The following is a 62,567-nucleotide window of genomic DNA, read 5'->3' as shown; positions in this document are numbered from 1 at the left end:
ACTTAAAACAGGGGTAGTCATGAGCCCTAGGGGTGTAACATCTGCTGATGTCTGGAAAAATGTATATACTATGCTTATCAAACTGCCCAGTATGCACTTCTCTTAATATTCATACCCTTATATTAATACTACTCTCATTTTGGGTAGAGAATCTTCTCTTTTCAGATGTCAGTGACTTTGGGATGACTCAGAAAGTATCACAGTGCTGGAAAGAAGTGATTGGAATACTGAGTAACATCTCGATCACACCTTCCAAGGCTCAGGGTCTAATGCAGAAGAGGTGGAGGAAAGAATGTAAGAGCCAAAGGAAGAGTAGGACTCCTCACAACGTGCTCCCTCCAGACATAAAATGGCCTGGATATCCATGACCCCATAGTGCCTGACACTACCTACACAAGACCATCATAAGAGGAGGAAAAGATCATGACATCAAAATAAAAGAGAAACTGATTGAGATGGGGAGGGGATATGATGGAGAGTGGAATTTCAAAGGGGAGAGTGGGAGGGGGAGGGAGAGTATTACCATGGGATACTTTTTATAATCATGGAAAATGTTAATAAAAATCGAGAAAAAATAAAATAAAATATGTTTAAAAATAAAAAGTAAAAGTTGCTTGGGGCTGGTGATACGGCTAGTGGATAGAGTGTGTACCTGAGTGGACAGAATGGGTTCTGTGTTCAACCTCCTAAACTTAACATAGTGCCACATGCCTGCAGTCCCAGCACACAAAAGGTGCCAGCAGGAGGACTAAGAGTTCAAAATTACCTTCAGTTCTATAGCCAGTGAGACCTGCCAGGGTTACCTGAGAACCTGTTACCAAAAAAATATATAAAGATACTGAAAAACTACGACAGGGGTAGTCATGAGCCCTAGGGGTGTAACGTCTGCTGCTGGCGGGCTAAATGTATATACTATGCTTATCAAACTGCCCAGTAAGCACTTCTCTTAATGTTCATACCCATATATTAATGCCACTCTCACTTTTGGTTAGGCAAGCTTCACTTTTCAGACGACAGTGACCTTGGGATGACTCAGAAGGCACCATGGTGCTGAGAAGTGATAGAGGGGTGCTCAGCACTGCAATATCTCTATAATATCTTCCAAGGCTCACGGTCCATTGTGGAAGAGGTGGCAGAAAGAATGTAAGTGCCAAAGGGTAGGACTCCTAACAACGTGCTCCTCCAAACACAAAATGGCCTGGATATCCATGACCTCACAGTGCTTGACACTACCTACACAAGACCATCATAATAGGAAGAAAAGATCATGACATCAAAATAAAAGAGACTGATAGGGGAAGGGGATATGATGGAGAGTGGAGTTTCAAAGGGGAAAGTTGGGGGAGGAAGGGCATTACTGTGGGATATTGTTTACAGTCATGGAAGTTGTTAATAAAAAAATAAACATATATGTGTGTATATATAAAGAGGCCAGGCGTGGTGGTGTATGCCTTTAATCCTAGCACTTGTGAAACAGAGGCAGGAGGACTGCCGGGAATTCGAGGCCACCTTGAGAATACATAGTGAATTCCAGGTCAGCCTAGGCTAGACTGACACCCTACCTCGAAAAATCAAAACAAATAAACAAAAAAGACAGAAAGAAAAGAAAATACAGATGAATAAAATGATAGAAGACATTTCCATTAACAGCATGTTTATATTAGCCATATTAGTAGATAATTGAGGTTCAGAGACTGCAACTGCACCGGCACAGGGCACCTGGGCAGAAAGACCCTCTGGCTGCTCAAGGTCTCTAGGCTGGCCCATTCCGCCCCTCTGCCCAGCCCCGCCCCTTAGCCGTGGCCCCGCCTTCCTCAGACCCCGCCTCCAGGTCCAAGCCTCTGGGGCTCGGGCAGTGGTTCTCGCGAGAGCACAACCCGGAAGTCTCGATCTGAGGGGCTGTCGGCGTGCACGTGACGTGTGCTTGAGGGTCTTTCAGCGGGGGACGCGACCTCCGCGCGCGCCAGAGACATGGGGAGGCTGCGCCGGCGGTATAACGTGAAGGGGCGTCTGCAGACTGGCCCGCGGCCCGCGAAGGGCGCCCCCGAGCCGGCCCCCGTGCGGCTGGAGCTGGAGGGTAAGGAGCCCGGGGCGGGGCTGGGCTTCGGGGAGACTGTCCGGGAGGGTGGGAACCAAGCGCCCCGGGCATGCCCTTTCCCTCATGATCCAGAGGACGCGGACGTGCCTGCCTAGGTTAGCAGTGAGTGTGGCCAGTGCTCGGGAGACTGACGTAGGGTCGCCGGCAGTTCGAGGACAGCCTGGGCTAGCATGAGACCCAGTCTCAGAACCCCCATCCCCAGTAAACATCAGTGAATTAGGGATACTGCCTTGTAACTTGAGGAGAGTCCATCCATTCCTGCGATTTACATTTATAATCTCCTTTCCAACTACCCGTTAGCTCCGCTCCAGATTGCTTCATGCATGACATAACCACTAAGCCATCTTTCCAGCCCAGCAATAAATTACATAGAATATGAGGTGCATACTAATACTAGGGAGAGACAGAAGTAGGAGGATTCCTATGAGTTGCAGGCCATTCTAAGATTACATAGTCAATTCCAGGTCAGCCTGGGCTAAAGGGAGACCCAACCTTGAAAAATAAAAAAAGGGCTGGAAAAATGGCTTAGTGGTTAAGACGCTTGACTGCAAAGCCAAAGGACCTAGCTTCAATTCTCCAGGACCCACGTGAGCCAGACGGACAAAGGGGCACAAGCACGCCCATTCTCTCCTCTCTGGTTCTTTCTCCCCCCCCCCAAGGTAGGTTCTCACTCTAGTTCAAGCTGACCTAGAATTCACTGTGTAGTCTCAGGGTGGCCTTGAACTCATGGCAATCCTCCTATCACTGCCTCCCGATTACTGGGATTAAAGGCGTGTGCCACAATGCCCGGCTCTCTTTCTTTCTCCCTTCCTATTTTTTTTCTTTCTCAAATAAATAAAGAAAATAATTTTTTTAAAAACCTGGTATTAGAGTGGAAATTAGAGAATCCTTGCAGGCTGTGGAAAGTGCTAGTGCTTTTAAGAGAAAAGGGGTAGTTAATGTTTCTAATCCCAAACAAAAAAGGCTGAGGCAGATGTTTGAGGTCAGCGTGGGCTACATAATTGAACACTCACTCTCTCTCTTGCTCTCTCTCAACAAAAAGGCTGGAGAAGAAGATGGCTTAGCAGTTAAGGCATTTGACTGCAAAGCTAAAGGACCCTGGTTTGATTCCCCAGGACCCATGTAAGCCTGTACAAGGAGACACATGCATCTGGAATTCATTTGCAGTGGCTGGAAGCCCTGGCAGGCCCATTCTCTTTCTCTATCTCTCTCAAATATATAAATAAATAAATTATATATATATATATAATTATATATATATATTTTATATATATATATATATATATATATTTTTTTTTTTTTTTTTAAGTTGGTCGTTGTGGTACATGCTGTTAATCCCAGCACTTGGGAGGTAGCGATAGGAAGACCACCATGTATTCGAGGCCACCCTGAGACTACATAATGAATTCCAGGTCAGCCTGGGCTACAGCGAGACCCTCGAAAAACTAAAAAAATAAAAATTAAAAGATTCTAGAAATAGAGCTAGGGTAGCCAGGGTCAAAAAGCATGCTTTCCTCTACCCACCTATCTGTTCTCTTCCATCCTTGGTCGGACAGGAAGGCAGTGAAGTTAGAGAAAAGGGTGTGATTTGTAATAGGAAAGGGTGCATTCCATCATCCTCAAAGTCACACCCAGTTCATGGGATGAGGGATGGGGTCAAACCAAGGACCTTGTGCATCCTAGGCAAGTAGGAACCACATTCCCAGCCCACCTAGTGAAGGGTTAATAGCCTTCCCAGAAAACTAGAGGGAACTAACCTTAAGATTAGAAGGCCATAAGGACCCAGATTTGATTCCCTAGGTCCCATGTAACCAGATGCACAAATTGGTATATATGTCTGGAGTTCATTTGCAGTGGCTAGAGGCCCTGGCATGCCCATTCACTCCCCCCTCCCCCGTCTCTAATAACTAAGTATCTTTAAGAAAAGAAAAAAAAAAAAAAAGATTAGAAGGCCATAAAGAACTGAGGCATCCAGTCCTCCCTTGACAGTTCTGCAAAAAGGCCTATTCTGAGCAAGGACACAAAAAACTTTAATTCCTTATCTGCTTCCCTTGGACTTGTAGCTGATTCAGTCTGTTTGCCTTAGGATCCTCCTTATAAGTTTGAACCCCAGCCTGACTCAGTGCTTCAGCCTTCAGCCCCTTGAGTACTCCCAATAGTCTGTAGAGATCAAGTGCGGTGTTCCCTTTTGCTTTTCTCTTATACTTTCCTTATGCCTAGAATGTCAAAGTTGTAATGAGAACCCCCAGGTGGGGTGGGCAACCTGCAGGAGGTTGCTGGTTTAGAGCTTGTGAGTGCCCAGTACACTCTGTGACTCCCTGTACCCTTGGTGAGGTAAGCTGTCTTTTCAGACAAGGATGTGCTGAAGGGAGTGGATGAGAGCAATGCGCTCGTTTTGCTGGGTAAAAAGAAAAAGAAGAGCAAGGCTCCTCCTCCAGCAAAGAAGAAGAAGCCACTGACCAAGAAGGAGAGGAAAGTACTGCAGAAAGTCTTGGAACAGAAGGAGAAGAAGAGCCAGGTATGCTCCCTGTGGCAGGTCTGTGCCCCCATCTCCAGTGCTGGGTTCCCAGAAGGTCTCTTTCTTCTGTCACAGACTCCCTGGAAGTCATTTCATATCTCTACAATCTTATATATATCCATAAATATTTTAGCTTGTATTTTTTAAATTGTGACCTTTAATATTTTATTTTATTTTTGTCAAGGTAGGGTTCTACTGTAGCCAAGGCTGACTGGGAACTCACTATGTAATCTTAGGGTGGTGATCCTCCTACCTCTGCCTCCTGAGTGCTGGGATGAAAGGTATGTGCCACCATGCCCGACTTAATTTTTATATATTTGAGAGCGACAGACAGAGAGAAAGAGGCAGAGAGACACAGACAGACAGACAGAATGGGTGCACCACGGCCTCTAGGCATTGCAAATGAACTCCAGATGCATACACCACCTTGTGCTTCTAGCTTATGTGCATACAGAAGAATCAAGCCTCAAACTGGGGTCCTTAGGATCCACAAGCAAGCACTTAACTGCTAAGACATTTCTCTAGCCCCTAAAATTGTGACTTTTTTTTCAAATTTTTATTAACAACTTCCATGATTATAAAAAATATCTCATGGTAATATCCTCCCTCCCCCCACTTTCCCCTTTGAAACTCCATTCTCCATCATATCCCCTCCCCATCTCAATCAGTCTCTTTTGTTTTGATGTCATGATCTTTTCCTCCTGTTATGATGGTCTGGTGTAGGTAGTGTCAGGCACTTTGAGGTCATGGATATCCAGGCCATTTTGTGTCTGGAGGAGCACTTTGTAAGGAGTCCTACCCATCCTTTGGCTCTTACATTCTTTCCGCCACCTCTTCCACAATAGAACCTGAGCCTTGGAAGGTGTGATAGAGATATTGCAGTACTGAGCACTATGGTCACTTCTTTCCAGCACCATGATGCCTTCTGAGTCATCCCAAGGTCACTGCAATCTGAAAAGAGAAGATTCTCTACCAAAAGTGAGAAGAGCATTAACATAAGAGTATGAATATAAGAGAAGTACTTACTGGGCAGTTTGATAAGCATAGTATATATATTTAGCCAGCCAGCAGCAGATGTTAACACCCCCAGGACTCATGACTACCCCTGTTTTAAGTTTTCAGTATCAGGGATGTATTCCCTCCCATGGAGCGGGCCTCCACTCCAATCAGAGGGCAGTTGTCTTCCTCCATGACAGACATGCCACAATTGCACCCATTGGCTCATTTGGCCTGGCTGGCCAAATATAAAGCTTGCAGTGTCCACTGTTGAGTGTCTTCACTGGTGATTTCTCTCTCTTTCCCATTGAACTGCATGGCTTCCTCCAGCTTTCTGTCAATTGGTCTACATGGAGGAGGTTATCAGCTCAGTTCCAGCAGGATTTTTCAGTGGCCTAGCAGCCCAAGTATGTGGAGGCCTCAGCAATAGGGTCTTATCATCTCTTCCTGGTGGGAAACCAAGGGCCTCCACAATGGCCTTCAATGTTTTGGGGGTATCAGGTACCACCCTGGCCAATAACGCACTGGAAAGTATCACATCCCTGGCACTGAAAATTTTCTAGCAACAGTCTGTGGCTCCTGAGTGTTCCATTGTCCAAAAAAGTAGGTTTCCATATGCTCTATTTATATCTTCTTAGATTTTGATTAGCTTTATTTCCTTGAAGAATGCCACTGGAATTTTTTTTTTTAATTTTTTTTTGGTTCATTTTTTATTTATTTATTTGAGAGCGACAGACATAGAGAGAAAGACACATAGAGGGAAAGAGAGAGAATGGGCACGCCAGGGCTTCCAGCCACTGCAAACGAACTCCAGACGCATGCGCCCCCTTGTGCATCTGGCTAACGTGGGACCTGGGGAACCGAGCCTCGAACCGGGGTCCTTAGGCTTCACAGGCAAGCGCTTAACTGCTAAGCCATCTCTCCAGCCCTGCCATTGGAATTTTAATGGGGATTGTATTAAATGTGTAGATTGCTTTTGGTAAGATTGCCATTTTCACAATATTGATTCTTCCAATCCAGGAACAAGGGAAGTTTTTCCATTTACTAGTGTCTTCTGCAATTTTTAGCTTGAGTGTCTTAAAAGTTTTTATTGTAGAGATCCTTCACTTCCTTGGTTAGGTTTATTCCAAAGTATTTTATTTTTCTTGATACAATTATGAATGGGAGTGATTCTCTGATTTCATCCTCAGTGTGTTTGTTGTTAGCATATAGGAAGGCTACTGATTTCTGTGTATTTATTTTATACCCTGCTATATGTCTATAGGTGTTTATCAGCTCTAACAGTTTGCTGGTAGAGTCTTTAGGGTCCTTTTTGTATAGAATCATATCATCTGCAAATAATGATAGCTTGATCTCTTCCTTTCTAATTTGTATCCCTTTTATGTGCATCTCTTGCCTTGTTGCTATGGCTAAGACTTCCAGTACTATATTAAATAAAATTGGGGATAGTGGACACCGTAGTCTTGTTCCTGATTTTAGTGGAAAGGCTTCCAGTTTTTCCCCATTTAGTAATATGTTGGCTGTAGGCTTGTCATAAATAGTCTTTATTATATTGAGATATGTTCCTTCTATTTCCAGTGTCTGTGGGACTTTTATCATGAATTGGATTTTGTCAAATGCTTTCTCTGCATCTAATGAGATGATCATTTGATTTTTGTCCTTCAGTCTGTTTATATAACGTATTACATTTATCGATTTGCATATGTTGAACCATCTCTGCATCTCTGGGATAAACCCTCTTGGTCAGGGTGAATGATTCTACTGATATATTGTTGTATTCTGTTTGCCAATATTTTGTTGAGAATTTTTATGTCTATGTTCATGAGAGAGATTGGTCTGTAATTTTTTTTTTTTTGTCTTTGTCTGGTTTTGGTATCTGGGTGATGCTGGCTTCGCAGAAGGAGTTTGGTAAGATTCCTTCTTTTTTATTTTATAGAAAATCCTAAGAAGCAATGGTGTTAGTCCTTCCCTGAAGGTCTGGTAAAATTCATCAGTGAATCCTGGTGGAGGCCTAGACTGTTTTAGTTGGAAGATTTTTGATAAATGCTTGGATCTCCATACTTGTTACAGGTCTATTTAAGTGATTAATCTCATCTTGCTTTAATTTAGGAAGATCATGTAAATCAAGGAAATCAACATTTCTTTCAGATTTTCATACTTAGTGGAGTATATATTGTTATAGTATGTCCTTACGATTTTTTTAATTTCTCAGGTATCTGTTGTGATGTTGTTCTTTTCATCTCTAATTTTATTAATTTGTGTCTCTTCTCTCTTTGTTCAGATTGCTGAGGGTTTATCAATCTTGTTTATCCTTTCAAAAAATCAACTCTTTGGGGGGCTGGAGAGATGGCTTAGCGGTTAAGCGCTTGCCTGTGCAGCCTAAGGACCCCGGTTCGAGGCTCGGTTCCCCAGGTCCCACGTTAGCCAGATGCACAAGGGGGCGCAAGCATCTGGAGTTCGTTTGCAGAGGCTGGAAGCCCTGGCACGCCCATTCTCTCTCTCTCCCTCTATCTGTCTTTCTCTCTGTGTCTGTCGCTCTCAAAAAAATAAATAAATAATTAAAAAAAAAAAAAAACAACTCTTTGTTTCATTGATTCTTTGGATTGTTTTTTTTTTTGGTTTCTATTTCATTAATTTCTGCCCCATTCTTTTCCTGTCTACTGATTTTCGGTTTGCCTTGTTCTTCTTTTTCCAAGGCTTTAAGCTGAAGCATTAGGTCGTTTACTGCGACCTTTCTAATTTCTTTTTCTTTCTTTTTTTTTTAGTGGTTTTTGAGGAAGGTTTATTTTCATGTGGTAACTATTTTTGTTCAACATCACTGAGTTTCAATTTATTTTATTTTTTTTCTTTTTATTTAATTTTTATTATCATTTTCCATGATTATAAAAAAAATCCCATGGTAATACCCCCCCCCACTTTCCCCTTTGAAATTCCATTCTCCATCATATCTTTCTAATTTCTTAATATAGGCACTTAAAGCTATAAATTTTCCTCTTAGGACTGCCTTTATTGTATCCCAAAGGTTTTGATATGTTGTGTTCTCATTATGATTTGACTATATGAATTTTTTGATTTTCTTCTTGATGTCTTTATTGACCCATTCATAATTTAGTAGTGTATTGTTTAGTTTCTGTAATTTTGTGTATGCTCTATAGCTTTTCTTGCTGTTGATTTGTAGTTTGATTCCATTGTGGTCAGATGAAATGCAAGGAATTATTTCAATTTTCCTGTATTTGTTACACTTTGCTTTGTGTCCTAATATATGGTCTATTTAGAGAATGTTCCATGTGCTGCTGAAAAGAATGTACGTTCTGCAGCATTTGGATGAAATGTTCTGTATATATCTGTTAGGTCCATTTCTTCTATGACTTCACTTAACCCAGATGCCTGTCTGTTTGTTTTTTGCCGGAGTGATATGTCAAGTGATGAGAGCATAGTGTTGAAGTCACTCACCACCACTGTGTTTGGTGTTATCTGTGACCTTAGTTCTAATAGCATTTGTTTGATGAAGTTGGGAGCCCCCATGTTAGGTGCATATATGTTTAGGATTGTAATGTCCTCTTCTTGGAGTGTGCCTTTAATCAATATAAAGTGACCTTCCTTATCTTTCTTTTTTTTTTTTTCTTTTTTCTTTTTTTTTTTTTTTGGTTTTTCAAGGTAGGGTCTCACTCTGGTCCAGGCTGACCTGGAATTAACTCTGTCATCTCAGGGTAGCCTTGAACTTATGGCAATCCTCCTACCTCTGCCTCCCGAGTGCTGGGATTAAAGGCGTGCGCCACCACGCCCGGCTCTATCTTTCTTAACTAATGTTGTACTGATGTCTACCTTGTCAGATACTAGGATAGCAACCCCTGCTTTTTTTCTTGGCCCATTTGCTTGGATCACTGTTTTCCAACCTTTCACCCAAAGAAAGTGCCCATCCTTTGTAGAAAGTTGATTTTTTTGAAGGCAACAATTTGAAGGATCCTGCAACCAAACTTTTGGTTGGGGCATTGAGGCCATTGATATTAAGAGTTATTGTTGCCAGGTATAGTGGCGCATGCCTTTAATTCCAGCACTTGGGAGGCAGAGGTAGGAGGATTGCTGTGAGTTTGAAGCCAACCCTGAGACTCCATAGTGAATTCCAGGTCAGCCTGGGCTAGAGTGAGACCCTACCTTGAAAAAAAAAAAAGAGAGAGAGAGAGAGAGAGGGAGAGATATTATTGGAAGGTATGTATTTTTTCCATTTTTTTGTAGTTCTTCTGGTTTTACCTTTGCTGTCTTGTGTTAACTAGTATTTGAGTATTGTTAGTTTTTTTCCAGGTTCCTTATATGTGTGCTTTTCTTAATCTTCATAGAGGATTCTTTCATGTATTTTCTGTAGAGCTGGTGTTGTCTTCAAATACTCCTTTAGACTGCTTTTGTTGTGGAATGTCCTTATTTCAACATCTATTTGAATGGATAGCTTTGCAGGATAAAGTAACCTTGGTTGACAGTTGTTATCTTTCAGAAGTTGGAATATATCACTCCAAGCCTTTCTGGCTTTTAAAGTTTGTGTTAAGTAATGTGCTGTGATCTTGATGGGCTTGCCTTTGTAGTAACTTGATTTTTCTCTCTAACTGCTTTCAATATTTTTTTCTTTGGTTTGTAAGTTTGGTAGTTTACTTATAATATGGTGAGGAGAGGTTCTTTCCTGGTTTTGTCCGTTTGGTGTCCTAAAGGATTCCTGTATCTGCATTGGCACCTCTTTCCAAATTTGGGGAAATTTTTCTTCTATGATTTTGTTGAAAATGCCTACTATGCCTTTGGAGTGAAATTCTTCTCCTTCTACTACACCCTGAATTCTTATGTTTGATCTTTTCATAGTGTCCTGAATATCTTGAAATTCCCATTCATACTTTCCTATTCATTTGTCTTTCTCTTTGTTGGACTGTATTAGATCTGGTCTTCTAGTTTAGATATTCTGTCTGCTCTTTCATCCACTCTGCTGGAGAGATTTTCAACAGAGTTGTTTATTTCATTGACTGTGTTTTTCATTGCTAGTAATTCTGATTGGTTTTTCTTTATTATTTCTAGTTCTTTATTTATGTCTTATATTGACCTCTTTATTTCATTAATTGGTTTCCTGTGTCTTCTTTCATTCCTTTGATTTTCTCTTTGGCTTCTTTGAGCATGTTTATAATCATTCTTTGGAAATCTTTCTCAGGCATTTCCTCCAACTCATTCTCACTGTAGGTCATTTCTGATGCATTAATACTTTTTGGTAGATTTATATTGTCTTGAGTTTTTGGTGCTTCTTGTGTTATAATGTATATATTTTTGCATCTTAAATTAATTTAATGCTTGGATTGTCTAGTTAGCTGCAGTATTTTTCTTGTGTCAATAAACTTGATGTTATATATCTTCAGGTTAGGAGCTTAAGGTGCTAGGTGTGGTTCTCAAGGCTCTCAGAGTATCTACAAAAGTGACCCTTGATACTGGGTTTGCCTGGTATGAGAGTATTCAAGTAGACTGGGCAAACAAAATATAGATTGATTCTAAAATTTAATTAAACAATGTGCACATTCAAGGAAAAACAGCACAGAGTATTTATGTAAGAGTAGGTGTTATGACAACCAGATCTTCTAACAAAGTCACTGTCCCTTAGGGTTTGTGTTGCCCTATACCCTTAATCCTGTCAACTAGGAGGTTAAGATTTCTGGTCTGTTGAGGGTTCCAAACCAGCTTGTGACCAAGTGAGACCCTTCCATAATGTACAACAGGAGAGGAAAAAAGCCACTTAAATCAGTAAGCAACAAGTAACAAGCCCAAAATATAGCTTATTTAAGAATGTCAAATCTAAGCCGGGCGTGGTGGCACACGCCTTTAATCCCAGCACTTGGGAGGCAGAGGTAGGAGGATCGCCGAAAGTTCGAGGCCACCCTGAGACTACATAGTTAATTCCAGGTCAGCCTAGACCAGAGTGAAACTACCTCGAAAAATCAAAAACAAAAAAGAATGTCAAATCTGACCATCCATCAGATTTAACATATAATGTATCCTGCTATGGAAGGTGCTGGAAGCGGCAATTAGCACTTCCGGTTCAGGCCTATATACCAGATTTATTTGGCGGGTACTGACCTGGTGTAATCCCAGTTACCTTTTGGGATGATTTTGGTCTCAGTTATGCTGCACTCCTGCTTGGGTCCCTCTTTGGTGCACTGTGGGTTCAAGTAGGCTGGCTGGGTCACTGGATTGCTGCTCTGGTAAGGGGTGCTGTGAGCTCCCTTCTCCGGGTCTCTGGTGCTTGCTGGCGCTTGTGCTGGCGGTGGGGGAGAGGAGGCTGTGGATGGTCGTTCTAGTTCTCCCACTGGTCCATGTGATCCTCTACCTGGTAATCTGCTCCTCCATTGTTCACTGCCGTCCTCCCTCCATATTTCTTGAGTTTGCAAAGATCTCTGCTGTGAGTGAAAAATCCCCTCAAGTGGCTTTTCCTGCCGCTTAACCCGAGCCTGGCAGCTGTGGCCCCGTGGACCTCGTGCCGCTGCTGCTGGAGCTGCTTCTGCCTGCCTGTGTGGGCCCTAAGTGCTCTGGGTCTCTCCTACTTCTCTGCTGCTGTTGGTAATTTCTTATACACTTCACTTTTTAGTAGAAGAGTGTATTTTGCCAGGCTTTTTGGCTTTTTCTCCCTTAGGCTGCTTTGGCATGGTTCCTATGCCACCATCTTAACCAGAAGACATACCTATTTTTGTTGTTGTTTAGGTAGAATCTATCCAGGTTGGCCTCAAATTCTCAACAATTCATCTATCTACCTTAGCTCCTGAGTGCTGGGGTTAAAGGCATGTGCCACCAAGCCCAGCTCTCACATGCCTAAATTTTAAAAGTATATGTCCAATAAATTGTTAAGATTCCACTTACCTTCTAGATGCTTCCCCTGCTAAAGCCCCCACAACACTTACTTGTTGAAGAACTCATGCTGCCTGGTAGAGTGTTTCTTGAGTTCCTGTAGATTTATACTGGGGTCTGCAGGCTCACCCCAGGCTGACCTGGAATTCACTATGTAGTCCAGGGTGGCCTTGAACTCAAGGCGATTCTCCTACCTCTGCCTCCCAAGTGCTGGCATTACAGACATATGCCACCATTCCTAGCTCACCCCAGTTTTGTGGATTGCAGTAACTTTAGTATGCTGTGGGCATCAACTGTGTAGGAGCTGAGCATGCTGCCACCTAGCCTGTGTGCAGGGAAAAGCAAAAAGTATCCAGCCTGGGTACAGAGACTGGCTTAGTGGTAGCACATACACACCATGGGTCATCCCCAGTAAAAGTAACAATCTCTTGTCTAGCCCACCATGTCAGTAGCACTGAGGTCAAAGAACCCTCACATGAAGGCTTCTTGAAGCATGGCTTTCAGTTTTGGTGAGTTCACTGACCATAATTAAGAGCTGTGTGTTTTAGTCTGGAAGCATGTGGGTCTCAGGCACAGTCTCACAGCCTCTTTTTAGAACCCTGAATAGAGGAAGGACTATTGTATCCTTTTCAAAGTAAACCCATGTTTGGAGTTTATATCTGTTTGGGAGCAGGTGGGGAGAGATAAAGAGTATGAGCATGTTAGGACCTCTTGCCACTGCTAATGACCTCCAGTGGCATGCACTGCTTTGTGCATCTGGCCTTATGTGTGTAGTGAGCAAGCAAATCCAGGTTGACAGGCCTTTAGCTGCTGCGCCATCTCCCCAGACCCCTGTTTGAAATACTTTTTGTGTGTGCTCTTTTTTCGAGGTAGGGTTTCACTTTAGCCTAGACTGACGTGGAATTTGCTATGTAGTCTCAGGGTAGTGTTGGGAGCTATGAATCAAACCTCGGCCATGTTAACAGAAACCGTCATGTAGCAAGTTAAGTTTCTACTTCTTCAGCTAATATTCAACTACCAGAAACAATGGGATCGTACACCTGGCTAAACACTCCCCCATCCTGTGGTAGCTGATGAAGAAACAAAGGCATTGCAGCCCACCGCTGAATAGCGGACCTCCCCCTCTTTTTTTCTTATTTTTTAAATTTTTATTAGCATTTTCCATGATTATAAAAAAAAATCCCATGTTAATTCCCCCCCCCACGACCCCCCTCTTTTGTATAAAAGAAGGGAGGAGATGTCGGGAGCCATAGAGCAAAAGCCTCTCCATTTTGCCTGGGCCTGCTCATAAGCTAACTCATTACTCAGAAAGCTGGTCCATCCAGCTTCCTATTAGGTACTTCTGGAACCGGTCAGCAGACTGCTTACAGAATCTTATCTTTTGCAAAAGGCCAGTTTATGGTCAGGATGTTAAGCCAGTGAGGCAAGATTAGATGAACACCTAATTACATCCCCTCTAGGTTTTCTGGCAAGTCCTTGCCCTGGCCACGTCCCCTTCCCCCTACAACTCCTTGCTCTGACCACGTCCCCTTCCCCCTACAACCATATATGAACCTACATGTAAGAATAAACTCTCAAGGCCTTGACAAACATCTAGCATGGTCTCCTTCTTGTGTCTGTTTGCCTTTTTTCATTCAGGTTAATTTTCCCCTCATTTCCTTGTTCGACTCCCCGCTGGCTGGGGTAGGGTAGCCTTGAAGTCACAGCAATCTTCTCACTTCTGCCTCCTGAGTGCTGGAATTAAAGGCACAAGCCACCATGCCTGGCTCTGTTTGTTCAGTTTATTTATTTTTGGTTTTTCAAGGCAGGGTCTCACTCTAGCTCAGACTGACCTGGAATTCATTATGTAGTCTTAGGGTGGCCTCGAACTCATGGTGATACTCCTACTTCTGCCTCTCAAGTGCTGGGATTAAAGGTGTGTGCCACCATTCCCAGTTCCTTGGTTTTTCTTTTTCCTTTATTTTTTAAAATTAACTGAAATATACATACTAAAGAGTATAGCATATAGCATGTGAGGGAAATGTTCTAGGCCCTACCATGTACACTGCACAACTCAGGTGGCTTGGTGACCCATGGTTGGAGCACCCACATGGCTGTCTGCCTCCTGAAGACAGCAGGCGGTCACAGAGGGCTGTGCCCTTTCCATCTGCTGGGCATCCCACAGCCAGTGTTCCTCTAGATATCACACAGTGCTGCACAGAGTGCTCCCATGACCCCACATTCTGTGAAGAAGATGGCGAGCACCTCAAGTTTGCAAGTCTGAGTGGGGGCAAAGGTGCACCTTCTAGTTTAGAGTCTGGTGTTGGTGAGCCCCAGGTCCCCCTTGGATCCTTGCCACCTCCTAAAGAGGGTCTGGCCCAGTGGGTGACACTCTCCTGCCTTTCCCAGCGCGCTGAGCTGCTGCAGAAACTAAGTTCAGTCCAGGTGTCGGAAGCAGAGATGCGTCTCTTCTACACCACAGCCAGGCTGGGCACAGGAGTCCGCATGTACCGCACCAAAGAGTGAGTGAGTGACTTTGCCTGGAGGGTTTGGTTCATTGGTCTCTGGGGGTGGAGGCTTATTCATGTGAATGTGTGCCAAATGTGCTACAGGGCACAGATCAGCCAGCTCTGCCCTGGTGATGTCTTTGAGACCTCAGTGACATCTCTGAGCACCTCTTTTAGTTATGGCTGTATAGTTCCTGCTTGAAGCACTTTCTCAGGTTTGGGGTGGACATTGTAAGCCCACTTCTTAGCTGAGTGTGGTGATGCATGCCTTTAGTCCTAGCATTTAGGAGGCAGAGGTAGGAGGATTATTGTGAGTTAGAGAACAGCCTGGGACTACAGAGTTAAGTTCCAGATTGTCCTGGGCCCTATCTCAAAAAACCTTGTTTCAACATGGCAGTCCACCCTAGGCCCACTCACACTTTCTCCACCACACATGGTACTCTGCCATCCATATATTGAGGCACATTGCACAGTCCTCGGTGGCCTTGGGGTGGAACAGTGCCCAGAAACACTCCTGCATTAAGAACAAGTGAGCAGTCCTCAGATAAGTACATGCACCTTAAACTGAAGAGAAAGCAGGGACAAGTGGACAGGGGGAAAGGAGTGGCATCTGGAGCAGTAGTCAGAGACCATTTCTCTAGTAGATGAGCAGACTTGAGTGACATGGACTATAGGAAGGGTATTTCAGGGAGTGGGAAGTCACTGCAGAAGCCCTGATGTAGATGGGGCTTGGCCTTAGTTCCTGTTCTATGGTGGGGGGGAGGGTTCGCCCTGAGTGCCCTCATATAACCTGGCCTGAAGTCTGCTGTTCCAGCAGGAAAGCCGGTGAGCTGGCAGCCCAAGGCCAGGAAAAGATCAGCAGCCTCAGTGGGGTGCACCGGAAGCGCCACCGACCCTCAGCAGAGGAGGAGTCCAAGTCCTCAGAGGATTCTGAGTTAGACCTTGAACCTGAAGAGGCCACAGACACTGACCAACCTGGAGCCAACACAGGCACAACCCCAGTGCATCTGCTGCCAGCTCTTCCTGGGGACAAGAGCCCCACAACCATCAGTCAGCCCCTTCCAGTCAAGACCCCTGTGCCTTTGCAGGGAGAAGCCTATGCCCCACCTCGACCACCGGCCAAACCCGCTGTTTTCATCCCTGTGAGCCGCACCCCTGAAATACAGGTTTGTCCGTCTGTGTTTATTAAGGATACAAGTTAGCAAGGCGAGAGCACAATGCCACACATCCTGGTGGGCAGGAGCTTTGTGTATTCGCCCTGGGACTTGTCTGTTTCTGCAAAAGGGGATGATAGCTATTCCACCTTTGGGGCTCTGGCAGGGACTGATGAGCCTCAGTAGTGTGGGGATGGGTGGAACAGGAGTCCCCTAGGCCCAGGCTCTCTGTTTGTTCCCTGCTGCAAAGACTCTAGTGCATTCAGCACACATTTACCAGTTCTTCGATGCTCTCTCTCCATGTGGCCTTGTGTAAGAGCCCACCATCCCTTGCCTGCCTGCCATTCTACAGCCCTCCCCCAGCAATGACTTCCTCTCTCCCACCAGGAAGAGCGGCTTAAGCTCCCTATCCTGTCTGAGGAGCAAGCCATCATGGAGGCAGTAGCTGAGCACCCTATCATCATCGTGTGTGGTGAGACTGGCAGTGGGAAAACCACACAGGTGCCCCAGTTTCTCTACGAAGCAGGCTATAGCAGGTGAGGCTGGGCCTGTGGTACTCTGGGGCTCCCTGGAGACAATGGACATTTGTCCTGACAGAATGGGCTTGGGGCTAGGGAAATGACTTCCTAGGTTGAGTGTTTGCAAGCATGAGGAACCAAGTTTGGATCCACATAAAAGCTAGAACACAGTGGCACATGTCTATAATCCCAGTACTGGGGAGGCAAGAGACAAGAGGATGCCTGGGGTTTGCTTGCAAGCTGGCTGAATTGGTGAGCTCCAGGCTCATTGAAAGACTGTATCTCAGGAATAAGATTGAGGGGGTTGGAGAGATGGCTCAGTGGTTAAGGTGCTTGCCTGCAAAACCTAAATGACTTGGGTTTGATTTCCTGGTACCCACATATAGTCAGATGCACAAAGTGGCATATGCATATGGAATTTGTTTGCAGTGACTACAGGCCCAAGCGTGCCCATTTCCTCCCCTCCTTCCTTCCTTCCCTTTCTCCCTCCCTCTCTCCCTCCCTGTGTCTTTTGGCATTGCAGTCAAGTGCCTTAACCTCTAAGCCAACTCTCTAGCCCTTAAAGAATTTTTGAGGTCACTGCAGTTCACTGCCAGGCAGGAGCCAGAGATGTGGGCCGTAGGAAAGGGGCACCTGTGTACAAACATTCTGGCTTAGTGAGCTTCTCTGCAGCCCTGAGATGGGTGGTCACCTGTGGTGAGAGAAGCTGCTCTGGCTGGGGTTGACCCAACCCCCCCCCACACACACACCCAGATGCCTGCTGCCCTAAAACCTCATGTCTCCATGAATGATTCCTGTTCATGCCTCTCCTGTGTCGGGCTGAATTCTCAGTGCTGGGGCAGTGAGCATGGGCTATAGGAGAATCTGGTACAAGGCAGAGCCATCTCTACTGGCTGTGTGACTGTTGAAACATCAGGTTCCCTGTCTGTAGAGAGCAGGGATAGTGGGGTCAGCCTGAGGTTTCATTTCTTTCTTTCTGACCTGGAATTCACTATGTAGTCTCAGAGTAGCTTTGAACTCACAGCAATCCTACTTCTGTCTCCCAAGTGCTGGGATTAAAGGCATGTGCCCCCATGACCAGCTAAGGTGTCTTTTTTTCTGTTTTGGAGGTGTGTGTGTGCATATACCATGTACAAATGTGGGTATGCTTTTTGGGGCTAAGAAACTGACTGTCCTATGTCATCTGGACTTGGCAATTCACACAGGCCCCTAGTTTGTTTGGGAATGCCATGCAGCCCAGACCTCCATAGCACATTCTCTACTCAGCTTTTCTCTTAAAATTGTCCCTCAGAGACATGTTTCACCTGTATCCCAAGGTTTGCTTGGTCCTTGGCCTTGCCCGTTGGCTACCTGAGCAACTGGTCTGTACTGACTTTGAGCCCTTTCTGGAGAGGCTGCATGGCACCCTTCCTCGTGCTGCAGTGAACTGTGAGGCAGAGCCATGGGTGGCTTCAGGACAGACAAGGTGAAGCTTCCCTGCTGATGTATTTGTACTTCCTCCCCAGTGAGGGCAGCATCATTGGAGTCACAGAGCCCCGCCGAGTGGCTGCCATGGCCATGTCCCAGCGAGTGGCCAAAGAGATGAATCTATCACAGCGGTAAGGCCCTGCTTCCTAGGGTGAGGGAATGGGAGATCCTGGACCTTGCTAGAAGGAGCTGGGACACTGCAGAGCATGGATTACCAGTCAGGACTGTCCTCTGCCTCACAGACCCAAGAAGGCTAGTTCACGGGAGACTTTTGGCCCCTGCATAGGGGCTTCAGAGCCAAGGTGAACCAACTGCTTTCCCTGCACTCACTAAGGGAGCAGAGTGAGCCCACCCATGTAGGAATTTGGGAGCTGGGTATGGTGGCACATGTCTTTAATCCCAGCACTCAGAAGGCAGTGATGGGACACTGAGTTCGAGGCCATCCTAAGACTACAGGTGAATTCAGGTCAGCCTGGGCTAGAGCGAGACCCTACCTCAAAAAACCACAGTAATTAATTAATTAATAAGGAGTTTGGAGACAGAGCAGGTGGTGGCCTCAGGAGTGGAGTTCATTTAAACCCAGGTTTCAAAATATAAAAGCTTCTTCCATGAGTTAGTCCACAAGACATGCTGTGAAAAGTTGTATTTTTCTTTGTGGTGCTAGAAGGAAACATAGGAAACTCTACCACCAAGTTCCCTGGCCCTGAGTTTCTAATTGAAGTTACCTGTGACCAGGTTGTCCTATCTCCCAGTAAGCTTCAGCCAGGCCCTGGCCAAGCTCTGTAACATTTCCTATTGTGCTTTTTGGTCTGCTGTGTCCCCCAACGAGTTCCCACCCTGTGTCCAGGAGGTATGGCTAGGAGAGGACAGGTTGCTGCTGGGGCCCCAGCTACACTGTCCCCGTTGGAGGGTTCATGTGGCTACAGCACTACCCACCACAGCTCTGAGGCCGTCACTTGCCTGAGATGAAGCTTGTCCCACAGGGTTGTCTCCTACCAGATCCGGTATGAAGGGAATGTGACCGAAGATACCAGGATCAAGTTTATGACAGACGGTGTGCTGCTTAAGGAAATCCAGAAGGTTGGTTGCTATTGTGTCTCAGAGAAAGGACAAGGAGGGTAGGAATTAATGTATTACCTTGTATCACTGTGCCTGCCACTGTGAGATCTTGGGCAAGTTACTTCTGAATCTGCACTGGTGTTTTTGCATAGAATCATTTTCCAGCATAAGTTGCAATGACAAGAGTTCAGTGATGATTATGAGCCAGATACATGTGAAAGAAAATGTCATCACCAGGCCTATTATACTGCATGGTAATATTTATTTATTTATTTAGGTTTTTTTTAAGGTAGGGTCTCACTGTAGCTCAGGCTGACCTAGAATTTACTGTGTGGTCTCAGGGTGGCCTTGAACTCATGGCGATCCTCCTACCTCTGCCTCCCAGGTGCTGGGATTAAAGGCATGCACCACCACACCCAGTCTAAAAATAATTTATTTGTGAGAAGGAGAGTGTGATCATGTTAGGGCCTCTTGCCACTGCAATGGAACTCCAGATGGATGCACCATTTTGTGCATCTGGGTTTATAAGAGTACTGTGGAATTGAACCCTGACTAACAGACTTTGCAAATAAACATAGAAAGAAGTCACAGTGTTCATGGCTCCAAGCAGCTGCTCTATAAATATACTCTCGAGTTTGTCCAGTCTCCACATGTGAACTTAACCCTTGGGGTGTGTGGCATACAAAGTGGTAGCCCAGTCAGTCTCCTCTTGGGGACTTCCGATCCAGTTGCATGCTGGGAAGGGGCAGCAGCATTGCATTGTGGGGGGGGGGTCCCCAGCAAGTTTCTAAGGAGTACTGAAGGAGCTTCTGTCTGCTTTTCTTCTGTGATCCCTCTAAAGGGAGGTCAGGATGCTCCCCTGCTTCCTCCCCAGTCACCTCCTTTGGCCTTCAGGAGCTTCTGAGGACTCTAAGGCTTGGTCATATGGGTGGCCCACATGTCCCCTGCCTGACTGGCATGTGCATTCCAGTTCCAGTGTTCCCATCATGTGCATCCCTGAGATTGCACTGGGATCTCGGCACTGAGAACCAGCTGCTCTTTCTCTACCATGTCCTGCTCCCTCCCCCCCCTTTTTGGAGACAGAGTGAGGATGGGCACACCAGGGCCTCCAGCCACTGCAGACGAATTCCATCTTTTGCAGCTGGCTTACATGGGATCTGAGAATTGAACTTGTGTCCTTAGGCTTTGCAGGCATATACCTTAACTGCTAAGCTGTCTCTCCAGCCCCTCTAGCATGTTCTTAGCTGGGCCTAAAACTTGGCCCTACATAGTTACAGGTGTTGACTGACCTTGAAACTTAGCTGGAGTCCCAGGTGATGGGTTTTATCTCCATTTGTAGATTAGGAAACAGGCACAGAAGTGAAAAATTTTTTTTAATTTTTTTTGGTTTATTTTTATTTATTTATTTGAGAGTGACAGACAGAGAAAGAGGCAGAGAGAGAGAGAGAGAGAGAGAGAGAGCGAGCGCGCGCGCGCGAACAGGTGCGCCAGGGCTTCCAGCCACTGTAGACAAATTCCAGATGCGTGCGCCCCCTTGTGCATCTGGCTAACATGGGTCCTGGGGAATCAAGCCTTGAACCGGGGTCCTTAGGCTTCACAGGCAAGCGCTTAACTGCTAAACCATCTCTCCAGCCCAGAAGTGAAATTTTTGCCCAGAGTTACAGATGTGTGCTCTCCAGTTGTTTGTGCAGCTGGTGGGGGCTCATTAGTGACTGGGTTTGAAGTGTCCTGCCCACCTCACCTCCAGGACTTCCTGCTGCTGAAGTACAGGGTAGTGATCATTGACGAAGCTCACGAGAGGAGCGTATACACAGACATCCTCCTCGGTCTCCTGTCCCGCATCGTGGCTCTCCGGGCGAAGGTAGTGTGGGAAAAGGGCAGGTTGGGTAAATGAAGGCCCAGTGTCAAAAGCTTGGAACCTTTGAGCCATGCTCTTCTGTCCCCTGGGCCACTGTTGGGCAGGGTTCCCAGGACATGGTAGGTCTAGGTATGCATCCTAGCCCAGCGCTAGGTTGAGTCTCTTGTGACCAGCCATATATGATCCTGCCCCACCATCTCCTCAACCTCAGGCTTCAGCCTCGGTGTCATCCAAAGAGGCTCAGGCAAAGAGTTGATTCTGCACAGGCTAAGGGGAGCCAACTGAAGGACCTTTGGCCCTGCAGAATGAGCAAGTCTGGCTGCTGCTCCCTCTATCCTCAGGTAGAATGGACATCAGAGCCTAGCTGCCTGGAGGGACTTTGAACAGACCTGTCTTTGCCCTCCCACATAGTAGAGAAAGATGGGTACCCTCAGGTGTCATGTGCCAGTCTCATTCAAAGACACCAGAACATGGACAGTGAATAGGAAAAGGTGGTCTAGCAGTTGATGGGCAGGGTGTTGGGCATTGAACTAAGACACTGTAAGCTGGCAGTGGGTGAGGAATGAGTAATGAGTTTCAGGGAGTGTCCTGAAGGCCTTCTGAAAAGGTAATGGGAGTAAAAGTGAGAGTACCAGTAGCAGAGTTACTAGCAGAGTCGAGGCCTAGTACAAAGACCCTGAGGCAGGCATCTGTGGTCTTGTTTGGTTTGATTTCAATAAGAGCCTTTATTCACATTCCTCACAACCAGCTCATTGAAAGTCTGTGACTCTGGCTTTTAGCACATTCTCACAGTTGTGCAGCCATTACAGTCAGTTTTAGGACATATGTTTGTGGGTTTGTTAGTTGTTTTTTTTTTTTTTTTTTTTGTATTTAGAGGTAGGGTCTCACTCTAGCCCAGGCTGACCTGGAATTCACTATGTAGTTCAGGCTGGCCTTGAACTCCCTGCAATCCTCCTGCCTCTGCCTCCCAAGTGCTGGGAATAAAGGCGTGCGTCAGCAATTTTAGGACATTTCTGTCACTTCAAAAAGTACCTGGACCCCATAGCTATCCTTTTTCCCTATCTGTAGGTGATCTGAATCTACTTTTTACCTCTGGGGCTTGGCTGCCCATTTTATGTACATGGAATCATGCCATGTTTTCACTTGGGTCCTTGGCAGGTCCTTCTGTGTCTGAACATAGGCTCTAGGGTTATTTCTACTTGATGTCTACAGTATACTGGTGTACAGCAGACTTGCATGTAGCCTTAAAGACAACCTGAGGTATACAATTGTTGGTCACATGTAACATGACAGTAGTTGAGGGGACTAGATGTCCACTGCCCATGGGCTCCATCCATGTCTGAAGGTCACCAGCCTATCCTTCACAGAGGCACCTGCCCCTCAAGCTGCTCATCATGTCTGCCACACTGCGGGTGGAGGACTTCACCCAGAACCAGCGGCTTTTCACCACCCCACCCCCAGTCATCAAGGTGAGACTCAAGGAGAACATCTGTGAGCTTCAGCCCAGCCCTGTCATCACACAGACTGGTGTTATTGAGTAAAGGGAAAGAATTTGGCCCACAGCTGTTGGAGGAATGCAGTCCCAGCCTGCAGACACTGTTAACCCAGAATTTGCAAGAGTAAAGACCACTGACCACAAATTATGGGCAAATTAAAGCAAGCTTTTAATTGTGCACAATAGAGCCAGTCTGTTGGCTGTCTTCCTAAAGCGGGGTGTAGAGAGCAGCCCCGAGTCAGCTTCTCAGGCTCTTTTTATAGGGCAAAACCATGGAAATCACAAGGTTTTCAGAGGCAAGCAAGTGTGGTGACAGAAAGAAGCAGACCAGCTGTTATAATTAAACTACTTCCCAGAACGTCATGAATACACAGTCCTGGGAACGGTAACCAGGGAACAGTTTGCAGCCCCAGCTCAGACATAAAAACTGAGAGAAACAGAAATTTCACTTAGTTATTTTGTCAAAATGTCTCTTGCTGTTAAAATGGAGCCAGGTTGGCTCTTTGGCACCCCTATGCTTTCATGGGTATGTTTCAGGTTGAATCCAGACAGTTTCCAGTGACTGTGCATTTTAATAAGCGGACCCCACTGGATGATTATAGTGGCGAGTGCTTCCGAAAGGTCTGCAAGATCCACCGGATGCTGCCTGCAGGTGAGTTCTGGTGGGGCCTGGTGTATGCTCACAGAATAATGACGCCCAGGGCACAGGCAGGCCCCAGGTGATAATCTACTCCTGTGTGTACAGCTATGTGTGGTCTCACTCATAGCCCTGGTACCCCTCATATTGAAGACAGCCCTGTAGAAGGCCCCCAGCTTTCTTTGGCCCTGCCCAGCCAAGAGGCAGGTGCTCCTCTGTCTCCCTGGGCTCGTGCTGCTCATGGCATGGGTGTTTGGAGCTTCACAGCATCTCTGGGAGGCCCAGGTTGGAGTGTGGCAGTGGCACCCTTAGAGCACAGTATCCTTTGTGGGTCTGAGCTCAGAACACATACTGTTTGATTGCACAGTCTCTGTAAAATGTCCATTATCACCTTCCTGGCCTAGCGTAACTGACCCCACCTGTTACCTGCTCCTGGTATCCAGTTGTCCCTTAAGCCCAACCTCTCAGCAGGCCTGGCAGGTGCACCTTACCAAGTTAAGTTTGCCCAGTGCCTGGTGGTAACTGACTGGTTTTTCCCACAGGTGGCATCCTGGTGTTCCTGACAGGGCAAGCTGAGGTGCATGCACTATGCCGCCGGCTCAGGAAGGCCTTCCCAGCTTATAGCTCCCGGCCACGAGGTAACCCCAGGATTCTACCCCATGCATTGGGATCTGTTGAATGACACCCATTAGCCCTCACCTCAATCTCCCACTGGAGAGCCTAGGCCTTTGCCTAAACCCCTCTTTTAAAATTTGTGGTCATTAACACATTGGCTTTGCTCTGGATGACCACGCTGGCCACAAGTATCTCCTTCATTTTTACAGAGAAGGAAGAGGAGGACTCAGCAGAAGCCATGAGGAAATTTAAGAAATCTCGGACAAGGGCCAGGAAGGCCCAGGCCATGGTATGTGGGGACTTGCAGGCCCACGTGGCTGCCATCCCTATGGGGCTGTTTATATTTATTTATTTATTTATTTATTTATTTATTTATTTATTTAATTTTCTGTTTATATTTAAATATAAATGGAATGAAATTAAAATCCAGTTTTTCTATCAGCATACTCCTCAGTGGTACCTGGTAGCCACATGGAGGTAATTCATAAGAAACTGATCCAGAGCTACAGAGATGGCTTAGCAGTTAAGCGCTTGCTTGTGAAGCCTAAGGACCCCAGTTCCAGCCTGTATTACCCAGGACCCACGTTAGCCAGATGCACAAGGGGCGCACACACCTGGAGTTTGTTTTCAGTGGCCTCTCTGTCTGTTGCTCTCAAATAAATAAATAAAAATAAACCAAAAATTTTTTAAAAATTTAAATTCTGTCCCCCACGAATTGTGGGATTCTGGAGGCTGTGAGGTGGGGGTGGGTTGTCATTTACAATGCAATTAAAGGAAACTTCCAGAAGGCCCTGGCCTGAGTAACTGAGTAAAGCCTGGGAGGTTCCTGGGAGCATAGGCAGAGCCCTAGGTGCTTGATGAATTGGGGAGATGTCCATAGCTGGGGGACAGGTGAGGTAGTCCCTAAGGCATGCTTGTGGCATGGATTCAGTATGTGGTGATCTCTACCCTCTCACAGCATGCCAGACAGTGTGCTCCGCTTAGTCCCTGCATACCTCATAGCAACCCTTTGGGGTGAGCCCTGTGATCATGCCATATATGTATATTTGGAGGGTTGTTGGGGGTCCCACACAAGCCAGAAAATGTGCTACACAAATTCCAAAAGATCTATAATGCTTTCATGCCTTTTATTTTTCCCTTAAGGTAGGGTCGCACTTCTAGCCCAGGTTGACGCAGAGTTAGGATTCACTAGTAGTCTCAGGGTGGCCTTGAACTCATGGTGATCCTCTTACCTCTGCCTCCTGAGTGCTGGGATTAAAGGTGTGTGCCACCATGCCCAGCTCATGCCTAATTTTATCATTAGCTTTTTACTTTGAGGGAAGGAGGGAGACTAGCCATGCCAGGACCTTCATCCTGCTGTAAATGAACTCCAGACCCTGTGCCTCCTTGCTTGCTTGCATCACTATGCTGTGGCTACGTAGTACCTGGAGATTTGAACATAGTTCTTAGGCTTCACAGGCAAGCCCCTTGGCCACTAAGCCATCTCTCTAGACCCTCATGCCTAATTTTTTTTAAGAGAGGAACAGGCAGAATAAGGTTCACTGACCCAGGCCATGGAACGGTGCCTGTGGTTTTGTTTTTTTTCCCTTTCTTTGCCTTGGCTTTGTTCACATCCAGTCTCTGCAGCCCATGTTGTTGTGTCCCCTCACCTTAGACGCTGCCCCAGATCAACCTGGACAACTACTCGGTGCTGCCAGCAGGTGAAGGCGACGAGGACCGGGAAGCAGAAATGGACGATGAAGAAGCAGCCTTAGGCTCTGACCTGGATCTGGACCTGGGAGATGATGCACTAGGGGGAGGTGTGGCCCAGCACCTTTGCTTTGCTTCCTTCCTTTAGTGTGGTTTTGATGGGCCCTGGGGATCACACAAAGAACCAGAGTCCTGTCCTGGGAGTAGGCCTTTCTGGTGGCCATCTCTGCTGGCCTCTGAGGCGAGGGTGTGGATTCACCCTGATTCTTGTTAGGTGCTGGTGGTGGGGTTGCCATCCCAGGCTTGCCTCTGCTGACCTTGGGCAATAGCCAACACGGTTTCCTGATTCACAGGGACCCTGTGACAGTGATAGGCCTAGCTTCTTGCTGTGGCCAGATTGGGCCAAGCATGGTGTCGTGCACCTGCAATCCCAGCTACTCAGAAGGCTGAGGCAAGAGACTGGCTTGAACCCAGGAGTTCAGGGTCAGCTTAGGCAACATAACAAGATGGTATCTTTGCTAAAGAGAAACTGGGTTCTTTGTCCAACAAGGACTTCCTCAGTGCAAGTGCAGTCTCCACTTTCCACATTTAAGGGACACTGAGCAGAGCCACCTGGGGACCAGTGCCAGCCTGCTGTCAGGAAGAGATGTAGCATGGCAGACATCATGGGCCTAATCTGGACAACTGTGACAGGAAGAGCCTTCAAGGGTGTCCCAGGCTTGGCCTGCTGTGATGCTATACCAATTGATTGCAGAGGCAGCAGCCTGGGACTGGGATGGATCCTCTCAGAGCAGGGTAGGGGTGCCAGACAGTGGCATTTGTCCAGCTAGAGTTCCAGTGGCCTGTGTTGTCTGTAGGTGAGCAACTGGATGCTTCCCTGCCCCTGCACGTTCTCCCTCTCTACTCTTTGCTGGCCCCAGAGAAGCAAGCACAGGTACGGGGCTAGGTGTGGGTGGGTGTTTGGTTAGGAGCATGGGCAAGGCTGCCCACCACATCTGTAAGATACCTCTTCAGGGTGTTGAAATAGGGTTCCAAAATGTCCCAGAAAATAGAAACTGCTTCTCGTGTGGAGCTTGGTTATCAGCAGGAAACACTGCCCAGCTGAGCAGTCAGTTGACTCTTAGCTATTCCTGACCCATGATTCTGGTCTTCCTGCCCACCCTCATCCCAGGTGTTCAAATCTCCCCCAGAGGGGACAAGACTATGTGTTGTGGCTACCAATGTGGCCGAGACGTCCCTCACCATCCCTGGCATCAAGTACGTGGTGGACTGTGGGAAGGTCAAGAAGCGCTACTATGACCGTGTCACGGGCGTGTCCTCTTTCCGTATCACCTGGGTCTCCCAGGCATCGGCTGACCAACGGGCAGGTCGTGCAGGCCGGACGGAGCCAGGCCACTGCTACAGGTGAGCCTCCCGATTTAGTGCAGTGGGCATGGAGGCACAGTGGCTGTTCCTGCTTCTGTGCAGTAGGTCTGATGTGAATGAATTAGCAAATCTCTTAATTAATGTTTTCAGGAATTTCAGTAGATTCTGCTTAGGTGCCAAGGGTCTGTCTAGAAATCACAAAACATCCCTCCCCCACAATCTCAAAAGAAAGCAGTCTGTTGACTTACAACCCCAGGGGAGCCTTCTTCCTCCACCGTTCCTGCTAGATTTAAAAAAAAAAAAAAAAAAAAAACCTCCAAAAAGCTATCATTGCACTTCATGTTTACAGTCTCATGACTGTTTTCATGTTCCCATCTTTGCATATCCTCTTGGTGGCCCAATCACTGTCCACAATGTGTGGCCTTATATCTTGTCACCTATTCATTGGTTGGCCAGACATTTGAGTTGTTGGGTCTTTGTGAAGGGGCCCACTGGGGACATTCACAGATAAGTATTGGTTTGAGAATGTTCATGTTGATTATGGAATACAACAAGGAGATCTTGTGATCCTATGGTAGCTCTAGGCTTAAGTGACAAACCAGCCACCAACAGTTCACATAACACCATTGTCCTTGTCTCACACTGGTTATTAGGAGTTGTGTATCCTGCTGCTGCAGTAAGTAGGAAATTCCTTGGCTTTGGATTTGCTTTGCCTTGGGGTGAATGCCCTTGACCTTTTTCATCCACTGACTGACCATCCCTGTGGTTTTCTTCTGGTGCTGCTCTTAGGTTGTATTCCTCCGCGGTTTTCGGGGACTTTGAGCAGTTTCCTCCTCCAGAGATCACTCGGCGACCAGTGGAAGACTTAATCCTGCAGATGAAAGCTCTTAACATTGAGAAAGTAAGTCTAGGCAGCTCTAAGTCTCCCTTCTGCATTCCCAGTTGATCCTAGACTGGCCCAGCATCAGCAGGTGTCCTGAGCCACCAGTCTTATGTGATTACAGTTTCCCTAGTATTGCATCCCTGCAAGGGACAGAGGCTCCTGGACAGCAAGGCCCCATGCTGCTTCTGAGCCCTCTGATTCTAGGCAGCAGCCCTCACTGACATGGTACTCTGGTGATGAGGGGGAGGTCCTACCCATGCTGCTTGTTGCAGTCAGGTTCACGTTGCTGGGAGAAATAACCCAACCAAGAGCAGCTTGTGGTGAAAAAAAGTTTATTTTGGTTTACAGGCTCGAGGGGGAAGCTCCATGATGGCAGGGAAAACGATGACATGAGCAAAGGGTGGACATCACCTCCTGGCCCACATAAGGTGGACAGTAGCAACAGGACAGTATGCCAAGCACTGGCACGGGGACACTGGCTATAATAACCATAAGCCCACCCCCAGCAGTACACTGACTCCAAGAGGTGTTAATTTCCAATTGCTATCAGCTGGGGAGAATAGCATTCAGAATACTTAAGTTTATGGGGGACACCTGAATCAAACCACCACACTGGTAGATTCCTCGATTTAAAGATTGGGAAACTGTGACATGGAAGTGAAGGTCTTTGCTCAGTAACACATATGATAAGTGAAAGAGCCCAGATTTTTGCTACCTTTTAAAACTCCATCCTGGGTTTGGGAGTGTAGTTCAAGAGAACTCTTGTCTAGTGTGCATAAGGCTCTGGTTCCAAGCCTAGCACTGCATAAGAAAAATTACAAATTGAGTATATAAGTTTGGCTGTGTACAATGGCGCCTTTTTTTTTTTGGGTGAGGCAAGGTCTCACTGTAGTTCAGGCTGACCTGAATTCACTGTATAGTCTCAGGGTGGCCTTGAACTCATGGTGATCCACCTACCTCTGCCTCCTGAATGCTGGGATTAAAGGTGTGTGCCACCACACGTGGCTTGAATTTTTTATTTTTATTTATTTATTGGTTTTTTGAGATAAGGTCTCACTCTAGCCCAGGCTGACGTGGAATTCACTAGGTAGTCTCAGGGTGGCTTCAAACTCACAACAATCCTCCTATTTCTACCTCTAGAGTGCTGGGATTAAAGGCATGCACTACCATGCCTGGCCCTTATTTATTTGAAAGAGCAAGAGAGGGAAAGAGGCAAACGCACACAGGGGGAGAGAGAGGTAGGATCTCACTCTAGCTCAGGCTGACCTGGAATTCCCTATGTAATCTCAGGGTACTTTGAAAGCACAGTGATCCTCCTACCTCTGCCTCCCAAGTGCTGTGATTAAAGGTGTGCATCACCACACCCAGCTCCTCTATCTCTTTTTATATTTTGTTTTTTTCAAGGTAGGATCTCACTCTAGCCCAGGCTGGCCTCAAATAAATAGGTGTGACTTTGAGGTTACCCTAGCACATGGACCTGGAGAGTTTTGGGGTGCTCTCTGCAGGCCCATCCTATGTCCCAGTAGCTATTAGCTGTGCTCAGACAAGCTGGGGGTGACTCTGGAGGCAGGGATCAGCACCTGCTATGGCCAGTGTGCGGCTGCCAGGCTTGCTTCTCACAGTCAGTATTTTTCCCTCATCTTCCTCTGCCCAGGTCATCAACTTCCCCTTCCCTACACCTCCCTCTGTGGAGGCTCTGGTTGCTGCTGAGGAGCTACTGATTGCTCTGGGAGCCCTGCAGGCACCCCGGAAAGAGGAAAGGTAAGATGTGGTCGGCCTGAGAGTGCACGGGGCCTCTTGAGTGCTGGCTGCAGGGCCTCCTTCCTCCAGCTGTCAGCACTCACCTAGCCACATCCCTGTCCTTAGGGTGAAGCAGCTGCAGCAGTCTCGACTGAGCTGCCCCATCACTGCACTGGGTCGGACCATGGCCACCTTCCCCGTGGCACCACGCTATGCCAAGATGTTGGCACTAAGTAGACAGCATGGCTGCCTGCCCTACACCATCGCCATTGTAGCTGCCATGACTGTCCGGGAGCTGTTTGAGGAGCTGGACAGGTAGGTGGGTGGGTGACGCCTTGTCCCCTTGCAGCCCTTCATGCTCTGATCTTGACTGTGGCCTGGGGAGGCCCTTAATGATCAGAGGAGTCACTGATGGCAGAAAAGGGTTGCAGCACAGACCAGGGCTGAGCATGGTTCAGGGTAAAACACTCTAGCACTAGACATGAGGTACCATCAAATATATGAAAGAGACTAAAATAGGGATGCAGGGCCATCACACAAAGGTGAGTGAAAGTTTCCACAAGGGTAAGAATATGTCAGCTTATTGTTATTTAACCAGAAATTATATTAGTTATAGTGGTAATTGCATGCTGCCAACTTTTTAAAATAGATTTTATTTATTTATTTGACAGAGACAGAGGGGGAGAGAGAGAATGGGCATGCCAGGGCCTCTAGCCACTTCAAACAAACTCCAGATGTGTGTGTCCCCTTGTGCATTTGGCTAATGTGGGTCCTGGGGACTCGAACCTGGGTCCTTTGGCTTTGCAGGCAAATGCTTTAACTGCTAAGCCATCCCTCCAACCCTTGTCCTTTTTCTTTTTCTTTTTCTTTTTTTTTTTTCGAGGTAGGGTCTCACTCTAGCCCAGGTTGACCTGGAATTCACTATGGAGTCTTAGGGTGGCCTTGAATTCATGGCAGTCCTCCTACCTCTGCCTCCCGAGTGCTGGGATTAAAGGTGTGCGCCACCACACCCAGCCTGTCATTTTTCTTTAAAGATATTTTATTTACTTGAGAGAGAGAGAAAGAGACGATAGAGATTGGGTGCACCAGTGTGTTTAGCCACTGCAAACAAACTCCAGATGCATGTGCCACCTCATGCATCTGGCTTATGGGTACTGAGGAATCAAACCTAGGTCCTTAGGCTTTGCAGGTTTTTCAGTGTAGGCTCTCACTAGCCCCAGGCTGACCTGGAATTCACTATGTAGTCTCAGGGTGGTGTCAGACTCTCTGTGATCCTGCTGCTTATGCCTCCCAAATGCTGGGATTAAAGGCATGCACTACCACATCTGGCTAGCTCTAACATTCTTTTCACCACTTCTTTTGCAATGGACCCTGGGCCTTCGAAGGTGTGATAGAGATGTTCTAGTGTTGAGCACTCCTCTGTCACTTCCTCTCAGCACCTTAGTGCCTTCTGAATCACCAAGTTCACTACCATCTGAAAACAGAAGCTTCTCTAACCAAAAGTGAGAGTAGCATTAGTATATGGGTATGAACATTAAGAGAAGTGCTTATTGGCCAGTTTGAGCATACATACATGTAGCCAGACACCAGCACGTCCCTAGGGCTCATGACTACCCCTGTTGTGGGTTTTCACTGGCAGGCATGTATTCCCTCCTGTGGTGTGTGTGCCTCCAGGGCAAGTAGAAAGTGGTTGGTTTCTCCTATAACAGTCATGTCATTATTGCACTTGTTGGTGATTTCTCTCTCCCCCATTGACCTGCATGCAGTGTGGCTTTTTCCAGCTTCTGTTAGCTGGTCTACATGGAGAAAGTTTTCAGCTTAGCTCCAGCAGGATTTTTCAGAGACCTTGCAACCCAAGTATGTGTAGTCTTCAGGAATATGGGTAATTTTCTTTAATAAGCTCTTTCCTTTTTTTTTTTCCTCACTATGATTCTGGGAGTGGAACACAGGGCCTCACACATCTAGGCATTGCTCTAGTTCAGCTATTGTAGTTTTGAGGGTGGCGTGGGTTTTTTTTTTAAATTATTTATTTGTTTATTTGAGAGTGACAGACACAGAGAGAAGGACAGATAGAGGGAGAGAGAGAGAATGGGTGCGCCAGGGCTTCCAGCCTCTGCAAATGAACTCCAGACGCGTGCGCCCCCTTGTGCATCTGGCTAACGTGGGACCTGGGGAACCGAGCCTCGAACCGGGGTCCTTAGGCTTCACAGGCAAGCGTTTAACCACTAAGCCATCTCTCCAGCCCTGTATTTTTTTATTTGGGTTGTGCAGATTGCTTCTTTTTAGAAAGGAACTCATTATATAACCCACTTTGGTCTCAAGCTCTCAATCTTCCTGCCCATCTTCCAAATGCTAGGATTACAGGTGAGGGCCACCATACCTGGCCTTAGGCTTTTGTTTCTATTTAAAAGTAGTTCAGGGGCTGGAGAAATGGCTTAGCAGTTAATGCACTTGCCTACAAAGCCAAAGAACCCAGGTTTGATTTCCCAGAACCCATGTAGGCTGGATGCACAAGGTGGCCCATGTGTCTGGAGTTCATTTGCAGTGGCTAGAGGCTCTGGCATGTGCCCATTCACCCCCCCCCCCCCAGCACTTAGTCTCTCAAATAAATATAAATAAAACATGGCCTAGAGAGATGGCTTAATGGTTAAGGCGCTTGCCTGCAAAACCAAAAGACCTAGGTTTGATTCCCCAGGACCTATGTAAGCCAGACGTACAAGGTGGTACATAAGTCTGGAGTATGTTTACAGTGGAATATTTAAAAGCAGTTCAATAAAGCCAGGCATAGTCGTTGCTGAAGTACAAGGATTGCTGTGAGTTTGAGGCCAGCCTGGAGCTACAGAGATTTCCAGGTCAACCTGGGATAGAGTGAGACCCTGCGTCAAAGAAACCTAAATGAACAGACAAACAAATGAAAGCAGTGCTGAAGCTCAGCAGGTAGTGTGTATAACATGCACAGAGCCCTGGGGAGGAGGAAGCTAGTAGGATCAGGAATACGGGCCAGGTTCATGTATGTGTTTGCAGACCCGCTGCCAGTGAAGAGGAGCTCAACATTCTGAAGGGCCGGCGTGCCCGTGTGGCCCAGATGAAGAGGACCTGGGCAGGCCAGGGGGCCTCTCTGAAGCTGGGGGACCTCATGGTACTGCTAGGTTAGTGCACATTGGTGGGAAAGGAAAAGGGACCGTTGTGTCCACTAGAGTTGGGTGGGGCAGGTTAAGTGAAAACACTTCTGTCCCATAGGTGCCGTAGGAGCTTGTGAGTATGCTGGTTGCTCCCCTCAATTCTGCCAGGCCAATGGACTGCGCTACAAGGCCATGCTAGAGATCCGGCGTCTGCGGGGCCAACTGACCACTGCAGGTACAGCCCTGGGCATTATCTGCCTCTGACCCCAGCTCTCCCTGTGTTTGAAGTTGGTGTTGTGGAGATTCCATACCTGCTGGTCCCTTGCCTTCTAAGTCAGCACCTGGTGCCCACACACTCCCTGAGAAAGCTTTTCCTGAAGCCATCTGCCCTCTGTCCACACCCCTCTCTCTAGTCCTTTTCCCCTGCTACAGCCTGGACCTCTCTTCCCACATATCCCTGGAACCCAACCCTACATAAGCAGGAGTCATACCTCAGCCTATACATTAGTACCCAGAGATTCAAGAGAAGTGTCCCCTAGCTGATGACACACTCAAGGCAGACACGGAGTGGCTTCTGACAGCTGCATCCCTTTCTAGGGCTAATGGGGTACTCATGTTTGAATCAGGCACCTCCAGGGTGCCTTGCTAGGATTGATGGCTATTCCCATCCTCTACCACCCCTAGGAGTAGGTAGCAGCATGCTGCCTGGTGTCACCCTTAGCCAGTCTGTTTCCTGGGTACATTGGCCTTGAGTTATGTGCTAGCCTCCCACTGTTACTTATGTGGGTGGCCTTATGGAACCATGGTTCTCCCTGGGCTGAAGGGATGGATGTGGCCAAGGGGCCTGTGGCTGTTTTGCCACTTGAGAGTTTGGAGTGGCTGTGCTTTACAAAGGTCTTACCCAGAGAACAGGGCCTAGGCTAAGCTGCTGCCATTCTGTGTACTCGAGACTTTGTCTCAGTGGGGTGGGGAGCAGGGTCCGAAATGAATTGTATCTTTGGGTTTGTAGCAACCCACCACAGAACCACCACCACCATCTTTATTCTCTCCCTCTTCCCAGTCAATGCTGTGTGCCCTGAGGCTGGACTCTTTGTGGATCCCAAGATGGAGCCACCCACAGAGAACCAGGTGACCTACCTGAGGCAGATCATGGTGGCCGGCCTGGGTGACCATCTGGCCCGCAGGATACAGAGTGAGGAACTGCTGGATAACAAGTGGAGGAATGCCTACAAGGTGAGACCAGCCCTTGACAACAGGTGTCACAGACTCCGGAAAAATGTCCACAAGTGAGCATTCTCCACTGTGGGGATTAGGAGCTCAGCCCCAGCTTTTGCTTTTTTTTTTTTTTTTTTTTTTTTTTTTTTTTTTTTTTTTTTTTTGCTTTTTCAAGGTAGGGTTTTACTCTAGCTCAAGCTGACCTGGAATTTACTATGTAATCTCGGGGTTGCCTTGAACTCATGGTGATCCTTCTAGCTCTACCTCCCAAGTGCTGGGACTAAAGGCATGTGCCACCACGCCCAGTCCAGCTTTTTTTTTTTTTTTTAGTGCTTTATTGAGGTCCTCTACTACATAAAATGAGCCCGCTGGAAAATGTATGTGCTTAAGATTTTAGCATGTTTTGAGCTAGTCAGCACACTCAATTTCCTGCCATTTTTTCCACCCAAAAAGAAAGCTATGCCCATTGGACCTTCCCACTCCCCTTCCTCTCCCTCCCTCTTCATGGGCTGGTGTCTATCTGGATTTGTAGCAGACATTTCAGCCAGGTTGAGCCCCATAGTGTCCAGCATGGTGTGGCTGCCTCCTTTCTCAGCGTGTTTCTGAGGTCCATTCATGCTGGGCCTTTACTCGTCTACTTTTTTTTTTTTAGTTTTTTAGTTTTTGTTTTTTTTTTTTAATTTTATTTATTTATTTATTTATTTGAGAGCGACAGACACAGAGAGAAAGACAGATAGAGGGAGAGAGAAAGAATGGGCGCGCCAGGGCTTCCAGCCTCTGCAAAGAACTCCAGATGCGTGCGCCCCCTTGTGCATCTGGCTAACGTGGGACCTGGGGAACCGAGCCTCGAACCGGGGTCCTTAGCTTCACAGGCAAGCGCTTAACCGCTAAGCCATCTCTCCAGCCCTACTCGTCTACTTTTGAAACAGGCTGGCATAGAATTTACTGTCGTCTTGTCTCGGCGTCCCCAGTGCTAGGTTACAGCCTGTACCACCACACTGAGCTTGTCAAGCTCTCAGTGGTTGGGGAGCAGTGCGCCACAGGGTAGGCCCTGGTCACTAGCTTTTGTGCTTTTTGTGTTGTTTTGGTTTTTGTTTGTTTGTTTCCAGGTAGAGTCTCACTGAAGCTCAGGCTGACCTGGAATTCACTATGTAGTCTCAGGGCAGCCTGGAACTCATGGCAATCCTCCTACCTCTGCCTACCAAGTGCTGGGATTAAAGTCATGTGCCACCACGCCTGGCGCTTTTGTGCTTTTTGGCCAAGGGCAGATGATTGGATCTTGAAGCTTGAACTTAAAGGCACCAAGAGCCTAGGTTTGTCCCCAGCCCTAACCATCCTTTTCTCTCTGCAGACCCCTCTCCTAGATGACCCGGTCTTCATCCACCCCAGCTCCGTACTCTTTAGAGAGCTGCCTGAGTTTGTGGTCTACCAGGAAATTGTGGAGACTTCAAAAATGTACATGAAAGGTAACATGCCATGGCTACATCCTGCCCCATTGTGACACTGATTTGTTGCATGTGGGGATGCTGTTTGTCCTGGAGGGACATGGAGTAACCCTGCCCTCTGCCACCCCAGGCGTCTCCACCGTGGAGGTTCAGTGGATCCCAGCACTATTACCCTCCTATTGCCAATTTGGTGTGCCCCTGGAGGAACCAGCCCCCATCTACTGCCCTGAGACAGGGCGTGTACAGTGCCACCGCACCAGCATTTTCTGTGAGTCATGGCACCTTCCTACATGCCTAGCCCCCTGCATCCCTGTTTTGGACACTTTGGGCCATGCCCTGCCTTGGCACATATCTAAGGGTGTCGCCCCAGTCCACCTATTCCTTTGATGAACAGGACATAGGGTCACTAGGAGCTCGGGAGGCAGCCATATAAGGGTTCCCTGATCACCACCCCCTGTCACCCAGATCGTGTTGGCTGGCCACTCCCTGCCATACAGGTGGATTTTCCAGAGGGCATTGACCGCTACAGGCACTTTGCCTGCTTTCTGCTGGAAGGGAAGGTAGGCACTACAGCCTCCCTAAGCCCATTTGTGTGTGCCATGGTGTGTGAAGGCCCCACTGAGCCCCTCCTTGGTCTCTCCCTAGGTTTTCTGCAAACTGGCTTCATACAAGAACTGCCTGCTCTCTAGCCCTAGCACCATGTTGAAGACTTGGGCCAGGTACAGCCTGTGGGGGTCTGGCCACAGCAGACTTTGTCATGATGCTGTGGTCCAGCAGTGGACATCAGGGTGTTGAGTGAGCCTTGGCCTGTTCTCTATCCCCTGATTACAAGGGCCCCACACTAGTCCATTGTACTCCTTGTTGCTAATCTCCTATACCCCAAGTGTCACTAGTGAACCCCTGCAGGTCTTCCAGGTGTGGACAGGAGGTTTTCTACTGTTGAGCACATAACCTACTCACCATCCATTGCCCATCTTCCTGGGTTCAGATCCCTCCTGGGTTCTGCAAGTTTCCCACAGTTGACCCCTCTCATAGGCTACAGCCCAGGACTGAGAGCCTGCTACGAGCCCTGGTGGCAGAGAAGGCTGACTGCCGCGATGCCTTGCTGATGGCTTGGGAAAAAAATCCCAAATGTGAGTGTGGCCCGGGGGGTGGCTTGGCAGGAGGACTTGACCATACAGTGGCTAGTCCTTCCCAGCCAGACAGATCCCAGGGCTGGTCATCTGATACTGGCTTCCCCTTGCCTTACAGACCTACTGGCTGAGTACTGCGAATGGCTACCCCAGGCCATGTATGCCAATATTGAGAAGACCTGGCCTCCTACCACTGGCTGCTGACCAGATGGCTAGCTACAGATTCACCTGGTCCCCTGGCCTGGCTCTTCACATGGCCTGATTCCGAGCCAAGCTCACCACTCACAGTCCAGGAGTGCCTTCTCTATAACTATTTATTACAGGATACATGTGGTTTATCTCCCACATTCCTCCTTGTCTTAAATTTGCTCTGAGGGCTACGTTAGCCACAGGGCCACTTGTACATGGAGGCAAGCTCTTCCACAGTGTGTGCAGCCCTCCCTCTGAGCTGTACCAGCAGCTGTGCGCTAAAGACCTCTCCCAACCTCATGGGCTTTCTCCTGGACTTTGGACCTTCTATTTAATATGGCCTCAGAGTAGGCATCTCATCTTCAAATGCCAGCTCATAGGCAGCCAGAAGGTGAGCATCCTATGTGGCTTTGCTCTGAGGGCTGGCCAAGCACCAGTCACGACACAGAACTCTTTAGTCAGTCAGGAATAGGGGCACCAACACATTTCTTAAGTCCTCTTCTGCTGGGGCAGAGGTAAGAAAGAGAAAAGTCCGAGGCAGCGCAGTTAGAAGCCCAGACCTGCCTGCACAGTGAGGAATGACATCTCCCCGGAGCCACTCTGGTTAGGATGGAGCCTAGTTCAAGTCTCAACAAATAAGTGTTTTGTTGGAGTAAATAACACAACAGACCATTCCATTTTCACCTGTTCATTCAGCATTGTTGAGCATTTGCATGGTGCTGAGCACCCACCATCTTCAGTTCCTGTCATCCCAAATGAACTACCGTCCCTTGGCAAAAGCTAGCCTATTTCTATCTGCAAATGTACCTGTTGTACATATGTCAAGCAAATAGAACATTACGGTACAGTAGATTGGCCTTTCCTGTCCAGTGCCTTTCACTGAGCATCACGTGCACAGGGCTCACTCACGCCGCAGCAGATGTCAGTGCCGAGTTGTATTCCATCAGGTTATGTGGCACATCTGTCCTGCTGCTGCACTGAGTTGTTTCCGCCTTTGTGTGACTGTAAATAGTGCTGCTTGTGGTGCCCTTGTTATCTAGGGCACCTGTCTGTCTGAGCTGTGAGAGTTCTATAATGCGTTGCCAGCATTTTCTCCCAATGAGTACTCGTCTTCAGTCTCTTGATGTCCTTCAAGCACACACACATTGCATTTCTCGTGGCAGTGCCTCTGCATCCTGGGCAGGTACTCAGCCACTGACACCCACCATACATCCCTCTCCCCTCCCTCCTCCCCCCGCCGAGGTAGGGTCTAGCTCTAGCACAGACTGACCTGGAATTCACTAGGTAGTCTCAGAGTGGCCTTGAACTCATGGTGATCCTCCTGCCTCTGCCTCCCAAGTGCTGGGATTAAAGGTGTGCACCACCACAGGGGCACTGTTATTTTTTATTTTTTATGTAAGCAGAGAGAGTATAGAGATACAGAGAGAATGGGTGTGCCAGGACCTCCAGCCTCTGAACTCTAGGTGCATGCTCCACTTTGTACATTGGGCTTATGTGGGTTCTGGGGGATCAAACCTAGGGTCCTTAGGCTTTGTAGGTAAGTGCTTAACTACTGAGCCATCTCCCCAGCAACCCACACACTTGATGGCCTTACAGGGTTAATCTATCACCAGAGGAACTCTCTAAGCCATTGCTCTCTCTCCTTCTACCTTCCCTCCATCTCTCCACATCCTTCATGCAGTTAAGCTGAACCACCCTGCCCTGCCTGACAGCTGCAGAATGTTCAGCACTTTACTAAAGTTTTGCCCAATCCCCAGTGATGAGTGCCCTCTGATGCTGTTGTGAGTTGAGCTGGGTTGAGTGTCCACTTGTGTACAGTCACACCATGAGTGTCCACAAGGCATGATACTTGTTTGTTGAGGACACCTGCATGGTATTCATTGAAAGACAATCAGATTATGCTTCATAGACACTGAAAACCCCTGTGGACAACCAGGCACGATGGTGTACACCTTTAATGTTAATGGCAATAAACATGGTTGAGCAAGTATCTCTAAGATAATGAGATGAGTACTTAGGATATATGCCTAGCAGTGCTATAGTTGGGTCATATGATAGGTCTATTTTTAGCTGTCTTAGGAACCTCCACACTGATTTCCACAATGGCTTGACCAGATTGCATTCCCACCAACAGCGTAGGAGGGTTCCTCTTTTTCCACATTCTTGCCAGCATTTATGGTCATTTATTTTCATGATGGTAGCCAATCTGACAGGAGTGAAATGGAATCTCAATGTAGTTTAAATTTGCATTTCCCTGATGACTGGGGATGTAGAATATTTTTTAGATGCTTATGTGCCATCTGTATTTCTTCTTTTGAGAACTCTCTTATTTAGTTCCATAGCCCTTTTAAAAAATTTATTTATTTATTTATTTGAGAGTGACAGACAACAGAGAGAAAGACAGATAGAGGGAGAGAGAATGGGAGCGCCAGGGCTTCCATCCTCTGCAAACGAACTCCAGATGCGTGTGCCCCCTTGTGCATCTGGCCAACGTGGGACCTGGGGAACCGAGCCTCGAACCAGGGTCCTTAGGCTTCACAGGCAAGCGCTTAACCGCAAAGCCATCTCTCCAGCCCCATAGCCCATTTTTTAATTGGGTTGTTTGATTTCTTATTTAATTTTTTGAGTTCTTTGTATATCCTAGATATTAATCCTCTATCAGATGTATAGCTGGCAAAGATATTTTTCCCATTCTGTAGGTTACCTCTTTGCTTTATTCACATTGTCCTTGGCCGTACAAAATCTTTATAATTTCATGAGGTCCCAGTGATTAATCTGTGGCTTTATTGCCTGAGCAGTTGGGGTTATATTCAGAAAGTCTTTGCCAAGACCAATATGTTGAAGGGTTTCCCTTACTTTTTCCTCTAACAGTTTCAAGAGTTTCAGGTCTGATGTTAAGGTCTTGAATCCATTAACACTTAATTCTTGTGCATGGAGAGAGAGAAGAATCTATTTTCATCCTTCTACAGATACATATCCAGTTTTCCCAGCACCATTTGATGAAGAGGCTGTTTTTTCTCCAATGAGTATTTTTCACATTTTTGTCAAATGTCAGAAGACTGAGGCTACCCTGGCTTACATCTGGGTCCTTCATCCTGTTCCCTTTGGGATTTAACTTGACAATCACCAGTGTGTGTATATATGGCCATTCACTGGTGTGTGGTGTATATATGGCCATGCTAAGATGCCTAATCTCAACTCCCATGAGCGGCATACACCATGCTTTCTGGGCTTTCTTCGGGAGTGCCATTTGGAATCAATAAAAAATCTGGAGTATCTAAAACAATACTGAGCAACAAAAATAAGGCTGGTGGTATCACCATACCTGATTTTAACCTATACTACAGAGCCATAGTAACAAAACCAGCATGGTACTGGCACAAAAGCAGTCATGTAGGTTGTCGATGCTGGGTGCTTTGAGCCCCATTCCCCAGGTCTCTAGTGCTTGCTTATGCTTGGGCTGGTGAAGGGGGCGGGGAGGCTGTATATGGTGGCTATAGTTCTCCAGCTGGTCCACGAGATCCTCTACCTCGTGATCTGCTTCCCCGTATTTCACCGTCCTCTCACGTTTCTTGAGTTTGCGAAGAGCTCCAGTGTGAGTGGAAAATCCCTTCACCTGGTTTTTCCTGCAGCTCAAGCCAAGCCTTGCAGCTGTGGCCCCGTGGACCTGGTGCCGCCATTGCTGGAGCTGCTTCTACCTGCCTATGTGGGCTCTAGATGTGCTGGATCTCTCCTCTGCTGCCCTTGATAATTTCTTATGCACCTCACTTTTTAGTAGAAGAGTGTATTTTGCTGGCATTTTGTTGTTGTTGTTGATGTTGCTGCTGCTATTGTTTGGTTTTGGCTTTTTCTCCCCTATGCTCTTTTGGCATGGTTCCTATGCCACCATCTTAAGCAGAAGCCCTGGGAAGTTTTTAACCAATGCACTAGAAACAAAAAGAAAGGTGTTGGTCTTCATAGTGTTTTAGATGCAGAACATGACAGACAAAGCTGGAAAGCCTGAGAACAAATGGGAAAAGTTTGCAGAGCCTGGCATGGTGGTTCACACATGGTAATCCCAAGGGGGGTGGTTGAGTCTGGAGGATCACCATAAGTTCAAATTCAGACTGCTACATAGCAAGACCCTGTTTCAAGTGTGTGTCCACGACTAAAACAGCATGATCCTGTTAGATGTACTGTTTCAGTTGGATGGAAAAAGATGTGCTGGAGAAATGGCTTCAGCATAAGGGCTGTACTTCATCCCCTGGCCCTGCATAAGCAGCTGGGCCACATGCATCTTTAACCCAAGTCCTGCAGGGGAGTAGACATCCAACAGCTCAAATAATGGACAAAAGTGCTGGGCATGGTGGCACACGCCTTTAATCCCAGCATTTGGGAGGCAGAGAGGGAGGAGGATCACCATGAGTTGAAGGCCACCCTGAGCTGGGTATAACCCCAGTTCTGTAGGAGCAGAGACTCGAGTATCTCTATAGCTCACTGGTCAGCCAGTCTTAAAACATCAGGCTCAGTGAGAGACTCCATCTCAAGGAATCATGCGGACAAGTGTACTCCTTGTTTTTTGTTTTTTTGTTTTGTTTATCGAGGTAGAGTCTCACTCTAGCCCAGGCTAACCTGGAATTCACTACGTGGTCTCAGGGTGGCTTGGAACTTATGGTGATCCTCCTACCTCTGCCTCCTGAGTGCTGGGATTAAAGGCGTGCGCCACCACGCCTGGCCCACAAGTGGACTCTTGGACCAAATATTCCCCAGTAGCCTCCACACAGGATGTGCACACCTGACATGCATAAACCACACTCAGTTCTCTCTGGCCCTGAGCTCTGTGTCAGTCTCCCCACTCGGGGATCTCACACCTTAGATGTGATGACTGCCCATTCTCAGGACTTCAATAAAGGCTGTTTTTGCCAAATCCAACAATCTGGTCCTGAGTAAGCTGTTCAGTGGCTGAAAAGTGATGCCAGACAGGTTGCAGGATCACTGCTAATGATTTATCTGTCACAGGTAGCACTGTGTTGTTTACTTAAACTGAGATGGGGAGAGGTAGTATAGTAAGGGGATTTAATATGAGCAAGGTATAATTGTGTTTACAAAACCCATTATTTTGTACACTAAAACAGGAGGCAGAGGTAGGAGGATTGCGGTGACTTCAAGGCCACCCTGAGACTACATAGTGAATTCCAGGTTAGCCTAAGCTAAAGTGAAACCCTCCCTGGAAACAAAAAAAGGGGGGGGGGTTGCTGGAGAAATGGGTTAACAATTAAGGTGTATGCCTGCAAAGCCTAAGAACCCAGGTTCAATTCTCCAGGTCCCGTGTAAGCAGGATGTACATGGTGGTACATGCCTCTGGAGTTCACTTGCAGTGGCTGGAGGCCCTGGCGTGCCCATTCTCTCTGTGTCAAATAAATAAAGTCTTTGCCAGGCATGGTGGTCAGCATGTCTTTGCCAGGCATGGTGGTCAGCATGCCTTTAATCTCAGTACTTGGGAGGCAGAAGTGGAAAGATCGTCATGAGTTCAAGGTCACCCTGAGACTACATAGTGAATTCCAGGTCAGCCTGGGCTAGAGGAAGACCCTACCTTGAAAAACCAAATAAATAAATAGTCAGATCATCTTTGATTTCTAGCAAGTGCAGACTTCCTGTCTTTTTTCTACCTTCAGGGATCTAATTACCCTAACTGCACCCTCTCACCATCAATCCCCATCTTATTTTTAAGCCCATTGAGGTAAATTAGGGTTGTTTGCATGACTATGGAGGAAAGTTACTTACTGTGGAATGGGTAATTTACCAGTGGCTACACCACTGATGAACAAATCTTCCTCTCCCAGCAACTGTTTAGGATTCAGGGAACCTAACAGAAGACTAAGAGGGTTGGAGAAATGGTTTAGTGGTTAAGGCACTTGCTTGTAAAGCTAGAAATCTGGGTTCAATTCCCCAGAACCCCTGTAGCTAGATAGACAAGGTTGTGCATACATCTGGAGTTCGCTTGCAGTGACTAGAGGCCCTGATGCACCCACTGCCTCTGTCTGAATCTCTCTGCTTGCAAATAAATACTTTTAAATATATTCATTATTTTTATTATTATTGTGGTGGTGGTGGTTTTGGTTTTCCAAGGTAAGGTCTCCTGTAGCCCAGGCTGATCTGGAATTTACTATGTAGTCTCAAAGTGGCCTCGAACTCGGTGATCCTCTTACCTCTGCTTCCTGAGTGCTGGGATTAAAGGTGTGCACCACCGCCCATCTTTTTTTTTTTTTTTTTAATTTTACTTTAGAGAGAAAGAGAGAATTGGCATGGTAGGGCCTCAGCCATTGTAATCAAACTCCAGGCACTTGTACCCTAGTAGGCATGTGCAACCTTGAGCATGCCTCATCTGTGCGTCTGGCTTATGTGGGATATGGAGAGTCTAACATGGGTCTTTAGGCTTTGCAGACAAAAGTGCCTTAACCACTAGCCATCTCTTCAGTCAAAATACAATATTTAAAAGGGGGAGGCAAGCATGGTGGTGCACACCCTTACTCCCAGCACTAAGGCAGAAGTAGAAGAATCACTGTGCGTTTGAGGCTAGTCTGAGAATACAAACTGAATTCCAGGCCAGCCTGGGTTACAGCAAGGCTCTACCTCAAAATAAATAAATATATAAATAAATAAATAGGGCTGGAGGGATGGTTTAACGGTTAAGGCATTTGCCTGCAAAGCCAAAAGACCAAGGTTTGAATCCCTAAGGCCCACATTAGCCAGACGCACAAGGGGGCACATGTGTCTGGAGTTCGTTTGCAGTGGCTGGAGGCCCTGGTGCACACATTCTCTCCCTTTTTCTCTGTCAAATAAATAAAAATAAAATATTTTAATAATAATGTAAGAGTAGGAGGTTGGGGAGGAGGGATGTGAAATGCACTCTTTCATATACAACATGGCTGTTTCATTCATGAATGCAAACATGTTTTTCACCCTCAAGATTTTTTGTTTGTTTGTTTTTTGAGGGAAAGAGTGAAAGAGGCACAGAAAGAAAGAATGGGCACACCAACGCCTCCAGCCACTAGCAAATGAAATCCAGAAGCATGTGCCACCTTGTACATCTGGCTTATGTGGATAGTTGGGAATCAAACCTGGGTCCTTAGGCTTCGCAGGTAAACCCCTTTGCTGCTAAGCCATCTCTTCAGCCCACCTTCAAAATTTTCACTAATCCAAAAGCTCACAGACTTTTTGTTTGCTTTTCAAGGCAGGGTCTCACTGTAGCCCAGGCTGACCTAGAATTCACTATTAAGTCTCAGGGTGGCCTCGAACTCAGTGATCTAACTACCTCTGCCTCCTGAGTGCCACCACACCCGGCTATTGGTTTTTGTTGTTTGTTTTCCGAGGTAGGGTCTCACTCTAGCCCAGGCTGACCTTCACAGACTGTTTTGAAATGTATTTAGAAATGGTTAAACGTTACCTTGACCTGAAAAAAAAAATGCATAGTTTATGAATGAGTTTAAGAGACTGGAGGCCAGGTGATTTTCCTCTCTGACAGCTGTTGGTCTCAGCTGCCTAGAGAAAAATGCTGTCAGCCAAGTGGTCAGTGTGAGGCCTTGCCTATTCCACAGAGGTGTGCACAAAGCTACGCAAATCACAGCATTTGCATTTGAAAGGCAGTTCTAGCTGCTGAAGATCTGCCAGCCAGGACTGCTCCAGGACAGGACAACCCTCATGACCAACAGAGGACCTTGTGACTCTCCACCCAGGCCAGAAGAAAGTGAGGCACCTGGTAGCCCCATAGAAGGCCTGTGATTGGTGTAAACAGTCCTTCGTCTGCATGAGGGACAGTGCCATGGCTGGTAGGAATGTCATGGAGGTCTGCTGTGATTGGCACAAACACTCCTTTTCTGCCTATATAAGCAAGCTGCCAACTCATCTTGTTAGTGGTCCTTGCTGGAGCACCTGCAGACACTGAAGACAAATCATGATGGGTCCTGGTCGCTGGAAGAGTTTCAGGGAGGTGCCATGCCTTAAAAGCCAAGGTACTCAGGCACACTAGACCAATGTAACTGTCAAGGGTGGGGTCCTGACACCTTAGGCCTGAGGACTGGAACACAAGGAGGAACTGCCTGCTACAGCTTGCTTCCAAGCAAAGGATGCCAGGCTACCATTTGCCAGAGGCATTGGGAAAGCCCAGAGCATCAAACCCTTGCAGGAGAGTGTCAGGATTCAAGGTTTGGAGAAGCAAGTGGCCAGTCCAGACTCAAGGCCTCGGGCATTCAACACTTTTGCTCAGGCTGGCCCTGAACTTCTAGTGCAATACCTATTTCTTCCTAAATCCTGAGATTACAGGCATGAGTCACCACACCCAGCTTGTTCTTAGTCTAAACTGGCCTTGAAGTCACTATGTAGCCAAGGATGACCTTGTACTCCTCCTAAATGCTGAGATTACAGGCTTGCATCACCACAGCTACCTGAGACAGTCTTGAATTCATGGTTCCACTATCTCAGCCTCCCAAGTGCTAGGTGTCCCAGTGAGCCACCACAGTTGGCTCAGTGCCATCTTCTGAATATGTAGACATGTGAGCTGCAGATTATTTGCCTTGCACTCACCTTTCCCTACCACTGGGATACACAAACCCTGTGTGCTGTTTTCAATGTAAATGTATGTCCCCATAGCCTTAGGGTTTTGGAAGCTTTATTTTATTTTTGGTTTTTCAGGGTAGGGTCTCACTCTAGCCCTGGCTGGCCTGGAATTCACTCAGGAATTCTCAGGATGGCCTCAAACTCACAGTGTGTTCCTCCTACTTCTGCCTCCCGAGTTCTGGGATTAAAGGTGTGCACCACCACGCCTGGCCTGGCTCAGGTACTTTTAATTAGCTTCCTACTTAGTCTTCAGCAGGCTGAGCCTTGCTGGTGGAGGTTTGTCACTGAAGTGGGTCTTGGATCCAGCCCTAAGGTGTGTTGAGAGCTAGCTTGAGGTCCGGCTATGTTGACAGGTGCTCATTCTGCCTCTCTGCTATGGATGTATAAAGTGAGGCAGCTGCTTCTGCCATGGTGGAGCTTCCCCTGGACTTACCTTTCCTCCCATACACTGCTTCTGGTCTGATGTTTTCTCAGTAACAAAGAGGTAACTGCCACACCCTGTCTTCGGAGAGGGGACATTGTGACCTGGTCTGCCCACCTCCAGCTGGAAGTCTTGTGAATGAATTTCATCTCCCAAACTTGCTACAGAGCTAGCACACCGTGGGCAGACAAGCTTCGAGATAGACTTGAAGAGATGCTCACCCTCCCAAGAAGGCAGGACATGAAAATTAAATTAGCAAAGCAATTACACTTTGTAGTCAAGCATGATGGTCCCTGCCTTTAATCCCAGCACTCAGGAGGCTGAAGTAGGAGGATTGCTGCTGGGCTAGAATGAGAATCTATCTCAGAAACAACAGAATAATCAATTTATACTTTGTTCCCAACACACTTAGAAAAAGTGAAGAACCTAGGGAACACAAGTGCCTGATGAACAGAGGTTGAGGAGCAGAGACAAAGGAAGAGAGTGAGAGAGAATGGGTGCACCAGGGCCTCTAGCCACTGCAAACAAACTCCAGACGCATGCAGACACCATGTGCATCTATCTGGTTTATGTGAGACCTAGAAAAATCAAGGCTTCGCAGGCATGTGCCTTAACGGCTAAGCCATCTCTCCAGCCTTCTTTGTCTCCCCTCCCTCTCTCCCTCTCTCTCTTTCTTTCTTTTAACCGGTTGTTGTTTGTTTTGAGGCAGGGTCTCACAATGTCCTGGAACTCACTGGGGTGACTGAGCCACCATCCAACCAGAGGGACCTTTTAAAAACCCAATTGAGGCTGGGCGTGGTGGCACACCTTTAATCCCAGCACTTGGGAAGCAGAGATAGAAGGGTCGCCGTGAGTTCAAGGCCATCCTGAGACTTGATAGTGAATTCCAGGTTAACCTGGGCTGGAGTGAAACTATACCTCAAAAAAAAAAAAAAAAAAAAAAAAACCTTCATTGATGCCGGGTGTGGTGGTGCATGTCCTTAATCCCAGCACTTGGGAGGCAGTGGTAGGAAGATCACCCTGAGTTTGAGGCCACCCTGATACTACATAGTGAATCCCAGGTCAGCATAGACTAGGGCGAGACCCTACCTAAAAAAGAAAGCTAATTGATAAACCCTTCCCTGACGCCACGGCTCCAGAGTACAGTTCCACCCGGTCTTGTCTTCAGGGCTTATTTCTGAGCACTCATCAGACACCCTCTCCAGCTTCAAGGCTTGTTTGTGCTCTTTCCTGTTTCTGGACCTCCGAGGTTCAGCAGACCAAGCCCTAACTATGGCCATCTTCATTAACATACCTCTGGGCTGCCTGGTGAGCTGGCATATGAATTCCAAGAAGGTTCCGACACCTTCCCTGGTGTAGCCACAGTTGGGGTATTTGACGCTGTACCTGAATGCGTGTACATTGCCCGGGCTCAGGTGCTTCGGAGTTGCCGGAACAGCTTCAGAAAGGCAGATTTTCCCCCCGCCTAACTGGCTAGGACAGGGGAAGAGCTCCTGATGTTTCGCTTTCTGCCGTGCGTTTCAAAAGAGAAAGTAAAACGAATGGAGATGCCGGGGATTGAACCCGGGGCCTCATACATGCAAAGCATGCGCTCTACCACTGAGCTACATCCCCTGTACACGTACTTCCTGCGCCAGGCCGCTAATGGAGCAGCGGTGCGCTGGGCTCTGCAGGGTCCTCCGCTCAGACCCGCCGCGACATTGTCTCGGGGACGCTGCTGCCGCTGCACCCTGCCAAGAACAGAAAGAACATGGGGACCTGGAGAGAAGACGGAACTTTCGTGCCCCGCCCACGCCCGGGATCTGCCACGTCTTTCTACAGGAGCCGATCTGGAGCAGGCCACACATGGCCTATCCTCGTTAGTATAGTGGTGAGTATCCCCGCCTGTCACGCGGGAGACCGGGGTTCGATTCCCCGACGGGGAGGCCACGCGCCGGCTTTTGCACCAGAGTACAGTCTATTTCGTGTTCGGGTCTCAGACCATTTCCTTCACTTCAAGTAGCTGAGCTCCCAAATATTGCCAAGCTGTTGAGTTTATGTTTTCTTTCTCTTGTGTTTGTTAAGCCAGACCACCCGGGGTTCATTTCTCCAACTTTGTACATAAATCAGATCCACCATTTGTGCAGCCGCAAGACAGTCTGGCACGCACCGATACAACAAACAAACAAACGAATCAGCCTCCAGACTATGACTCCACTTCTGGCTGGATTACTGTTAAATGTATGCATTTTGAGTGTGTGTGTTTGTGTTTCCATCTGGTTTCCGTGGGTAGTGGGTAATCGAATTTGAGTCCTTAGGCAAGTGCTTTTACCGCTGAGCCATCTTCTCCAGCCTGTTGGTTTTTTGAGGTAAGGTCTCACTCTAGTCCCAGCTGACCTGGAATTCACTGGAGAGTCTCAGGCTGGCCAAAGTGTTGGGATTAGACGTGCGCCATCACACCTAGCTGTGTGTGTGTGTGTGTGTTTAATTTATAAGCAGAGGAGAAAGAATGAGAATGAATGAGCACACCAGGACCCCCAGCCACTGCAAATAAAACTCTAGATGCATGTGCCACTTTGTGTATCTGGCTTTATGTGGGTAGTGGAGAATCAAACCCAGGTTATTAGGCTTTGCAGGCAAGTGCCTTAACCTCTGAGCTCTCTCCAGCCCCGTTATATTTTGTTGTTGTTGTTTTAATATTTTTATTTGACAGAGAGTCAGAGATAAGAGTATGGACATGTCAAGGCATTCTGCTGCTGCAAATGAACCCCAGACACACACATCACTTTGTGTATCTGGCTTTATGTAGGTACTGGGGATTTAAACCCAGGTTGTCAGGCTTTGCAAGCAAGTGCTTTTAACTGCTGAGCCATCTCTTCAGCCTGTTTTTTTGGGGGGGGTGGTTTTTTGAGGTAGGGTCTCACTCTGGTTCAGGCTGACCTGGAATTAACTCTGTCATCTCAGGGTGACCTTGAACTCATGGCAATCCTCCTACCTCTGCCTCCCGAATGCTGGGATTAAAGGCGTGTGCCACCGCGCCCGGCTTCCGTTGTTTTTTTTTTTTTTTTTTTTTATGTGACGTTGCCTCATGTAATGTAACCCAGGCTAGCCTCCAATCCCCTATGTAACCAAAGCTGGCTTTAAAGTTCTGAGCTGCCTCCTCCTCCTAAGTGCTGGAATTACAGGCCACATCCTGCTTTCTTTTTTCTTCCTCCTCCTCCTCGCTTATTTTTATTTTATTTGTTTAATACAGACAGGATTTAAGTAGGAAGAGGCAGAGAAGGCAGCCTCATGTGGTGGCCCATACCCATGATCCCAATACTCCAGAAGTGTCCTGAACTCACTATGTAGAGCAGGCTAGCATTGTAATTATGGCAGTCTGCCTGCCTCAGCCTCCTGAGTGCTGGGGTCACAGGTGTGAGCCAACAGGCCTGACTAAAATATCTTTAGTAACCCTAACTCTGCTTCTAGTGCTGTAATTCTTTTCTGGGTGGAAACCAGTAATTCAATTTGACCTCAGTTAAGGTCCTTCCTCAGGTGGTGGAGGTAGCAGAGGGGTGCTGTCCTTCCTGGCCATCAGTAGGACCCCTTCAATGAGACACAAGTAAAGCTATTTCTTTTTTCCTCTTTTGTTTGTTTGTTTTTCAAGGTAGGGTCTCACTCTAGCCCAGGCTGACCTGGAATTCACTATGTCGTCTCAGGGTGGCTTTGAACTCACAGCAATTCTCCTACCTCTGCCTCCTGAGTGCTGGGATTAAAAGTGTGCACCATCACACCTGGCTTTTCTTTTAAATAATTTTATTTGAAGGATGGAGGGATGGCTTAACAGTTGAGGTGTCTGCCTGCATAAGCCAAAGGATCCAGGTTCAATTCCCCAGGACCCCCTTTAGCCAGATGCACGCATGTGGGTTTCATCTGCAGTGGCTGGAGCCATTCTCTTTTTCTGTCAAATAAATGAAATGAAATGAAATATTTAAATAATCTTATTTGAGAAAGAAAAACAGCCAGGCAAGGCCTTTTGTTACTTTTCTTTTTGATTTTCATTTACTTATTTAAGAGAAAAAGTATAGGCACACCAGGGCCTCCTGCTGCTGCAAACTCCAGATGCATGTGACACTTTGTGCTTCCAGGTCAGCCTGGGCTAGAGTGAAACCCTACCTCAAAAAAACAAATAAATCAATAATAATTTATTTTATATATTTGGGAGACAGACAGGGAGAGTGAGCACACCAGGGCCTTCAGCCACTGCAAACAAACTCCAGAAGCGTGTACCACCTTGTGCATCTGCTTATGTGGGTCCTGGGGAATTGAACCTGGGTGCTTTGGCTTTGCAGGCTAGCCCCAACAAAGGACTTTTGGTGTGGGGGAGGGAGCTGGTCAGCTTCTGGAAGTGCACCCATTGGAAAGTGGCATATCTGTGACAGAAGTCCAGTTAGCTTGCCCTCCTGCAGGCTCCTGCCTGTGATTAAGACCTCCACCACCCACCCAACCGCCACACCAACCCTTGAGTGTCATTCTTCATCCCATCCTTCCTCCGGCCACCCCTCCTTCCCCATCTAGTCCATCAGCAAGGCCCCTTTCCTCCTCTTGAATGTTTTTCCGTGCTCCTTCCGACTTCTGTAGGTTAGGCCCAGCAGCAGTCAGCTTGGTGCAGCTGCCTCTCCAGCCACCTGTCCATAGCAGAAGTTCCTGCAAATCCTCCCCAGGGCCTCTCCATTACTCTGGGGAAAATCCAATCCCTTTTCCAGCCCTTCCGCCCGTACAGCTTCTGGGGGCCTCTGGAACCTCATCTGCTCTACCTCACCTCCCTCTGGAAGTCTTGTTTTCCTCCCAATTTTCAGGCCACAGGACTTCCTTGTGCAGGTCTAGTCCAGACCATCGCCCCAACTTTCCTATCTCTCGGTACATCCTAGTATACCAAATTATCTTGTTTCCGTGTTGGCAAACACTTGCTGCGTGACTTCACCCCAAGCAGAAAGGCTTTGCCGCCCCCTCCTCGCCCCAGGTAGTGCCCACTCATTCACTGCCCCAAAGGAAGGAAGCCAGAGGCCCAGCCCGGATGGCCGCCCTGGCCATTGCCCTGCCTGGAGGCGGGCGGCGCGCGCAGCTACGGGAGCCCCGCGGAGGCTGGACGTGGTCACTGGCGGCCGGGGGCGAGCGTGCGGCCGCCTCCGTGCTGCCCGAGCCCTGAGCCCCGGGGGACTGCCCCCTTCCCAGAGAAGAGGCGAGCTGGGGCATCTCAGCTCTGAGCCGGGATGAATGCATTCGTGTATTTGTTTATTCAGCCAACAGTTGTTTAGCAAGCACCTAGCAGGTGCTATTCTAAACACTGAGAGCCTCCGCAGGGACCCACAGCCAAGGGGCAGGAAAAAGGATAAATTAGGTGCACAATGAACAATAAAGGGCTACTCGGAGGTTATGCGGTCTCCGACGCAGGATGCAAAGACGCTAACCCGGGCATGCGAAACGACAAGGAGGAGAGACATGGAGAAGCGCCCTGCCACTGGCCGAAATAGCTCAGTTGGGAGAGCGTTAGACTGAAGATCTAAAGGTCCCTGGTTCGATCCCGGGTTTCGGCAGTGAGGTTTCTTTTCCTTCTACTGCTTTCCTAATTTATGGCTTTCGAGTTGTTTAGCAGAAAACTCCGAGCAGCACGAAACTTCCCTGATGCCCTGATGCTCCATTTGGGAAAATGAGGCCTGTTAGATAAAACAAAACTACATCTTTTGGCACTGAATGGCAAGCAGGTGAAAATGCAGTGTATCTTAAAGTAGCCATATGCAAGACCTCATTCTAGCATTCGTCCTCGTTAGTATAGTGGTAAGTATCCCCGCCTGTCACGCGGGAGACCGGGGTTCGATTCCCCGACGGGGAGAAAAGCACCTTTTTTTGTTGTTGTTTGTTTAATTCATTTTACCTTATTTATCAAACAAAACATTTACATTCTTCAACTTCCATAGGTATTCCTCACCCTGCCCAGGAAGAATAACCCTGAGTAGGCTATTCACCACTTAGTCTGACTGTTCTCAGGCTGGATCCCTTCAAGTTTTGTCACTGCCAGGAGTTTGACTAATCCATGTGCAACTTGGAAGTGTCAGACCTGCTCCTTGTTCTGACCTCGTCTTCATCCCTACATCTTGCCCCAGCCCCAGCACTGGCCTCCAGGGGCTGTTCTTGCAACTGGAATCAAATACCTATGTGCCTAGTATAGGCCCAAAATAGAAAGGGCCTGGCCTGCTGAATTTCCAAACTGATGAGGGACAGGCAAGAAACAATGTGAAATGAGTAAACGCCATGAGATTTAAAGAGTGTGACAGGGAATGGGGGGATCATGAAGGCCATTTGAAGTGACATTTGGTCTGGGGCCAGTCACGACCCGAGCTGTGAACAGCATTCTAAGCTGAGGGAACAGCAAGTAGTGTAAGGTGGCTGGCTAAGAAGCACTCAGGAGACAATGAAGTGGAGAAATCCACAGGTGGCCAGCTCCCCAGACCCTGCAAGCACCCATTCCTTGTACAAAGTCACACATGCAGGACGATATCCTGGGCTAGGTGGTGAGCTAGAGAAGGAGACCAGAAGGCTCCTTCCATCCATCTTTCCACCAAGGGGGAGCAAAATGTGGGCCCATTCCTTCTGGCTCTGGACATACCCATGCCCCTTTTGTCAAATTATGTCAGGAACATCCAAGGTCCAAGATGGGTAACTTCTGGTCTTGAACTTCCATAGGGTATTAAAGACTCTTTCCTCCACATTTGAGTCCTGATTCTGTGAACTGAAGTTGTTTCTTTTTACTTTGCTTCATTTTTTTAAAAAATTATTTATTTATTTATTTGAGAGCGACAGACACAGAGAGAAAGACAGATAGAGGGAGAGAGAGAGAATGGGCGCGCCAGGGCTTCCAGCCTCTGCAAACGAACTCCAGACGCGTGCGCCCCCTTGTGCATCTGGCTAACGTGGGACCTGGGGAACTGAGCCTCGAACCGGCGTCCTTAGGCATCACAGGCAAGCACTTAACCGCTAAGCCATCTCTCCAGCCCTTGCTTCATTTTTATATCCAAAACAATTCTTTGGGGAGGAAAAATAAGGTCTTGGGGCTTGGAGAGATGGCTTAGCAGTTAAGGCACTTGCTTGCACCTGGATTCAATTTCCCAGGACCCATGTAAGCCAGATATACAAGATGTTGCATGCATCTGGAGTTTGTCTGCAATGGGTGGAGGCCCTGGTGCGCCCATTCTCTTTCTCTCTCAAATAAATAAATTTTGAAATTAAAAAAGGAGAAGGGAGAAGAAGAAATCTTGCGGGTTGTGGTGGCACACACCTTTAATCCCAGCACTTGTGAAGCAGAAGTAGGTGAATCACTGTATATTTGAGGCCACCCTGAGACTACATAGTGAATTCCAGGTTCTAGGTCAGCCTGGATTAGAGTGAGACCCTACTTCAAAAAAACAAATTTAAAAAAAAAGAGGAAAGAAAAAAAGAAGTCTTGGGCATACCTGCAGACCTGATCATTGAGGTTAGCAAGGGCTTCAAGACCCATCAACCAGGAACCTGCGTGCTTTCTGGACTCTAACTCAAAAGGCATGACTTTTTCTTCCCATTATTCATCTCCCCCATTCCAGAGGCCTCAGAAATTCAACTTGTTTTCCTTGGGTTTTTTCTCTCAAACAGTAATAAAATTGTCCTTGAGCTTAAAGAAAAAAAAAAAAGGAAGGAAGGAAGGAAGGATGATATGGCACATGTAGGCTTTTACTTATTAGAATGAAATTATATTTTCCTTTCTGTTTGTGCCTTGGTTCTGGTAGAAGGAAAAAAAAAACAAAACAAAACAAAAAAAAACCTTTACAATACAGTCTAATGGAGATTTTTAGAAAGCCCAGGGAAGAAGGATGGGGATGTAGCTCAGTGGTAGAGCACATGCTTTGCATGTATGAGGTCCTGGGTTCGATCCCCAGCATCTCCACCTTTTTCTTTTTAGGTAGAGTCTCACTCTAGCCCAGGCTGACTGGTAAATGACTAGTCTCAGGCTGGCCTCAATTCACAGCGATCCTCCTACCTCTGCCTCCTGAGTGCTAAGATTAAAGACATGCACATACATCCTCCTCCTCCCCCTGCCTTGGGAAAAATGTTGATGAAATTAAAGGCGTGCATTTCCACCCACTTTCTTTCTTTTGATGTCTGTAGCTGGGTCTTGGTTTGTCCAAGTGATGTGGATGTGATTTTTCCAATTACTACTTGGAGCTGACCCTTCTTGTGCAAAATCCCTGAAGATTTGAATTCGCCCCACTAGAGGAGGCCGGGGAGCGGCTAGCAGGGGAAATAAGCAATGTGTGCGTCTTAGGGGAGTGTGCATTGTATCTTGACTGCAGGGCACACACATTTGGAAGGCACTGGGGTCAATATCTTGACCCTGGCTTCCCTGCCCAGGTGTATGCAGGGCGGTGGGGTGGGGGGGATTGGACCGAAGAGAAAGGGCCTTATCCCCTTCTGGTTGTAGCTTTTCTCCAGCTGAGAAGCAGGAATTCTAGCGCAGTTCACACTTGCCATGCAGGCTGCTGGCTCAGAGGACATTCCTTTCATGCATCTGCAGGTTCTGTTCTAATAGCAAGGAGCAGTGCTGGGCATGAGGGTGCACATCCGTAACTTCAGCACTTTGTAAACTGAGACGGCAGACCACCATAAGCTGAAGGCCAGCCTGGACTACAGAGTATGTTTAGGACAGCTTGGGCTACAGAGTGAGACAAATAAAATAAAATAAAAAGTAGAAAACAATGAACCCACAGGCTTTAGATCTGAGAATCCCAAACAAGACTGTTGCCTTCTTTTGCAGGAAAGATCTCTTCCTGCATCATGGGATCTCATCATTTGTAATCCTGTCTGGTGCCCCTCAGGAACCACCCTGTGATCTCAGATTCTTTTTTTTTTTTGATCTCAGATTCTCTAGTGAGCCTTTGAAGACAGTGACTTCAAATCCATCAAACTCTGTAGGTGCCTGCTGTAATGACAAGTGAGTGGGAATCTCCCTTGGTCTCCACACCCTTGGTCTCAGGTGTTTTTCTTCTGAGTGCCTGCTCTCTCTTTCTTTCTTTCCCTCCACCCTGGTGTTTTGTGGCCCAGGCTGACCTACAACTCATTTTCTAGCCAGGGTGGCCTTTAACTCATGGTGACCCTTCCTACCTCAGCCTTCTGAGTGCTGGATTAAAGGTCTGTGCCACCATGCCCTGCTTCTTTTCTTAACTCTTCTGTTTAAGACTATATTGGATATCCATATTAAACCCTAACTCTGCCTCAAAACTATCTAGTCCTGAAATTGTTTTCTGTGTCAAAGCAATGAATCTTTGTTCATCTTTAAGTGCCAATCCTTAAAAGTCGAGGAGAATTCCTCAGGCTGCTGAGGGTAACAGGGAAGCTGTGCCTCTTGTTCCTATCCCCATCAAGACACTGACAATGACAATGATATCTGCATATTTTATATTCACGAGATGTTCTAGACCTGTGTTTAATCATTCCAGTAAAAGTTGCTTTAGTAAAAAGGTCTCTGGTGTGTTCTGTGTGTAAAGCTGTCGTCACAATAATAAATTTCTCACCTGCCGGGTATGGTGGCGCACGCCTTTAATCTCAGCACTTGGGAGGCAGAGGTAGGAGGATGGCTGTGAGTTCAAGGCCACCCTGAGACTACATAGTGAGTTCCAGGTCAGCCTGGGCCAGAGTGAGACCCTACCTTGGAAAACCTAAATAAATAAATAAATAAATAACTTTTCCACTGTCACTTCTATTTCATGAGACTCAGCTTCAAGTTTAAAATGAAAAAAGAAATCATCTTAGATCTGGAGGGACCTGAGTCTTTGTAATGCTTTTATTTCTGAGACAAGGAAACTAAAATGTTTGAAATGACTTATAAGCTAGGATGTACATGTTGGCAACAGCTTTAAGATGTGTCTAATAAGCGTGGGTGGTTTCTTTCTCCCTGATATCAGCAAAGTTTGAAGGAAACAAATTACCGAGGGTCATTTCTAACGTGATCCCTCCAGACAGAAAGCTAATCAGATGCTTCTGTTTTACATTTATTTTGGAATAAAATATTTCCAAAGCCAGGACAAGGAAAAAAACATCATAAGGAAGTGATATTGGATAAAGTTGGTGGGAGCTATAACCCCCCCACCCCCCCTGCCCTCTCCGGGAGCTTTCTAGAAAAGCTGTGAATCTCTGGGGAAAAAAAGTTTTTCAACTGTTTTATTTCATTTTTGAGGTATGGTCTTGCTGTAGCTCAGGCTGACCTGGAATTCACTATGTAGTCTCAGGGTGGCCTTGAACTCAAGGTACCTAGCAATTCAACTGTTTTATTTCAAACCAGGTGTGGTGGCATTTAATGTCAGCACTCAACAGCCAAGGTAGGAGGATCATTATGAGTTTGAGTCCAGCCTGGAGCTACAGAGTGGATTCCAAGTTACTAGAGTGAAACCCTACCTTGAAAAACAAAACAAAAAAATGATATATGTACTTTCATCATGGATGATGGAAGAGGGGGAAACATCAAAGTAAAAGAACTAGTTGGAGAGAAGGAGTCCAATGGAAGAGACATGGGGAAGACAAAAGAAGGCAATGGGACAGGATTATGATCAAAATACACTATGTTGGGCTGGAGAGATGGCTTAGCGGTTAAGCGCCTGCCTGTGAAACCTAAGGACCCCGGTTTGAGGCTCGGTTCCCCAGGTCCCACGTTAGCCAGATGCACAAGGGGGCGCACGTGTCTGGAGTTCGTTTGCAGAGGCTGGAAGCCCTGGCACACCCATTTTCTCTCTCTCCCTCTATCTGTCTTTCTCTCTGTGTCTGTCGCTCTCAAATAAAAAATTAAAAAAAAAAAAAGGTGTGCGCCACCGCATCCGGATTTGAAAAAAAAAATGCACTATGTTCATGATCAATAATTTTGTTTGTTTGTTTTTTCTAAGGTAGAGTCTCACTCTAGCCCAGGCTGACCTGGAATTCACTATATAGTCTTAGGCTGGACTTGAATTCACAGCGATTCTCCTGCCTCTGCCTCCTGAGTGCTGGCAGTAAAAGTGTGCATCATCACTCCTGGATTGATCAATAGGTTTTCAAAGACAAAAAACAGGGCTGGAGGGAGGTCCCTTTTGCCTCCAAAACATTATAGGCTATTGCCAAGGCTCTTGGTTTCCCGTGAGAAAGAGATGGTAAGACCCTATTGCTAAAGACTTCACATGCCTGAGCAGCAAAGTCACTGAGAAATCAAGTTGATGCTGAGCAGAAAACCTTCTCCCTGTAGCCCAGCCAACTGAAAGCTGGAAAAAGTTGTACTGTATGCAGTCTTATGGGAGACAGAAGTCATCAGTGGTGAAAACAGTGGACCCTGGAAGCCTCAAGTTTGGCCAGACAGGCTGTTGCAGTCCGGTTCACATTGCTGGTAGAAATCACCCAACCAAGAGCAGCTTCTGGGAAAAATAGATTTATTTTGGCTTACAGGCTCAAGGGGAAGCTCCACAATGGCAGGGAAAACAATGGCATGAGCAGAGTGGGGACATCACCTCCTGGCCAACATAAGGTGGACAATAGCAACAGGAGAGTGTGCCCAAACATTGGTATGGGGAAACTGGCTATAACACCCATAAGCCTGCCCCAACAATACAGTCCCTATAGGAGGCGTTAATTCCCAAATCTCCATCAGCTGGGAACCTAGCATTCAGAACATCTAAGTTTATGGGGGACACCTGAATCAAATGACCACACAGGCCAAATGACTGAATGAGTGCAATAGTGGCATGTCTGCTCTGGGGGAAACCAACTGATCTCTAATTGGACTGAAGGCCCACTGTATGGGAGGGAATATGTGCCTGGTACTGAAAACCTAATCAAAAGCCTCAGTGAATTCCAGGTCAGCCTGAGCTAGAATGAGACCCTACCTTGAAAAACAAAATAAACAAAACAAAATAAAGCCTATAGGGAGGGCATGAGCCTTAGGGGTGTAAAGCCTGCTCTTGTCTGGATAAATCCATGTATTACTCTCACCAAATTGCCCTGAAAGCACTACACTTAATATTCATACTCATATATTAATACTATTCTCACGTCTGTTTAGAGAAGCTTCTCTTTTCAGATGGTGATGACCACTGGGATGACCCAAAAGGCAACATAGTGCTGAGAAGAAGGGATGGAGGAGTGTCCAGCACTGAAACATCTCACACCCTCGAAGTTCAGGGGCCATTGAGGAAGAGATGGTGGAAAGAATGTAAGAGCCAAAGGAAGGGCACCACTCCTTACATACAATGTCTGGTCAGAACTTAGCCTCGATATCCAAGACCTCACAGTGCCTAGCAATACCTACACAAGACCCTCAAAATAGGAGAAAAAGATAATGATGTTAAATTGAAAGACAGACTAATGGAGAGAGGGATGGGATATGATGAAGAGCAGAGTTCTGAAGGGGAAAGTGGGGCAGGGGAGGGAAATGCCATGGTTTGTTGTCTGTAAGTATAGAAGTTGTCAATAAAATATATATACTTAAATAAAATAAAACAGGGTTGGCCAGATGCACAAAGTGGTGCATGCATCTGGAGTTCATTTGCAGTGGCTGGAGGCCCTGGTGCACCCATTCTCTCTCTCTCTTCCTCTTTCCCCCTCACAAATAAATAAATAATAGATTTTTTTAAATTGTTAAAAAAAGATTAAAAAAATTATTTACACTGATAAAAGTCTATTAGACAGAGCTGGGTATGGTGGCATATGCTTTTAATACCAGCACTCAGGAGGCTGAGGTAGGAGGATAAGTCTACATAGTGAGTTGCATGTCTAGAATGAAACCTTACAACAACAAATTTAAATTCAATGAGACTATATCCTCATTCTTGTTTTCATGGTTCATTGTTGAACTTTAACCCACATGAGGCCTTCTTTTATTATTATGAAAATGCCTGGGTGTTTTTAGATGGCTTTCCTTAGATTAAGCTATCTGGGTGTTTCACCCTAATGTTCAGAGACTAGAGAAATTGGAGAGGAGAGCAGCAGTCTGGTCTTGACCGGCAGGGTGTGATGGGCCTGTTGTCCTGCCGTGTTTGTTTTTTTTTTTCTTCTTCGATGTAGGGTCTCACTCTAGCTCAGGCTGTCCTGGAACTCACTGTGTATTCTCAGGGTAGCCTTGAACTCATGTCAATCCTCCTACTTTTGCCTCCTGAGTGCTGGGATTAAAGGCATGCACCACCACACCTGGCATGTCCTGCCATTTTTAAAGCATGTATGTAAACAGGAAACAGAACAGTCAAAAAGAATAGTATGCTTGTTTTTTTTGTTGTTCATTTCTTTTTTAATTTGAGAGTGACAGAGAGAGGGGCAGAGAGAAAGAGAGAGAGAGAGACAATGGGCATGCCAGGGCCTCCAGCCACTGCAAACAAACTCCAGATGCGTGCGCCCCCTTGTGCATCCGGCTAACGTGGGTTCTGGGGAAGAGAGCCTCAAACCGGGATTCCTAGGCTTCACAGGCAAGCGCTTAACCGCTAGGCCATCCCTCCAGCCCAGTCTGCTTGTTTTTGTTCCATTGCTCTTCAAGGCCTTGGACCTGGTCATGGTCTTTAACCTTGAAGGGTTATACAACCCCTGACAAGGCAAAACTGGTCTCACCAGTCCTCTTGGAGAGGTAAGTGCTTGTTCTCTTAAGCTCCCAGCCAGTCACAAGCTGGGTGTGACCTTCCTGGAAGACAGCCAGCTGGGGACACAGACACATAGGCATAGTTCCCACCCCCACACACTCTGCATCCTGCATGAGAGTGCTGAGCTCAACTCGTCACAGGGTGGGGTTCCCCCCATCACTACCAATCAGGCCATTGCTGAGCTTCTGTCCCTGTCCCCATTGGTGCCACCTTTGAAGTCTTTCCAGAGCACCTGCAAAAGATGGATCTGTGGGCGGAATGAACTGCAGGCAGATCCAGTGACTCAACCCACTTCTAGCACATTCTAGGTCAGGAGGCTTTGGATTTTAGGACTGTGACTCCTGGGACATTGAGACACTGGGAGCCTGTTTCAGAAAATAGAAAAGCAGCCACAGCTGTCCTGCCTCCCACATCCTCCACAGCACAGTTGTCTGAAGCCTCAGGAGTCCTTGTGGGTGGCAGGGACAGTCACTGTGGCATGTTCACCAGCATCTCTGGTCTCTGTTACTAGTAACCCTCACGGTTATGACAACCAAGTGTCCCAGACATTGACAAATGTCCCCCCCTGGACAAACCACTCCTGGGGGAGAAGTTCTTCCCTGGAGGAGCAGCAGACACCTCTCTGAAAAGGCCATCTGTCGCACCCTTCCGCGAGTGCCCTTGAGTAAAGATTAGTGTCTGTTTGCTTCAGAAACCCATGCTGGACCTAAGTGAGGGCACAGGAGGTTTTCAGAGAACTTTTCCCGGGGGTCATAACACTCTTTCCTTGGCAATAACACTGAGTTCATTTCCTGGTCCTCTAGCCCCCTTTCTCTTTGTCCCCCCTCCTTCTCGTCCTCCCCATGATGTCCTCTTCTCTGAAACCAGGGCTGTTTGTTTCTGAACTTTCTGGACTTTGAAAACAGCTGATGTCATTAAGCTTGTGACTCAGCCATTAAACACGAATCACAAGACTCCCAAGCAACAGCCAAAAGCAAACAGGGTATGGGTGGAAGCCAGGCCTGTCACTTTACAGGGAATCTTAGAACTTTACCAACTTCTGAAACAGAAATAACCGCCATAGAAATCTGCACTGGAAATCACCCAGTACCCTACTAAGTCTGGAGAACAGCATATTTTTTTCATTTTCTATAGCTCATGGTTTTACTCTCGTTGGAAAATCACACAGGTTAGTTAGACTGATTTTGATGGATACCTCTGACCTTAAATTTTCATAAGCATGTACAGGTGCCGTGGAACATGTCTGTAATCCTAGCACTTGGGGGGGCTCTAGGCAGGACCATCCCTGCAAGTTAAAAGCCAGCCTGGGTTCCATAGAGGGTTCCAGCACAGACATATATTGAGACCCTGTCTCAAAATAGCCCCCCAAATAAGTAAGTGAATAAAGTAATTTAAAAATGCATACACAGGTTACCAAAGGAGATAAAAATGTTTTTCCCAGCTGCAGGGTGTGTGTGTGGAAAACCTTTCTCCTGGATATTACATTAATGATACAACCCTCAACAGGAGCGTGTAAGGATTGTTGGGTAAGAAGGGCCCTGGAGAGGGTGGGATGAAGCCTAACTCTAAAATATTTGGCTCTGTTTATACTTCCCAGTACCAGAAATTGAGTCCACGTTGAGCTATTGATCAGAGAGAGCTAGGAGGTTCCCCCAAACAAGACAGGCTTCTGTCAAAGCACATGATTACCCCCTGAGGTGAGAGGTAAGACCCTATTGCTGCAGACACTGCCTGCTGCCAACAGAGAGCATCCAGAGATCCAGCTAGAACCTGGGAAGAAGCCACTCTCCAGGTAGATTGCCAGCACAGCGCTGGAAAGTGCTGCATGAGCTGCTCTGAGAAAATGGCCAACAACCTCGTGTATGAACAGGGGACACTACTACAACAAAGCCACCAGCCCGACAAGGTGGACGTGCCTATAAAACAGTGGGGCATGCATCCGGAGTTTGTTTGCAGTGACTGGAGTCCCTGGTGTGCTCATTCTCTCTTCCTCTTTCTCTCTCTCAAATAAATAAAATATATTAAAAAGAAAAAAAAGAAAGGGACCTTTAGCTGGAGCTGGGAACTGAGTCAGAATCCTATGGAGACCAAAATCACGGACTCCAAAAAGAAGCTCCCACTAGTCTTTAGCTAAAAGAGAGGCTACACCACCCAACTCTCTACTAATAATGCTTACTCATTGAACCTATGCTGACCTTAGTCTCCTTCGGAGAATCTGTTTTTCTTTTTCAGAAGACAGCCAGAATGAGGAAAGAAACCACCCCTGGCACAACAGCCAGGGCCCAGGTGAAACCACAGGGGACTTGGTGAGAAGAGCGAGAGCGCGGCTTCCATAGCGAGCCTGTCAGCCAGTGCCAGGGTCATGGAGACAGACACTGAGGACACTCAAGTTGCACCAAAGCAGAAATCCAGACCCAGCTGAGAGCACAGCACTGAAGTATACTTAAAGCACACACACTGTTGGGCCTTGAGGGGCTGGACGCGAGGTCTAGTGGAACTTCCCGAGCCTAGCTCAAGTTTGGCGACCTGCCTCTGGCCAGCCAGGACTCAGCAAGACGCCTAAAGGCTCCTTGCCTGCCACCTCCGCGCAGGAGTTGGAATTATCATTTCAATAGTCGCGGTTTACTGTAGGCCCTTGCCTCTCCCCATCCTAGAATCCCCGCCTTCGTTCTCAACATGATATAGGCAACCGCCTGTAACAGTAAAGCGAGCTCCTGCTTCCACAAGACTCCCGGCTCAGTGTGGTTTTTCTCCGGTGACTAGGAGAGGTTCTGAGTCGTCCCACGTTCACCCTCTTCCTCAGCCCCTTGGGAGGAACCAGCGGGCCTGCTCCCTCCTCAGCATGGCTCAGGGAATTTTGCAGAAGAGAGGGTAGAAAGAATGTTAAGAGCCATATAGTGTCAGAGAATGTTCAGAGGCACTGCCCCCCCTACAATGACTGATGCTCTCACAGCTCATAATCTGCAACCCCAGGAGGAATACCAGCCGTCCCACTGAGGAGGGCCTTGAGCAGAATGGGAGCAGGGAGGAGGGAAATGATGTCACTAACATATGACGTATCCATACAACTTTCTACTTATGAAAAAAAAAGTTAGGGCTGGAGTGATGACTTAGTGGTTAAGTGCTTGCTTGTGAAGCCTAAGGACCCTGGTTCGAGGCTCAATTCCCCAGGACCCACGTTAGCCAGATGCACAAGGGGGCGCACGTGTCTGGAGTTTGTTTGCAGAGGCTGGAGGCCCTGCTGAGCCCATTCTTTCTATCTGCCTCTTTCTCTCTGTCACTTTCAAATAAATAAAAACAAACAAACAAACAAACAAACAGAAAGTTAGCCGGGTGTGGTGGTGCACACCTTTAATCCTAGCACTGGGGAA

General features: G+C 47.2%; 1 protein-coding gene, 1 long non-coding RNA gene and 5 other non-coding genes across 8 annotated transcripts; 5 read left to right on the top strand and 2 right to left on the bottom strand.

Annotated features, from left to right (window-relative positions):
- The first annotated feature begins 1,929 nt into the window (after nucleotides 1–1,929).
- Dhx37 (DEAH-box helicase 37) lies at nucleotides 1,930–37,216 on the top strand. 2 transcript variants are annotated; one of them, XM_004668458.2, is made up of 27 exons: nucleotides 1,930–2,077; nucleotides 4,450–4,616; nucleotides 14,865–14,977; nucleotides 15,780–16,128; nucleotides 16,504–16,652; nucleotides 18,140–18,232; nucleotides 19,085–19,181; nucleotides 20,908–21,021; nucleotides 22,386–22,487; nucleotides 23,051–23,165; nucleotides 23,693–23,788; nucleotides 23,975–24,054; nucleotides 25,420–25,564; nucleotides 26,312–26,388; nucleotides 26,626–26,858; nucleotides 27,609–27,720; nucleotides 29,357–29,463; nucleotides 29,569–29,757; nucleotides 32,467–32,591; nucleotides 32,683–32,799; nucleotides 33,625–33,797; nucleotides 35,131–35,245; nucleotides 35,355–35,492; nucleotides 35,690–35,784; nucleotides 35,870–35,943; nucleotides 36,260–36,357; nucleotides 36,476–37,216. In XM_004668458.2, exons 1-27 carry the CDS (start codon nucleotides 1,972–1,974, stop codon nucleotides 36,559–36,561), a joined length of 3,465 nt encoding a protein of 1,154 aa, XP_004668515.2. In that variant the 5' UTR covers nucleotides 1,930–1,971; the 3' UTR covers nucleotides 36,562–37,216. The 2 variants fall into 2 exon arrangements, with proteins under 2 accessions (XP_004668515.2, XP_044988616.1); XM_045132681.1 differs by having other exon boundaries at nucleotides 15,777–16,128.
- A 3,133-nt stretch (nucleotides 37,217–40,349) lies between these two features.
- On the bottom strand, nucleotides 40,350–46,941 carry LOC123454160. Its single transcript, XR_006633200.1, has 2 exons — nucleotides 46,857–46,941; nucleotides 40,350–40,472 (listed from the first exon to the last, which is right to left on the bottom strand). It is a non-coding gene; the product is annotated as an uncharacterized LOC123454160 (long non-coding RNA).
- A 163-nt stretch (nucleotides 46,942–47,104) lies between these two features.
- Trnaa-ugc lies at nucleotides 47,105–47,176 on the bottom strand. The gene has a single exon. It is a non-coding gene; the product is annotated as a tRNA-Ala (tRNA).
- Nucleotides 47,177–47,415: 239 nt separating this feature from the next.
- On the top strand, nucleotides 47,416–47,487 carry Trnad-guc. The gene has a single exon. It is a non-coding gene; the product is annotated as a tRNA-Asp (tRNA).
- A 3,560-nt stretch (nucleotides 47,488–51,047) lies between these two features.
- On the top strand, nucleotides 51,048–51,120 carry Trnaf-gaa. The gene has a single exon. It is a non-coding gene; the product is annotated as a tRNA-Phe (tRNA).
- Nucleotides 51,121–51,344: 224 nt separating this feature from the next.
- Nucleotides 51,345–51,416, top strand: Trnad-guc. Its single transcript has one exon. It is a non-coding gene; the product is annotated as a tRNA-Asp (tRNA).
- A 2,013-nt stretch (nucleotides 51,417–53,429) lies between these two features.
- Trnaa-ugc lies at nucleotides 53,430–53,501 on the top strand. The gene has a single exon. It is a non-coding gene; the product is annotated as a tRNA-Ala (tRNA).
- Nucleotides 53,502–62,567: the final 9,066 nt, after the last annotated feature.

Source organism: Jaculus jaculus, chromosome 13 (genome assembly GCF_020740685.1).
Source record: "Jaculus jaculus isolate mJacJac1 chromosome 13, mJacJac1.mat.Y.cur, whole genome shotgun sequence".
Taxonomy (NCBI): Eukaryota; Metazoa; Chordata; class Mammalia; order Rodentia; family Dipodidae; genus Jaculus; species Jaculus jaculus.
This window is presented reverse-complemented; position numbering and strand designations above follow the sequence as displayed.

Excerpts from the sequence above, each read along its gene's own strand:
- Dhx37 (XM_045132681.1), top strand. The coding sequence starts at position 1,972 with ATGGGGAGGCTGCGCCGGCGGTATAACGTGAAGGGGCGTCTGCAGACT. Across the intron at positions 19,182-20,907 it reads TGCTTAAGGAAATCCAGAAG|GACTTCCTGCTGCTGAAGTA; the intron begins GTTGGTTGCTAT and ends CCTCACCTCCAG. Across the intron at positions 26,389-26,625 it reads CCCCAGAGAAGCAAGCACAG|GTGTTCAAATCTCCCCCAGA; the intron begins GTACGGGGCTAG and ends CCCTCATCCCAG.